The sequence below is a fragment of the Nipponia nippon genome, unplaced genomic scaffold (assembly GCF_047370975.1).
Source record: "Nipponia nippon isolate SJK-2023a ecotype South Korea unplaced genomic scaffold, ASM4737097v1 scaffold_58, whole genome shotgun sequence".
NCBI classification, from domain to species: domain Eukaryota; kingdom Metazoa; phylum Chordata; class Aves; order Pelecaniformes; family Threskiornithidae; genus Nipponia; species Nipponia nippon.
Genome location: NW_028262378.1, coordinates 113,776 through 178,627, shown reverse-complemented (window position 1 = coordinate 178,627; position 64,852 = coordinate 113,776). Strand labels below are relative to the sequence as shown.

Here is a 64,852-nt window from a genome sequence, read left to right as displayed (position 1 = left end):
ATCTGCTGCCCGCTGCCACCCGCCGCCTCGCCGTCCCTGTCCGGCTTCCCCTCCCGCGGGGTTTTGGAGTGTTTTGCCACCCGGCACACCACCACCTTCTTCTTCTTGGGCGGCATGTTGTCCCGCGGGGAGGTGTCTTGCGTCTTGGGGGTGCCGGCCGGCGCGGGGCGCTTGGCCTGCTTGCTGCCCGCCTTGCCCGATCTGGGCACCACCCGGCAGGAGGTGACGCCCGGCGGCAGCGGCAAGCAGGTCAAAAGCACGCGGGGCTGCCTCCGCAGCGCCTCCTGCACCTCTTGGTGGGGCTTCCTCTTGGGGTCCAGCGAGGGGGATGTCGGCAGCCCCGCCCAGGAGGGGTCGGCGTCCCCTAGCATGGCTGCCGCCGCTTGGTGCTGGGGGCAGTCGCCCTGCGCCCTGTCCTGCGGGAAGCTGGGGAGCCGGTTGAGGAAGGCGGTGCTGTCGGGGCCGCCGGGGCCATGGGGGTCGTCGGGGACATCGGGGGCGGTGGCCTCGCTGTCCCCCAGCATGGGCGCTGCCGCTGTCTCCTTGGTGCCGCGCGCGCCTGCCCTGTACTCGGAGAGGTGAGGGAGGTTGATGAGGGAGGTGGTCAAGTCGGGGCCGTCGGGGCCATCGGGGACGGTGTCCTCGCTGTCCCCCATCCCCGCCACCACCGCTCGCTCCTTGGGGCAGCCGCCCTTCGGCACGTACTGGGAGAGGTCGGGGAGCTGGTGGAGCAAGGCGGTGAAGCTGGGGCTGTCGGAGATGTCAGGGACGGCCTCGGTGCCGTGCACGGTTTGGAGGCAGGCGAGCGTCTCGTTGACGTTGGTGTCACCTGGCTGCTGAGGAAAGGCCTCGGCGAAGGTGTGTGGCCCCTGCTCGGACAGGTGCGCGGGCTGCTGCAGGGCCGCCAGGGTGGTCACCGCTGCTGAAAAAGCAAACCAAGCCAAGCCAAGCCCGTGGCGATGCAAGGTTCCCTGGGTGCGGGCCGCGCGCCCGCGGGCTCTGCCACCCGCAGCTGCTCACCTTTGGGCTTGGTGGTGGTTGTGCCGGTCGGCGGAGCCAGGGCAGGCTGGTGGGGGCTGGCAGCAGGGTGGCTGTCCTGGCTGGCCACCGCATCCTTCTTGAAGGCCCCTGGCGGCTTGTGGGCAGTGCGGGGCAGGGTGTGGAGCACAGGGGGGCCCTGCAGGCAGTGCTGAGGCGCGGGGCGGCGCGGTGGCGGGGGCCGGGGGCGGGCGGGGACATGCAGCAGGCGGGAGCCTGTGGGGTAGAGGGGCTCCCCCTGGAGCACGGCCCACGGCCCCAGGCCCATGGGCTGGTGGGGCAGCAGCGTCCCCGTCAGCACCTGCTGTCCCCAGCCATAGGCAGGGGGACAGGGAGCAGGCCTGGTGGGGAGCTGCGCCCCGTGGGGGAGCTGCACCACGGGAGGGAGCTGCACGTGGTGGGGGAGCTGCACGACACGGGGGAGCGGCGCCATCGGGAGGAGCTGCACCACGGGGGGAAGCGGCACCACGCCAGGGAGCTGCACCAGCTGGCCCGGGGCCCCCAGGGGCCCCGGCACCCCCTGCCAGACAGTGGCCCGGGCCGGCTGGGAGGTGACAGCGTGCACCCGAGCAGGCCCGCGGGACAGCGGCAGCCCTGGGCCAGAGGAGGGCAGCACGCTGGCAGTGCCCGGTGGCGGCATGGCCGGGGCGCTGGAGCTCACGCTGGGCACCTCCGATGCCGTCGGCAGCCGGAGAGGGAACCTGTCTGTTGGGGGAAGCACAGAGGAGCAATGGGGTGAGAGCTTGGCGGGCAGAGGCGGCTGGGGGGCTACCTGGAGGGCAGGAGCAGCGGGAGGAGCGGGAGCCTGCTGCTGTACCTGCCATGGCGCTTGGTCCGGGTGGGGTTTGTTGGGGGCAAGCAGCCCTCGTCTCCACGGCGCTCATTCCGCCAGCACCTGCTGCAGCCAGCCTTGCGCTGGGTTGATTTTTCCTACTGCAACAGCTGCCCATCTCAAGGATTGCCCATCCTGCCCATGCTTTCCTGTCCCGAAGGATGGGTTCCCACCCCCACAAGGGTTTTTCATCCCAACGGTGGTTTGCCATCCGCATGATGGCTTCCCATCCCAAGGGTGCTTTCCCAGCCCCGGGATGGTGTCCTAGCCCAGCGGTTGCTGGCTCTCCGTCAGCCTGTCCCTGGCTTTTTGGGGCCCTGGCTGCTGGGACCCTCAGGGCACGTTACCAAGAGTCCCGTCCTTAACCATTTCATCAACCAGCCTTTAGAGGATGAAAGTGTATTAGGTTGGTTTGTGGAGAGAGGGGGGGGGGGGAGAGAGAGAGAGAGAGAGACGCGGAGTTCACGTGATCCCCTGCAACGTGATGAGGTAGTGGAGTTTTCCTGGAGGCTGTGGTATTGCTCACGCTGAAGGAAAAGAAAGGACAGCACAGCCCGGCCCTGGAAAGAAGGACGTTGCTTCCGGGAAGCTTAGAGCTGTCCGTGACGGAGAAAGGATCCCCCGGGCCCAGCAAGATAACGGCAGCATCCTAGCCCCTCTGCCACGTCTTTGAAACCCTGCCGGCGTCGTCCGGCCTCAGAGATGAGGAACTGTAGCGAGACGGAGTACGGGGAGATGCGGCTCGGTAGACAAGCAGCAAGAATGCTGCAAAACTAGAGCTGCTTTGCAAAGTTGGCCTGTGATGAGGAGTGAGTAGCGTGGGTGGGAGTGATCAGTCAAGTGGTCTGGTACCTGACCGACTGAAGGGTACAAGAACCCTGTGTAAAGGCACACTGGGGCTGCCCCAGTTGGGCTGGGACCCGGCACGTGCGTGAAAGAATCTTGGCCCCTGTATTTGGACCCTTTGCGTCCTAGCCTCTGGCCTCGGTCGGCACGGGCCGTTTGCGAGTTGCTGGTGAGAGCGGCTCAGGGCTGGCCTGCGGGCAGGGGTTTTTGGTGGATGAGGTCCGGGCAGCGCCGGACGAGGCCATAGAGGGGGGCCGAGCGAGCCGTGCAGCCGTTGCAGCGGCAGCTGCGGGATCTCGGCACGCGAGCCTTGGCAGGCGACGGCCGCTGGCCGGCCACGGGGCGAGCTGCGTTTTGCGCGCTCAGGCTGTCTCTGCCTGGCCCCCTGGGGCGGCCGCGGCTCCTTGCCAGGGCCGGATCCAGCTGGCCGGCAGTGATGCTGGTGCTGGGGCGGTGCTGGTGATGGCGGTACCGGGACGGTGATGCCGGTAGTGGGGCAGTGCTGGAGGCCTGCGTCCTCCCGGCGTTGGTGCGAATCAGTGTGGTTTCTCCCACGGGCGCCTGCCACCCGGAGCGATGCCCCGTCTACCCATCGTCTGGGTGGCCATCCCCAGCCCAGCTCAGCCACCCGCGGGGTGGGCAGAGGCTGCGTTAAACCCCCCGCACCCCACCCCCCCGCTGAGCAAATGGCCGCAGGCAGAGAGAGGCGCTGCAAAGCGAACAGGCAAGCCTTTTTAATGACGGAAAGAAGAACCGGGGGGATGTGGGAGAGGGCTGGGGATGGAGCGGGTGGGTGCAGGTCCCCGCCTGCGCATCTGCTCTGTGCGTGGGTGCTAGGGGGGACGGTGCTGGAGCGGTGGCTTATGGGTAGCCGTAGGCGTCGGCTATCTGCATGTCGATCTCCCTCTGCACAAGAACCTGCAGCTGCCCCAGTGTCATCTGCAGGGCCGCCCGCTGCCGCTCCTCCTGGGCCAGCTTCTTGAGGCGCTCCCGCTCGGGCCGCTGCTCAGGCGTGATGGGCACGGACTCCTCCTGCTCCTCCAGCGGGGTGGGCCTAGCCCGGGGCCAGCGGGAGTCAGGCGGCAGCGCGGAGTCGGCGGGAGGGCGCGGCAGGCGCGGCGGCATGTGCAGCTGCTGCGGCAGCCCCTCCCGCGGGGTTTGGCCCCCCGTGGGCGACAGGCGCAGCCAGCTGGGCCGCTTGGGTTTGGCGGCAGCCCCGGTGCGCGCCTTGCTGCTCGATGGCGCCGCCGGTGCCGTCTCCTTCTGGCCGTCAGCTGGGGCCTCGGAGGCAGCGGGCCCCTCGCCGGCTGTTGGGGCAGGGGGCAGGGGCCTGGGGACCTTGGGGGGCACGCTGGGGCCGGCCTGGGGCTCCGGCTGGGGCGGTTGGCGCACGGGCCCCACCGCCTTCACCCTTTGCCCCAGCGGGTGGAAGCTTTGGATGGAGGCCAGCAGGTGGGCCCTCAGGTCGGAGCGGGGCGTCCTCGGCCCCCGCAGTGTTTTGGCCTGGACCTTTTTGCGCAGCAGCCTGTCGTGGGGTCGCATGGCGCGGGGATGCGTGCTGCGCGCCTTCTCGAGCAGCAGCGGGCGGGGTGGGCGGGTGGGCGGCGGGGGCGGGGCGCTTTGCCCCCGGCGTCCCCAGGGCTTCTGGGTGGCTGGAGCACCGAGGCGGGCCCATTGGTGTCCTCAGATGCCCTGCGCTTGGTGCCGCCCGCTTGGTGCGCGCCGCTGCCCATCTGCTGCCCGCTGCCACCCGCCGCCTCGCCGTCCCTGTCCGGCTTCCCCTCCCGCGGGGTTTTGGAGTGTTTTGCCACCCGGCACACCACCACCTTCTTCTTCTTGGGCGGCATGTTGTCCCGCGGGGAGGTGTCTTGCGTCTTGGGGGTGCCGGCCGGCGCGGGGCGCTTGGCCTGCTTGCCGCCCGCCTTGCCCGATCTGGGCACCACCCGGCAGGAGGTGACGCCCGGCGGCAGCGGCAAGCAGGTCAAAAGCACGCGGGGCTGCCTCCGCAGCGCCTCCTGCACCTCTTGGTGGGGCTTCCTCTTGGGGTCCAGCGAGGGGGATGTCGGCAGCCCCGCCCAGGAGGGGTCGGCGTCCCCTAGCATGGCTGCCGCCGCTTGGTGCTGGGGGCAGTCGCCCTGCGCCCTGTCCTGCGGGAAGCTGGGGAGCCGGTTGAGGAAGGCGGTGCTGTCGGGGCCGCCGGGGCCATGGGGGTCGTCGGGGACATCGGGGGCGGTGGCCTCGCTGTCCCCCAGCATGGGCGCTGCCGCTGTCTCCTTGGTGCCGCCGCCCCCTGCCCTGTACTCGGAGAGGTGAGGGAGGTTGATGAGGGAGGTGGTCAAGTCGGGGCCGTCGGGGCCATCGGGGACGGTGTCCTCGCTGTCCCCCATCCCCGCCACCACCGCTCGCTCCTTGGGGCAGCCGCCCTTCGGCACGTACTGGGAGAGGTCGGGGAGCTGGTGGAGCAAGGCGGTGAAGCTGGGGCTGTCGGAGATGTCAGGGACGGCCTCGGTGCCGTGCACGGTTTGGAGGCAGGCGAGCGTCTCGTTGACGTTGGTGTCACCTGGCTGCTGAGGAAAGGCCTCGGCGAAGGTGTGTGGCCCCTGCTCGGACAGGTGCGCGGGCTGCTGCAGGGCCGCCAGGGTGGTCACCGCTGCTGAAAAAGCAAACCAAGCCAAGCCAAGCCCGTGGCGATGCAAGGTTCCCTGGGCGCGGGCCGCGCGCCCGCGGGCTCTGCCACCCGCAGCTGCTCACCTTTGGGCTTGGTGGTGGTTGTGCCGGTCGGCGGAGCCAGGGCAGGCTGGTGGGGGCTGGCAGCAGGGTGGCTGTCCTGGCTGGCCACCGCATCCTTCTTGAAGGCCCCTGGCGGCTTGTGGGCAGTGCGGGGCAGGGTGTGGAGCACAGGGGGGCCCTGCAGGCAGTGCTGAGGCGCGGGGCGGCGCGGTGGCGGGGGGCCGGGGCGGGCGGGGACATGCAGCAGGCGGGAGCCTGTGGGGTAGAGGGGCTCCCCCTGGAGCACGGCCCACGGCCCCAGGCCCATGGGCTGGTGGGGCAGCAGCGTCCCCGTCAGCACCTGCTGTCCCCAGCCATAGGCAGGGGGACAGGGAGCAGGCCTGGTGGGGAGCTGCGCCCCGTGGGGGAGCTGCACCACGGGAGGGAGCTGCACGTGGTGGGGGAGCTGCACGACACGGGGGAGCGGCGCCATCGGGAGGAGCTGCACCACGGGGGGAAGCGGCACCACGCCAGGGAGCTGCACCAGCTGGCCCGGGGCCCCCAGGGGCCCCGGCACCCCCTGCCAGACAGTGGCCCGGGCCGGCTGGGAGGTGACAGCGTGCACCCGAGCAGGCCCGCGGGACAGCGGCAGCCCTGGGCCAGAGGAGGGCAGCACGCTGGCAGTGCCCGGTGGCGGCATGGCCGGGGCGCTGGAGCTCACGCTGGGCACCTCCGATGCCGTCGGCAGCCGGAGAGGGAACCTGTCTGTTGGGGGAAGCACAGAGGAGCAATGGGGTGAGAGCTTGGCGGGCAGAGGCGGCTGGGGGGCTACCTGGAGGGCAGGAGCAGCGGGAGGAGCGGGAGCCTGCTGCTGTACCTGCCATGGCGCTTGGTCCGGGTGGGGTTTGTTGGGGGCAAGCAGCCCTCGTCTCCACGGCGCTCATTCCGCCAGCACCTGCTGCAGCCAGCCTTGCGCTGGGTTGATTTTTCCTACTGCAACAGCTGCCCATCTCAAGGATTGCCCATCCTGCCCATGCTTTCCTGTCCCGAAGGATGGGTTCCCACCCCCACAAGGGTTTTTCATCCCAACGGTGGTTTGCCATCCGCATGATGGCTTCCCATCCCAAGGGTGCTTTCCCAGCCCCGGGATGGTGTCCTAGCCCAGCGGTTGCTGGCTCTCCGTCAGCCTGTCCCTGGCTTTTTGGGGCCCTGGCTGCTGGGACCCTCAGGGCACGTTACCAAGAGTCCCGTCCTTAACCATTTCATCAACCAGCCTTTAGAGGATGAAAGTGTATTAGGTTGGTTTGTGGAGAGAGGGGGGGGAGAGAGAGAGAGAGAGAGAGAGACGCGGAGTTCACGTGATCCCCTGCAATGTGATGAGGTAGTGGAGTTTTCCTGGAGGCTGTGGTATTGCTCACGCTGAAGGAAAAGAAAGGACAGCACAGCCCGGCCCTGGAAAGAAGGACGTTGCTTCCGGGAAGCTTAGAGCTGTCCATGACGGAGAAAGGATCCCCCGGGCCCAGCAAGATAACGGCAGCATCCTAGCCCCTCTGCCACGTCTTTGAAACCCTGCCGGCGTCGTCCGGCCTCAGAGATGAGGAACTGTAGCGAGACGGAGTACGGGGAGATGCGGCTCGGTAGACAAGCAGCAAGAATGCTGCAAAACTAGAGCTGCTTTGCAAAGTTGGCCTGTGATGAGGAGTGAGTAGCGTGGGTGGGAGTGATCAGTCAAGTGGTCTGGTACCTGACCGACTGAAGGGTACAAGAACCCTGTGTAAAGGCACACTGGGGCTGCCCCAGTTGGGCTGGGACCCGGCACGTGCGTGAAAGAATCTTGGCCCCTGTATTTGGACCCTTTGCGTCCTAGCCTCTGGCCTCGGTCGGCACGGGCCGTTTGCGAGTTGCTGGTGAGAGCGGCTCAGGGCTGGCCTGCGGGCAGGGGTTTTTGGTGGATGAGGTCCGGGCAGCGCCGGACGAGGCCATAGAGGGGGCCGAGCGAGCCGTGCAGGCGTTGCAGCGGCAGCTGCGGGATCTCGGCACGCGAGCCTTGGCAGGCGACGGCCGCTGGCCGGCCACGGGGCGAGCTGCGTTTTGCGCGCTCAGGCTGTCTCTGCCTGGCCCCCTGGGGCGGCCGCGGCTCCTTGCCAGGGCCGGATCCAGCTGGCCGGCAGTGATGCTGGTGCTGGGGCGGTGCTGGTGATGGCGGTACCGGGACGGTGATGCCGGTAGTGGGGCAGTGCTGGAGGCCTGCGTCCTCCCGGCGTTGGTGCGAATCAGTGTGGTTTCTCCCACGGGCGCCTGCCACCCGGAGCGATGCCCCGTCTACCCATCGTCTGGGTGGCCATCCCCAGCCCAGCTCAGCCACCCGCGGGGTGGGCAGAGGCTGCGTTAAACCCCCCCCACCCCCCCCCCCCGCTGAGCAAATGGCCGCAGGCAGAGAGAGGCGCTGCAAAGCGAACAGGCAAGCCTTTTTAATGACGGAAAGAAGAACCGGGGGGATGTGGGAGAGGGCTGGGGATGGAGCGGGTGGGTGCAGGTCCCTGCCTGCGCATCTGCTCTGTGCGTGGGTGCTAGGGGGGACGGTGCTGGAGCGGTGGCTTATGGGTAGCCGTAGGCGTCGGCTATCTGCATGTCGATCTCCCTCTGCACAAAAAACTGCAGCTGCCCCAGTGTCATCTGCAGGGCCGCCCGCTGCCGCTCCTCCTGGGCCAGCTTCTTGAGGCGCTCCCGCTCGGGCCGCTGCTCAGGCGTGATGGGCACGGACTCCTCCTGCTCCTCCAGCGGGGTGGGCCTAGCCCGGGGCCAGCGGGAGTCAGGCGGCAGCGCGGAGTCGGCGGGAGGGCGCGGCAGGCGCGGCGGCATGTGCAGCTGCTGCGGCAGCCCCTCCCGCGGGGTTTGGCCCCCTGTGGGCGACAGGCGCAGCCAGCTGGGCCGCTTGGGTTTGGCGGCAGCCCCGGTGCGCGCCTTGCTGCTCGATGGCGCCGCCGGTGCCGTCTCCTTCTGGCCGTCAGCTGGGGCCTCGGAGGCAGCGGGCCCCTCGCCGGCTGTTGGGGCAGGGGGCAGGGGCCTGGGGACCTTGGGGGGCACGCTGGGGCCGGCCTGGGGCTCCGGCTGGGGCGGTTGGCGCACGGGCCCCACCGCCTTCACCCTTTGCCCCAGCGGGTGGAAGCTTTGGATGGAGGCCAGCAGGTGGGCCCTCAGGTCGGAGCGGGGCGTCCTCGGCCCCCGCAGTGTTTTGGCCTGGACCATTTTGCGCAGCAGCCTGTCGTGGGGTCGCATGGCGCGGGGATGCGTGCTGCGCGCCTTCTCGAGCAGCAGCGGGCGGGGTGGGCGGGTGGGCGGCGGGGGCGGGGCGCTTTGCCCCCCGGCGTCCCCAGGGCTTCTGGGTGGCTGGAGCACCGAGGCGGGCCCATTGGTGTCCTCAGATGCCCTGCGCTTGGTGCCGCCCGCTTGGTGCGCGCCGCTGCCCACCTGCTGCCCACCTGTGGGCAGAGGCTGTGTTAACCCCCCCCCCCAATCACCTGTAGAGAATCGGTACGAAATGCGGTTTTGTCTCGACATTGCCGCTGTAGCACTATCCAGCGTCGTGCTTCGAGAAAGCCCTCTTCTCCACAGTTTTGAGAAAAACAACCTCGTGCACCTGCGCAGGGGCTAAAGGCGCGGAAAGAGCAGAGGCGGAGCAGTACGTCCGTGAGAAACCGCACGTACGCATTTGTGATCCGCGCATCCGTGAGAGCCCCTATATAAGGAGCACACGTGCCCCTCGGCGGGGGCGGAGGCGGCGGCGTGCGCGACCACTCCTTCCGTTCCTGCACCCTCAAGGCCCCCCCCCCCCTCCGTCCCCGACGAAGCCTGAGGCCACCAAAGACCCAGCGGAAGATCATCGGACTCGGAGTGGTGGTGATAAACTCCTTCTCTCTCTCTCTCTCTCTCCCCTATTCTTTTCCTCTCCTCCCTTGCCCTCCCTCCTCCCTCCATTCTCTTCTCCCCTCAAATAAAAGTAAAAGGTTGTACGACATCTGACCGATTCCAGCGTCTTAATCTCGTCCCTGGGATCGTATTGAAACCTCCCCCGACATTGGATCGGAACAGATTCCTAAAAACTTACTAACTTGCTGGACCACTTGTGATAGGAAATGTGGTCCCTTGTCAGAGGACATTGCCTCTGGTTCTCCAAATCTAGGAATAACTTCCTTTAACAGAATTCTTGTTACCTCTCGGGCTTTATTTGTTCCGCAAGGGAAGGCTTCAGGCCACCCAGAAAAAGGGTCAGTTAATACTAGCAAATACCTATATCCCCCTTTTCTGGGGAGTTCCGAGAAATCTATCTGCCAGTTTTGACCTGGAACATTTCCTTTGCTGATATTTCCAAATTTCACACGGTTTTCTACTTTTGGGTTGTTCTTTAAGCATACTTCACATCTATTAACTACAGTCTTTAGGGTCTGATAGAAATTTCTAGCTACAATTTGCTTAAGAAGAGAGGTGGTTAAGGTTTCAGTTCCCCAATGAGTTTTGTCGTGCTCTGTTTTTATAAGTTCCCATAATATGCTAAAGGGAACTATTATTCTGTTATCTTTCAGCAGTGCCCATCCTGATGGGCTGATTTCAGCTCCTAAGTTAGTCATCAGCTTTTGATCCTTTTCATCACATTCAATTGTTTCAGGTGGTGGCAAAGATTTTTCAGGAATGATGCTTAATACCTCACCTTGTTCTGCAGCTCGCCTGCCCTTGTAATCAGCCAATTTCCCACTTCCCTGTCGGTGTTACCTTTCTGATGTCCTTTGCAGTGCATAATTGCCACTGCTGACAGAAGTTGTACAGCATCTAAAAGTCGCAAAATTCTGTCAGCACGTTTTATACCTTTCCCTTGAGCAGTCAAGAGTCCTCGTTCCTTCCAAATTGCTCCATGGGCATGGACTACACCCAAGGCATATTTTGAATCCGTCCAGATATTTACTCGCAGCCCTTCGGCCAGCTCCAACGCTCTCCCTAGGGCAACTATTTCATTTCAGCTCGTTGTGCAGATGTGCCCTTAGGGAGTGACTTCGCTTCCACCAGTCGCTCTGTGGTGGTTCCAGCACATCCTGCCATTCGAACTCCGTTCTTTACGAAACTGCTCCCATCAGTATACCCCGTTCGGTCGGCTTCCTCCAGTGGCTCCTCCTTCAGGTCTGCTCTGCTTGCATATACGGTTTCTATAGTTTCTATACAATCATGCACGACGGTCTCCATTTCCTGTTTATCACTTAAAATGGAAGCAGGGTTGATAATTGTAGATGTAACGATTTCCATATCATCCTGTTCCATCCAAACTGCTTGATATGTCAAGAATCTTGATAGTGAAAGCCAGGGTCCCCCTTTTTGTTCTAAAACGGAGGTTACAGTGTGGGAAGTGTGCACAATCATCTTTTGTCCCAAAGGAAATTTTTGAGCTTCTTGGACAATCAAAACAACGGCGGCCACTGCCCAAAGGCATCCCGGCCATCCTTTGCTTACTTCATCCAATTGTTTAGAGAAGTACGCTACAGCTCATTTATAAGGACCCAGCTTCTGGGCCAGAATTCCCAGAGCCACTCCTTGCCTTTCATACGAGAACAGCCAGAGAGGTTTCGTTCCATCTGGTAGGCCCAAAGCTGGAGCTTTCATTACCTCCAATTTCAGTTCCTTGAATGCCCTCTCAGCTTCATCAGTCCACAGTAATTGTGTCTGGCTATTTTCAACAGTTCATACAGAGGTTTAACCAAAAGTCCATAATTAGAGATCCATAACCGGCACCAACCTGTCATTCCCAAAAGGGTTCGAAGCTCTTTTACCGTGTTGGGTTCTGGAGTTCTGCAGATAGCTTCCTTTCGGTCATTCCCGAGCTGTCTTTGTCCCTTAGAAATCACGAATCCCAGGTATATCACTTCCTTCTTCAAGATTTGGGCTTTCTGTAATGAGACTCGATAACCGCTTAATCCCAGAAAGTTCAACAAGCTCACAGTCCATTCCTTACACTCTTCATCCTTTTCTGTGCCTATTAATGTATCATCCACATACGGCAAAAGAATCCCGTTTCCTGGGGGCCTCTCCCAGGTCTCTAATTCCTTAGCTAATTGATTTCCAAAAATGGTAGGGCTGTTTTTAAATCCTTGGGGTAACACTGTCCAGGTCAGTTGGGTTTTTCGTCCTGTATCAGGGTTTTCCCATTCAAAGGCAAATAAATTGCAGCTTTCTGGAGCCAAGGTAAGGCAAAAGAATGCATCCTTTAAATCTAATACAGTAAACCACTGAGAGTACAGGGGTTTGCCACTACTGGATACAAATCTTCACCTATTTGATTTATTGCCCGCAAATCTTGCCCCAATGGATAAGTTTTGCCGTCAGGCTTTTTGACAGGCAGCATGGGAGTGTTATATTCTGAAGAGCATTCAGTTAATAGTCCAAATTTTATAAACTCTTCTATAATACTTTGTACCCCTCGCCTATCTTCCAATTTCAAGGGGTATTGCTTTATCTTAACAGGTCGTGCCCCTCCTTTGAGTTTAACAACAACCAATTCAGCATTTTTAGCCTTTCCAGGCATTCCTGAGGCCCACGCTCCTGGGTATACCTGGTCTTTTATTTCTTGTGTAATTTCTTCTTCTTTAATTTGGGGTCAGTAAGAACCAAACTTAAAATTTCAGTCTGATTTTCATCTGGTATTTTAAATTCAGTTTCCCCGTTTCTAAATTTTATTTCGGCATTTAGTTGTTCTAATAGGTCTCTCCCCAGCAATGGTCTAGGAGCCTCAGGCAGGTGGAGAAATTTGTGAATCCCCACACTCTTCCCAATTCTAAATTTTAATGGTCTCAAGAAAAAAACCTTTTCAACCTGCCCAGTTGCTCCCACAACATGAACATTTTGTGTACTTAGAGGTAACAAGGTTTGATTCAATACAGAGAATGTGGCTAACGGAGCCACTATCTCCTTTCCCACTTTCCTTCTGTCCTCCCCTCCCCATTCCGATATACTCTCCACGCTTCCTCCAGCAACTTTTCTGAATTCCTTATGTCTGGTTCCCTACGTTTCTGAAGTTTCTTTCTGATACCATTAGTGGATTGTCCCAGAAACAGAGATACCAGCTGCTGTGTGGCAGCTTCTGACTAGTAGTAAATCTTCTCACAGCAGCCCATAAGCGATCTAAAAGCTCCGTGGGCGTTTCAGTCTGCCCCTGCTTGACAGCATACAGAGCCGACCAGTTACCTGCCTTTGGGATCGCATGTTCTATTCCAAATTTGATCCAGGTTCAGTATCGTTGCAATCAAACAGTACGGAGCTGGATCATTAGGGTCCCAACCTGGGTCCCTGGAGGGCGCATGATCTTCAGCTGTGCCCTGTAAAACTCGTCCCTCAGTCTGTGTTTCTACAGGAGCTCGGGCTGCCTTTAATACAAGCTGCTTCTCAGGTTCAGTCCTAGCATCTAGCATAAGATCCACATCTTTCCAATCCGGGTCCAAGTTCTTAGTAATCCACTGAAACCTTTTCGCAGCCCCACTTGGGTCCTCCCTGTACCTCTTCACTGCATCCTTCCACTTATCCACATCATCCATCCGGAAAGGCACTTTTCTTCCGCCTTTCTGGGTTTCTCTTTCACCTTCCAACACCTCTGTCCAATACTACATGCTGAACAACATCGCTTCAACTTCCCGAACTCTTTCTGATTTTCCTTTTCCAAAGCCAACACCATGGGATCTTGGGGAGCAAAATTAAAACCACAATCTTTCTGCCACTCGGGGTGATTTCGAAGGGTGAAAACGTATCCACATACAGAGCTTCGTCCCATTTTCCCTCCCTCCTTAAAAATAACAGAGGAGTTGCAGCAAGGCATTAGACTTCAGAGTCCCATTCAAAGGCCACTTTTCTTCATCATCTAATTTATACAATGGCCATCACTGATTACAATACTTAATTAGAGTTTTCTTATTCACATTTCCTGCAGGAGGACCCCCTCTGCCCTTCCAGTGATATAAAATGCAACCTAACAGAGATTTCTTTGGTATCTCTTTACTTTGTTGTGACCCTCCCATTTTATTGGTCCCAGTTCTCTCCTGTATTCCCGCAGTATTTTAACAGTTAGTTCCACCGTCCACACTTTACCACTTCGAGGGTTACAGAATTACTGTTTTACATCCATACAATCTTTTTCTTTCGCTTCGTCCATCTCCGGCCGTTTCCCTCACGGGACAACGAAACCACGGATCAGGACTCCGCGCTCACTTTGTACTAAGAGTACGTCTCATTCACGCACGCACAGGACGGTATAGACACTTTTGACAACAAAAACGCTCACATACCAATACAATGAACAAAAATCCTAAAAGCAAACACAGAGCAACTACTTGTCCTTATAACATGCCAAACACAATCCCAAAACCAAATAACCGAGTTCCAAAGCCAAGATCCAATGTATCCAAATGCAAGAGTTCCAAATGAGCACCGAAGTGCTCCCAAGCGTATACCTTTAAGGCGCTAGCAGCCCGGTATACTCCACCAAGTGTGAACCACTCACGGCTTACAGGGGTTTCCAACAAATGCCTAGTCCCAAACCAAATTTAAGAAAGAATACCTTTTTCTGAAGATGGTCCTTATCTGCTCCCGCAGTGATCCGATTCAGAGAAGGAGTCCCTCCGGAAAGTTTCCGGGGGTACCCTAGGGAATCCCGTTCTCAACGGGTCCTGCAGCCAAACAGAGAGGGTCCCACCTGGGTCGCCAAAACTGATACAAACATTCACGGGTGCTTCTCCTCACAGTCTGAATCTCCCCAAGGGAGAAACCGAGTATTCAGAGAGTCCCTGAAATGAAACTCAATAGCAATGAAGTCACTATTAAGCAGGCATTCTTTATTGCAGCGCTGGGCAGCACTGGGGATTCTCCACCATAAGCGCTCCAACGATTTGGTAGACTTTCAGAGATTATATACTATAAAGTCCTACATATTCACAGAAATTGCAAGGAATCATTTACATAAATATGAGAATTCCTGGAACTCATTAACATATGCAAATGTCCGATCTGCATGCACAGTCGTCTCCCGTGGTGGTCTTCAAGTGCTCTTTGGGAGTCTTCAGATGAAGGCTCGTAGTCTTCGTCACTGTGTTCGCTGACCGACCCTTGCTTCTCTGCAAACTCAGTCCTAGGATCACCTAAACGGTGTCCTTCAAGGCTGTTGTAATTCTTTTGTGACTTCCTATCTTCCATGCATTTCTTCTCCCAAGGCCCAGTTGTCTGAGATGGGATTATCCCGGAGCCCCCTTATCTTACAACCATTCTAACTACACTCTAAATCACATAGGCCTTTCTTTTGTTTAGTTAAGTGATTAAGATATGTAAAATATCTTCCTTGCCCCTGGGCTTTCATTCTTTCAGGAAGCATTTTCATGCAGTAGCTTTGTCTACCTTGGCTTTAACCCTTTCAGGGCTGCTGGCCCCGAGGAAGGTCCCTGGGCCCAGGAGGCTCAGGGGGCTGTCCCTGCCCTTGCTGGCCATGCACCGGGCACAGCTGCTGGGCGTCCCGCTAAATACAGCTGGACATTCAGACTGCGTCGTGAAGGCTCTTTGTACCATAGCCATTCATTTGGTTGTGGGGATGCCAGAGGTGAAAGCAAGGCTTTGGGTTCCCTCTGCGTGAACTGTGCAGAGCCGTAGAGCACGTGCAGGATGGCCTCTTCTCTTCTCTTCTCTTCTCTTCTCTTCTCTTCTCTTCTCTTCTCTTCTCTTCTCTTCTCGTCTCGTCTCGTCTCGTCTCGTCTCGTCTCGTCTCGTCTCGTCTCGTCTCTTCTCTTCTCTTCTCTTCTCTTCTCTTCTCTTCTCTTCTCTTCTCTTCTCTTCTCTTCTCTTCTCTTCTCTTCTCTTCTCTTCTCTTCTCTTCTCTTCCCTGCACTCACGATGAGGCGCATAGCAAGGAGACCACTCTTTGCCTGAAATGCCAGGGGGTTTACAGCTCCAGAAACACTTACGAGGACACAAATCAAAAGGGATACAAGTAGACACAGGATTTTATTTTAGCTTACTTGATTTTACTTTATTTTATTTTCTGTCTTCTTATGTTGGTTTATGTTATTTTAGTTTAGTTTCTTTCATGTGATGTTATTGTATTTGATTTTATTAAATTTTCTTTGGGTTTAATTTTTATTGTTTTATTTTATGTTGGTTAATCTTACTTTACTTTACCTTGCCTTATGCGTTTTTATTTTATTTTGTTGTTTTCTTTTCCTATTACTTCATTTTACCTGATTTTATCTGAGGCTATTTTGCTGAATCTCTTTCAGAGCCGATGTTCACAAGCATTAACACAATGCGCCTGTGTAGCCAGGAGCAGGCTGATGTGTTCTTCAGTTTAGTTGGAAAAATCATCCCTTGCAGTGTGGCAAAGGAAAGCCGCAGAAAGGAGCAGCAGTAATACGGGCCAAGCAGTCCCTCGTTTCTCAACAGTGCAGAAGAACTTGAAGAAGGAGGATGGGTCCTGACCACACAGAAAGGTAGAAGAAGAAGAGGGGTGTGGTGCCCTGGGGTATTTTCACAAGTAGGACACGGGTCGATGACAAGCACACCTTTTGCCTTCCAAAGCTTGCTCCGCTGTGCTTCTTGGCCAGGGAGGCAGGAAAAGCGCTCTCCTGCCTGCCCTGCGCTTGGATCGCATGCAGGGAGAGATGAAAAGCGGCAGCTGCGGAGGGGGCAGCAAGCCTGGAGCCCAGGCTGTTTTGCACAAGCAAGAACATCTCGGGAAATGGAGCCAAGGCAAGAGCAGAGCTCGCTCCTGCTCCAAACTTGCAATGGGCAAAAGAGCCAGGGAGCACCAGGGCACGAATGGCGCTTCGCAGGTGCAAGAGCAGCAGGCAAGAACTGAGCCCAAAGGGCCCAGAGGAGTCCTGACAAGGGGCTGCGCTCAATGCTGTTAGAGAGGAGAAGCAGCAACCCCCCGGGGGCCACCCTGGGCGTCCGCCCTGCGAGTCTGGAAAGCGTCCTCCCCCCGCATGCGGGGCACAAGGGCCACCTTCGTGGAGCAGGAGCAGCAGGCACCTAGCCAAAATGGCCCAAAGGAGCCCTGGCAAGGGGCCGTGCTCAGTGCTGCAGAGGAAGGAAAAAAAACCCCGGGGACAATGGCGAGCCCAGAGTAGGGCAAAAAAAGCCTTCCTCCCCCCAGCTGCAGGGCACGAGAGGCCATCTCCATGGTGCATGAGCAGCAGGCAGCAGCAGTCCTTTCCCTGCCACAGCACCAGGCCCAGCCGCACAGCCCTCGCCTCTTCTGCATTGACCGCCTCCCCTTTACTTGCCAGATGCCGCAAGAAAAGCCCCAGCCTTTGGCACCGTGCCGCTCACAGGGGTCCACCAACACGCCGCTTTGCCTACCTCCTCTCGCACGAACATTTTCTCTGCCTCCAGCTTCAGCGTGGTCAGGTACTGCCTGTACTCATTGAACTCCTTCAGAGTGCAAACCACCTAGGGAGAGAGGAGGGGAGATATCCCCCAAGAACTCTCAACCCACCTACGTAGACTCTCTTCCCCAAAACACCCCAAACCCAGGAGCTGCTCCTCTCCACACCCTCCCCCTGGCTCCCTTCCTCGGTGCCGGGGACCCTGACTCCCCCCGCCGCCAGGGCTCAGCGGTGCTCCTCGCCCCAGCGCCACGCCTCACGCCGGCTGCCTCCTCAACACTCGGGCAGCGCGGGGCGGACGGAGAAGAGCAGGACTGGGACTTGCCCGAGGGATGCTGCCGCCACTTCTGCTCCCAGCGAAACCAGCCCCACAGCCCTGGGCCCTCTGCCAGCAACAGCCGGCTGCAGCAAGCGCTCTGGGAACCCCGCTTGATGAGCGCTGGTTTTAGCAGCCCCACCTCCAAACCTACTTTGCCATCACTGGTGATGGAACCCTCTCTCTTCAGCCTCCGCAGGTTGGCCTTGCGATTGTGGTAGGCCCGCAGATGCGGGTCATGCAGGCTGTTGTATTCTGTGCTCAGCTGGCGGCAGCATGGATCTCCCAGATTGAAATAACCAGAGGGCTGCTGAAGCTGTAAGAGACATTGCCCAGACTAGGAAGGAGGCAGGAGACAGCAGCGCTTGTGAAAAGGGGAAGGTACTTGCAAGACCAACACTCTTCTCCAGCCTTCTGAAGGCACACAGAACCCCACAGCCAGACTGCCGGGCCACGCTGGACCGCGCTAGGCTGCACCAGGCTGGGCTGGGCGGGGCTGGGATCGGGGAGAGAAGACAAACCCCACCAGCACAGTAGGCATCCGAGGCCACCGGCAAGAACTGCAGACCTGAAAGGAACCTTCGACTGAAAAGTTCAAGCCCAGCCCTTAAAACGCAGGTCCGCGCCAGGCAGCCACGACCTCCCCTCTACTCCCTCCAAAAACAAGGAGGAGGGCTGGCTCTTCTACCCCTTCCCACTTCCTTTACCTTTTCCCCCAGCTTTGTCCTGCAGAAGACAGGCTTGGAGCCAGGCACCACAGGGATCTTGACACCAAGCGGGAGGTCCAGCAGCCCACTCCCTCCTTCTGACACTGACGGTCTCCTCTTCCCGAGCTACAAAGAGGGAGCAGACACTCGTCGGCACTCAGCCGCTAGCTCCAGAAGCCTCCTGCACGGCACTTGCTAGAAAGGCTCTCGGAAGACTCCAACCAAGCGGAGCGCCAAGAGCGGCCCAGTCAAAGGCTGCTCTCTGCTTCCTCCACCACGGCCCCACAGCTCCCATCCCTTCCTCAACCCACGGCCGCGTCCTTTCGCACCAACCCCTCCCACCTGCTTAGACGCAAGCCAGGCTGGGCAGCGAGGCAGGACGCCCTGCAAACTCTCCCCAGCCCAGCCACCTCTGCATCCCTCCCAGCTCCCCGCGCACGCCCCAGGCCCCCACAGCAGCCCTGCCTGTCCCACGCTCCCGGCATCAGCCCTCTCCTTCGGACCGTTCCTCACCTCTCCCCTCTTCCGCACTGCGTCCACGTTTCCCATGACACCAGTGAGACGCTGCTCCATGGCTCCCTCCAAGAGCTCTCCGAGAGCTGCGACCCTGCGCTGGCTCCTCTTGCTCCAGAGGCACCCAGCTGTGGCCACCACAGCTGCTCTCCCAGCGAGCGGCTATATAGAGCCAGCGCGCATTCTTGCATCATCATCACCTTGCTGGGCCACTGCATTGTTGCATCAGCGCCTCGCTAGGCCGCCGCCCAGCTGCTGCCCGGCCACCCTGCAGGCCCCTCGGGACACGCACGTGGGCCACCCGCTCTCGCTCACCCGGCTCTTCATCTCCTGCACAAACAGGAATTTGCCAATTAGCAAAACTACTAACCGCTTCTGCCTCCGGAAAAGGAATTGGTGGAAATTTGGCTATGTGCAAACAAGGCACGGAAAGTCGGGCTGCCCAGCTGCTCTGGGACTTGTACCCTAGGTGCGCTTCTCCCTAACATTACCAGAGTGAATGAAATGAACGCAGGGCTACGGATAGGAACACCTAGGAACAGGCATCGAAGAAGCCACAATCCGTTCATTCATCGGCCAGCTGGCTTCCATTCCTTTACCAGGTGCTTTCTTCCTTGGTTAGCAGTTAGTGAACTTGCAAAAGCAACAGCCAATATTTTGGCACTTAGTGAACAAATAGGGAATGAGACTTCTGATGCGATCCAAGCCTTTCCAGGCAACAGCTGAAAATCATAACGCGGATTGGAAAGCTATGCAGGTGTTGCTTAATACTTTACTTCTCCCCGAGGAGAAGGGAATGGTGTTAGGCAAAGCTCCGGAGGACAGCATGAGGTTAAACACCAGGGATGGTCCGGAGCGTCTTCTGCCTGCACAAGAACCTGCCTGGAATCCAAAGACGGGAGCAGGGTGACTGATGATTAAACAGTATCAGCAGTTCCTTTTGTGTGGGGTAAAGCAGGGGGTACCTAGATCTACAAATCTTGCCAAGTTCTATCGGGGGTACAGAGTGAAAATGAGGACCCCTCTACTTTCTAGGAGAGGCTGTGTGAAACTGCTAGAAAACGGATGGATTGGAATGCGGATGATGAAGCAAATGGGGGGAGGATGTTCAACACGGTCTTTCTTGGGCAGTAGGCGCAGGAGAGAAGGAGAAGGTTACAGAAAGTCGATGGGGACAGGGCTATGTCGCTAACTGGGATGAGAGAGAAAGGAAAGAGCAACAGAGAATAGAAGGAAGTTGCAAGCATCTTTGCTGGCAGCAGCAAGAAACGGCCAGAATAGTAGAAGGAAAGGTAGGGGTGGAAGTGGAGGAAGAGGGGGTCGAGGCAGAATGACGCCGGGAAGAGGTTCACAAAACCGAACCCTGGTGGGGCCAAAGCAATGTGCGGCCTGTAAACAGGAGGGAGACTGGAAAAATGAATGCCCGAACCTAAAGGGGCTAGAGGAGCAAGATCGGGTAAGACATGCCCACCTTATGGCGTCAGAGGATTCGGACGATGAAGGAAGGGCACCGGGGCAAAACACAAAGGTCTCCCCAGCTGATCCCCTGCTTTCAGTTAAGCTGGGGAATGAGACACTTACATTTCTAGATGACACAGGAGCAACATATTCGGTCTTCAACAGTCGCAGAGGACCTGTGAGTCAATTCGCTATGTCAGGAATCGGTGCCAGGGGAAAACGAGGGACTAGGCCTTTCTTTCAACCGACTAAGGGGGAAATTGGAAACAAAGCACTTGCACACGAATTTCTTTCTATGCCAGAATGTCCCCTACCTCTGAGGGGAAGGGCTTCAGTAAAGAAATCGGGAGCACAGGTAACTCGCGCTCAGAATAAAGTTGGAGTACACATGCCGCAAAATAATGCCTGGCAGGCACAAGTGTACATGTTACCGGAATTGTCCGAAACAAAGAATGCTGAAAATAAGCAAGAACCAGCTGAAGCCCCCTCTGAAATCATGAATGCAGCGGTTCCCTTTGAATGGGCAACCGAAAAACCTGGAAGCGCCAAAGCGGCAGAACCGCTAAAAGTGGAAGTGAAACCGGGAGCGAAGCTGCTAAGACGAAAACAATAGGCCATGAAATGGGAAGCTCGGGCTGGACTGGAGCCTATAATGAATAAGTTTCTAAAATACGGACGGTTGCCAGAGTGTCGGTCTGAATATAACACCCCGATTTGGCCTGATAAAAAGCCACGCTCCTGGGAATGTCGGTTAGTACAGGAACTAAGAGCTAGTCATCAAATAGTGACTGAGGTAGCCCCGGTGGTGCCTAATCCTTACGCTCTGCTGACAACCCTAGTTGATTCAAATGTTTATTTTGCAGTCTTGGACTGAAAAGAGGCTTTCTTTTGTATTCCATTGGGTGAACAAAGTCAGAAGCTGTTTGATTTTGAAGGGGAGAGCCCTGCAATGGGACGCAAAATGCAGTTCTGCTGGACAGGGCTTCCTCAGGGATTCAAGAATAGTCCTACCACCTTTGGTAATGGCTTGGCAAAAGAACTAGAGCAATGGCAAGCTAAGAAGCCTACCACTGCCTTCGTACAACATGTAGCTGATATCTTGTTGGGGGCAGACACGGCTCAAGAATGTAAAGAGGCGGGTGATTCATTTATTGAATTAATCTATTGAACTCGCTGGGGTTGGCAGGCTACAGAGTGTCACGAAAGAAAGCACGGCTTATGCAGAAACATGCAATTTAGCCTGCATTTGAAATATCCCAAGGAGAAAGGAAACTGGGAGCTGAGAGAAAAAAGGCCATCTGCCAAATCGCACACCACCACCCCACCCCCATCCAAAAAGAGAACTCAGCGCATTTCTAGGAATGGCTGCATGGCGTATTCATGGCTAAACCTTTGTAGGAAGCTGTTAAGGGACCAGGAGAGCGACTGGACCGGACTCCAGAATGCCGGCAAGGATTTGACGAACTAAAAGTCGCTCTTAGGAGTGCTGTAAAGTAAGCTCTGCACGGCCAGGATGCCCGAGAGCGGTGGCACCTGCTGTCTTGCTAATACAAGAGGCACGAGAATTGACCTGGGGACAGAAAACAACTGTTTCTGTGCCACACGCTCTTGCAGCCGTGCTGGCACAGAAAGCGCATCGTTGGTTATCCCCGAGAACAGGTGTACTCTAGGCGTTCAGACTTGAAGGATACTCCTTTACAGAATGCTGACTGGGAGCCCTTCACTGATGGAAGCAGCTTGGTTGTGACGGGGGAACGGAAGGCTGGGGATGCTCTTGTTACCTTAGCAGAAGAAACAGAAGCAAACCACTGCCAGTGACTACAGCTGCTCAGAAGGCTGAATTCATTGCCTGAACTCAAGCCCTGGAATTATCCAAAGGCAAGCGGGCTAGTAGCTAGGCTGAGTCAAAATATGCTCTTGCAGTAATACATGCCCACAGTGCAATTTGGAAGGAAAGAGGATTGGTATCTTCACAAAAACGCCCAGGCACACTATGGCCTGGCATGAATAAAGACAGGCACAAGCAAGCCCCTGGGAGAAAACTCTTTATTCTCTGCCTGGGGGAGCTGCCCGCGCGCTCTCTGGCCCTGGAGCCGCACGCCTCCTCAGGACACCCTCCACAAGGCTCCCAGCTACCGCCCTCTTGAACGACTCGGGCTGCACGGGCTCCTCCAGGAGCAGCTTTAAACGCACCGGTCTGCGCCATGCTCCTGCCTGCCTAGGGGGCTTTGGACCCGCTGGAGGCACGGGCTGCCTCGGAACCTGCGGGCCCGTGCAGGGGAGGCTGCCTGCCGTGCTCCCCGGCCTCAGGATACGCAGACTTTCACACGCGGGCACTGAAGACCTTGCTGGGGCTCCGCAGGTGTCATCCCCGGACTTCGGCAGGTCTTCCGGTGCCCGGCGAGCATCTCGCTCAGGGCCTCGCAGGACAGGTGGGAGGAGAGTATCTGAGCTCTCCTCTTTCAATTCTCCTGCTGCCTCTGAAGGCCTGACTGTTGCAGGCAGCCGGAGAGGTGGCAAGACCTTCCTTGCTGGAAGCGTCGCTGAGTTTTCCTTGCCCTTCCTTTCTGCCTCTAACTTCTTCCTCACGGTTGCCACAACTTCAAGGACAACGCTTCGGGCATAGCCCATCAATTCCGCATCCAGCTGCTGAACTCTGCAGATGGCCTTTTGGATGCTCTCCTCGGCAAGCTCACGACTCACTCGGGAGACAGCAGCAGCGTTTTGCAGCGGTTGCAACACGGGCAACTTTGCTCTCTTGCTTGCTTCTGGCAGCTGCTCTTCCCAGCCTCTGCGTGATCCTTGTCCTTCTCTCACGCCCTGAAGCTTCAGGATCTCAGAAAACTGACAGCAAAAGTCCTCTTCAAACTGAGAAGCTACAAACGATGACAAGGTGGACCTAACACTTGCAATGGCCTCTTTGGTCCTTTGCTCAAGACAAGACCGCCAAGATGCTCTCTGGGAAGCTGCTACTTCCGCCTCCCCCGCCTGGCTGACGGCCCTGCCTCAGCTGCAGCACACCTCCAGGATGCCAAAAGCTCCCCAAACCTCTCCAGCACGGTCGCCACAATCTCTCCAGCCACCAGTCTCATTTTCTCCCGGCCATCCGCGGGACAAGCGTCCAAAGGCTCTGCCTCTCTGGCACTGCCAAACAACCTTCCGCTGACCTCACGGGGAGCCCTCCTCAAGACGTGGACGCACTGAGCCAGCGCCTTCACCCGCTCCAGCACTTCCTCGACCATGCTCTCAGCCACCTCTTGAAGCTCCTGGTCTTCTGCCAGCGCAGCCCGCAGCAGCGCAGCCTCTATGCTCTTAGGCGCTTCTTCTCCGGCACGCTTCGGACACTACAATGAGGAGCACTTGATGAGTCAACGTGGTCCTTCACCTCCCTTTGCTTTCCTCTTCCTCCTCACAAGACGCCTGCCCAGACGAGTCCCTAGCACTCAAGCTTGAAACACTTCTCTCTAGGCCTTCTCTCTAGGCCACCTGGCCCACGCAGCTTGCGGCTCTCCCGCGGCCAGGAGCCAAGTGCTGGGGGCACTTCTCCGAATCAAGCACGTGACATTTTCCTTAGAGCAAAGGGTGCTCTAGCCCCTTCCGCCCGCACCTCGGCACGGTCAACCAGCTGCCGTGGGCCCTGAACTGCAAGCTACTGCCTGCCTGGCTACCGCTGATCGTGGCCAGAGGACAGGCCCCAGGGCACAGCAGGCCCCCGCACGGGCCGCTACTTCCAACGCGCTCCTTGGCTCCAGCCGCGGGAGACGCTGCGCACAGTTGAAGAGCGGAGGCAAAGCCGTGGAAGGTACTGCACCAGGCTCTTGGCTCCAGGCTCTTCTGCCACGGGTCCCAGGCACTCCGGGGAAACTGCTGCCCTGCACGAGGGTGGCCCCTTTGCCCCTTTGCGAGGCCAAACGCCAAGAACGCTTCTTTTCCGAGCAGAAAAGGAAACGATCCTTTTTCTTGTGGCGCCTGGCTCTTGGCTGCCAGCCCAAGGAAACAGCCTTGGGACAGGAGGCACTCTGAAAGTGCACCGTGGGCTGCCAGCCTCGGGCAAAGTGGGCAAGAAGGCGCGAGGCAAGAACAGAGCCAGGCAGCGGCCTCAAATTGTCCTCTCCCGTCATTTGCTCTTTTGCAGCTTGACAGCCTGGCTGCCACGGCACAAGGAGCTTAACCCTTCACCCTGGCGTACATACCACCCCACACCACTGGGAAACGCTTCCCGACACGCTGTCGCAGGGGATGGACCTGAGCAACGTTTAGCGGGGCCCCCACTAAGGAGAACAGGGCAACAGCAGGCTCTCCGCTAAGCTAATCCAAGACCTCCTTGAAGAGAAAACCAGCCCACCAAAGCCCAAGCACCGCCACCGTCAGCTTCAGCGACGCTGCAACTTTGCATGCAGAAGTCCTTGGGTGAAAACCAGAGCTTTGCAACCAGATGCAAAACCAGCACCAGGGACCGTGCGGCCATTGAGTGCACCTCACACTGGCTCATCTGCCAGTCTGCGTGCAGAAGTGGCCACTGAGAGTGCCCAGGCACAGGCAGAAAAGGACAGTGCCTCGTGTCCGAGGGACACAGGAAGGAAAGCGCCCGCTTCTTGCTCTCTGACAGCCACCCGCAAACGCGGACACGGCGCACACCAGCCAGGCACCACCTCCTCAGCAACCAGGCACCGCTTGCAAGCCCCCAGCGCCTGAGGGGGGGCGGGGGCAGCACCCTCTCCTGAGGCCCGGGTACCAGCGAGCTGCCGCACAGCAGAGGCGGGCCCCTGCATCCACCCGGCTCCTACTCACCGCCTTCCCTTTGACAGCGGACTTTTCAGAGCTGCTCCGGGTGCCTGGCTGTCTCCTCTCTCCCAGCTGCTGCTGCTGCTGCTGGCACTCGACCTGCCGGAGGAGGCGTTGCTCTTTTTCAAGAGCCTCCAGTCTTTCAATCCGCTTCTTGAGCCCAGTCAGGTGCCTGTCAAGAGAAAGAAGGCAGCTGAGAAGGAGCCATTTTCCGCTCAGACACTCCCATCAGCCTGCTCCGGCTTGCTTTGCTCCACTAGACCCCGCAGCAGCTTCCACATGCCGCTCCAAGGCTCCAAACGCAGACTGCGCCAACGTGTTCGCAGCCGCCAACGCCCCCTTCCACCGCCGGGCTTTGGTTGTTTACTGCAACAGGACGCTCCAGGACTTCTCTCAGGGACCACGCGCCCCCTTCAAGAGCAACCCTTGCTTGCCCTTTGCTTACCTCTGCCTCCTCTGCCTCTCGCCACCTGGCAAACTCTTTCTTTGCTCCCGCAGCAGCCACTCTCGCAGGCGAGCAACATCAGTCCCTCCCGGCACTTCCCAGCCATCCTCTAATTGCGCCAGCTCTTGACGAAGCTTTTTCTGAAAGGTGACACCAGGCTGTGGCTTGCTGTTGCCTGGACGAGCGCTCACGCCCCTGCGTGCTGAGGCCTCCCGCGGGCCCAGGACACCGCTCTGCTTCGGCCACGCCACGAGGGCCAAAGAGAGATGCTTCCCTCGGCACTCCGCGGCCATCCACGTGACTTTCCTGCCCATCCGCACCCCGGCACCCTGCGCCACCCCAGCTCGCAGCCCGGTACTCCTTTCCCTGCCACAGCGCCTGGCCCAGCCGCACAGCCCTCGCCTCTTCTGCATTGACCGCCTCCCCTTTACTTGCCAGATGCCGCAAGAAAAGCCCCAGCCTTTGGCACCGTGCCGCTCACAGGGGTCCACCAACACGCCGCTTTGCCTACCTCCTCTCGCACGAACATTTTCTCTGCCTCCAGCTTCAGCGTGGTCAGGTACTGCCTGTACTCATTGAACTCCTTCAGAGTGCAAACCACCTAGGGAGAGAGGAGGGGAGATATCCCCCAAGAACTCTCAACCCACCTACGTAGACTCTCTTCCCCAAAACACCCCAAACCCAGGAGCTGCTCCTCTCCACACCCTCCCCTCCCCTCCCTTCCTCGGTGCCGGGGACCCTGACTCCCCCCGCCGCCAGGGCTCAGCGGTGCTCCTCGCCCCAGCGCCACGCCTCACGCCGGCTGCCTCCTCAACACTCGGGCAGCGCGGGGCGGACGGAGAAGAGCAGGACTGGGACTTGCCCGAGGGATGCTGCCGCCACTTCTGCTCCCAGCGAAACCAGCCCCACAGCCCTGGGCCCTCTGCCAGCAACAGCCGGCTGCAGCAAGCGCTCTGGGAACCCCGCTTGATGAGCGCTGCTTTTAGCAGCCCCACCTCCAAACCTACTTTGCCATCACTGGTGATGGAACCCTCTCTCTTCAGCCTCCGCAGGTTGGCCTTGCGATTGTGGTAGGCCCGCAGATGCGGGTCATGCAGGCTGTTGTATTCCGTGCTCAGCTGGCGGCAGCATGGATCTCCCAGATTGAAATAACCAGAGGGCTGCTGAAGCTGTAAGAGACATTGCCCAGACTAGGAAGGAGGCAGGAGACAGCAGCGCTTGTGAAAAGGGGAAGGTACTTGCAAGACCAACACTCTTCTCCAGCCTTCTGAAGGCACACAGAACCCCACAGCCAGACTGCCGGGCCACGCTGGACCGCGCTAGGCTGCACCAGGCTGGGCTGGGCAGGGCGGGGCTGGGATCGGGGAGAGAAGACAAACCCCACCAGCACAGTAGGCATCCGAGGCCACCGGCAAGAACTGCAGACCTGAAAGGAACCTTCAGACTGAAAAGTTCAAGCCCAGCCCTTAAAACGCAGGTCCGCGCCAGGCAGCCACGACCTCCCCTCTACTCCCTCCAAAAACAAGGAGGAGGGCTGGCTCTTCTACCCCTTCCCACTTCCTTTACCTTTTCCCCCAGCTTTGTCCTGCAGAAGACAGGCTTGGAGCCAGGCACCACAGGGATCTTGACACCAAGCGGGAGGTCCAGCAGCCCACTCCCTCCTTCTGACACTGACGGTCTCCTCTTCCCGAGCTACAAAGAGGGAGCAGACACTCGTCGGCACTCAGCCGCTAGCTCCAGAAGCCTCCTGCACGGCACTTGCTAGAAAGGCTCTCAGAAGACTCCAACCAAGCGGAGCGCCAAGAGCGGCCCAGTCAAAGGCTGCTCTCTGCTTCCTCCACCACGGCCCCACAGCTCCCATCCCTTCCTCAACCCACGGCCGCGTCCTTTCGCACCAACCCCTCCCACCTGCTTAGACGCAAGCCAGGCTGGGCAGCGAGGCAGGACGCCCTGCAAACTCTCCCCAGCCCAGCCACCTCTGCATCCCTCCCAGCTCCCCGCGCACGCCCCAGGCCCCCACAGCAGCCCTGCCTGTCCCACGCTCCCGGCATCAGCCCTCTCCTTCGGACCGTTCCTCACCTCTCCCCTCTTCCGCACTGCGTCCACGTTTCCCATGACACCAGTGAGACGCTGCTCCATGGCTCCCTCCAAGAGCTCTCCGAGAGCTGCGACCCTGCGCTGGCTCCTCTTGCTCCAGAGGCACCCAGCTGTGGCCACCACAGCCGCTCTCCCAGCGAGCGGCTATATAGAGCCAGCGCGCATTCTTGCATCATCATCACCTTGCTGGGCCACTGCATTGTTGCATCAGCGCCTCGCTAGGCCGCCGCCCAGCTGCTGCCCGGCCACCCTGCAGGCCCCTCGGGACACGCACGTGGGCCACCCGCTCTCGCTCACCCGGCTCTTCATCTCCTGCACAAACAGGAATTTGCCAATTAGCAAAACTACTAACCGCTTCTGCCTCCGGAAAAGGAATTGGTGGAAATTTGGCTATGTGCAAACAAGGCACGGAAAGTCGGGCTGCCCAGCTGCTCTGGGACTTGTACCCTAGGTGCGCTTCTCCCTAACATTACCAGAGTGAATGAAATGAACGCAGGGCTACGGATAGGAACACCTAGGAACAGGCATCGAAGAAGCCACAATCCGTTCATTCATCGGCCAGCTGGCTTCCATTCCTTTACCAGGTGCTTTCTTCCTTGGTTAGCAGTTAGTGAACTTGCAAAAGCAACAGCCAATATTTTGGCACTTAGTGAACAAATAGGGAATGAGACTTCTGATGCGATCCAAGCCTTTCCAGGCGACAGCTGAAAATCATAACGCGGATTGGAAAGCTATGCAGGTGTTGCTTAATACTTTACTTCTCCCCGAGGAGAAGGGAATGGTGTTAGGCAAAGCTCCGGAGGACAGCATGAGGTTAAACACCAGGGATGGTCCGGAGCGTCTTCTGCCTGCACAAGAACCTGCCTGGAATCCAAAGACGGGAGCAGGGTGACTGATGATTAAACAGTATCAGCAGTTCCTTTTGTGTGGGGTAAAGCAGGGGGTACCTAGATCTACAAATCTTGCCAAGTTCTATCGGGGGTACAGAGTGAAAATGAGGACCCCTCTACTTTCTAGGAGAGGCTGTGTGAAACTGCTAGAAAACGGATGGATTGGAATGCGGATGATGAAGCAAATGGGGGAGGATGTTCAACACGGTCTTTCTTGGGCAGTAGGCGCAGGAGAGAAGGAGAAGGTTACAGAAAGTCGATGGGGACAGGGCTATGTCGCTAACTGGGATGAGAGAGAAAGGAAAGAGCAACAGAGAATAGAAGGAAGTTGCAAGCATCTTTGCTGGCAGCAGCAAGAAACGGCCAGAATAGTAGAAGGAAAGGTAGGGGTGGCAGTGGAGGAAGAGGGGGTCGAGGCAGAATGACGCCGGGAAGAGGTTCACAAAACCGAACCCTGGTGGGGCCAAAGCAATGTGCGGCCTGTAAACAGGAGGGAGACTGGAAAAATGAATGCCCGAACCTAAAGGGGCTAGAGGAGCAAGATCGGGTAAGAAATGCCCACCTTATGGCGTCAGAGGATTCGGACGATGAAGGAAGGGCACCGGGGCAAAACACAAAGGTCTCCCCAGCTGATCCCCTGCTTTCAGTTAAGCTGGGGAATGAGACACTTACATTTCTAGATGACACAGGAGCAACATATTCGGTCTTCAACAGTCGCAGAGGACCTGTGAGTCAATTCGCTATGTCAGGAATCGGTGCCAGGGGAAAACGAGGGACTAGGCCTTTCTTTCAACCGACTAAGGGGGAAACTGGAAACAAAGCACTTGCACATGAATTTCTCTCTATGCCAGAATGTCCCCTACCTCTGAGGGGAAGGGCTTCAGTAAAGAAATCGGGAGCACAGGTAACTCGCGCTCAGAATAAAGTTGGAGTACACATGCCGCAAAATAATGCCTGGCAGGCACAAGTGTACATGTTACCGGAATTGTCCGAAACAAAGAATGCTGAAAATAAGCAAGAACCAGCTGAAGCCCCCTCTGAAATCATGAATGCAGCGGTTCCCTTTGAATGGGCAACCGAAAAACCTGGAAGCGCCAAAGCGGCAGAACCGCTAAAAGTGGAAGTGAAACCGGGAGCGAAGCTGCTAAGACGAAAACAATAGGCCATGAAATGGGAAGCTCGGGCTGGACTGGAGCCTATAATGAATAAGTTTCTAAAATACGGACGGTTGCCAGAGTGTCGGTCTGAATATAACACCCCGATTTGGGCTGATAAAAAGCCACGCTCCTGGGAATGTCGGTTAGTACAGGAACTAAGAGCTAGTCATCAAATAGTGACTGAGGTAGCCCCGGTGGTGCCTAATCCTTACGCTCTGCTGAAAACCCTAGTTGATTCAAATGTTTATTTTGCAGTCTTGGACTGAAAAGAGGCTTTCTTTTGTATTCCATTGGGTGAACAAAGTCAGAAGCTGTTTGATTTTGAAGGGGAGAGCCCTGCAATGGGACGCAAAATGCAGTTCTGCTGGACAGGGCTTCCTCAGGGATTCAAGAATAGTCCTACCACCTTTGGTAATGGCTTGGCAAAAGAACTAGAGCAATGGCAAGCTAAGAAGCCTACCACTGCCTTCGTACAACATGTAGCTGATATCTTGTTGGGGGCAGACACGGCTCAAGAATGTAAAGAGGGGGGTGATTCATTTATTGAATTAATCTATTGAACTCGCTGGGGTTGGCAGGCTACAGAGTGTCACGAAAGAAAGCACGGCTTATGCAGAAACATGCAATTTAGCCTGCATTTGAAATATCCCAAGGAGAAAGGAAACTGGGAGCTGAGAGAAAAAAGGCCATCTGCCAAATCGCACACCACCACCCCACCCCCATCCAAAAAGAGAACTCAGCGCATTTCTAGGAATGGCTGCATGGCGTATTCATGGCTAAACCTTTGTAGGAAGCTGTTAAGGGACCAGGAGAGCGACTGGACCGGACTCCAGAATGCCGGCAAGGATTTGACGAACTAAAAGTCGCTCTTAGGAGTGCTGTAAAGTAAGCTCTGCACGGCCAGGATGCCCGAGAGCGGTGGCACCTGCTGTCTTGCTAATACAAGAGGCACGAGAATTGACCTGGGGACAGAAAACAACTGTTTCTGTGCCACACGCTCTTGCAGCCGTGCTGGCACAGAAAGCGCATCGTTGGTTATCCCCGAGAACAGGTGTACTCTAGGCGTTCAGACTTGAAGGATACTCCTTTACAGAATGCTGACTGGGAGCCCTTCACTGATGGAAGCAGCTTGGTTGTGACGGGGGAACGGAAGGCTGGGGATGCTCTTGTTACCTTAGCAGAAGAAACAGAAGCAAACCACTGCCAGCGACTACAGCTGCTCAGAAGGCTGAATTCATTGCCTGAACTCAAGCCCTGGAATTATCCAAAGGCAAGCGGGCTAGTAGCTAGGCTGAGTCAAAATATGCTCTTGCAGTAATACATGCCCACAGTGCAATTTGGAAGGAAAGAGGATTGGTATCTTCACAAAAACGCCCAGGCACACTATGGCCTGGCATGAATAAAGACAGGCACAAGCAAGCCCCTGGGAGAAAACTCTTTATTCTCTGCCTGGGGGAGCTGCCCGCGCGCTCTCTGGCCCTGGAGCCGCACGCCTCCTCAGGACACCCTCCACAAGGCTCCCAGCTACCGCCCTCTTGAACGACTCGGGCTGCACGGGCTCCTCCAGGAGCAGCTTTAAACGCACCAGTCTGCGCCATGCTCCTGCCTGCCTAGGGGGCTTTGGACCCGCTGGAGGCACGGGCTGCCTCGGAACCTGCGGGCCCGTGCAGGGGAGGCTGCCTGCCGTGCTCCCCGGCCTCAGGATACGCAGACTTTCACACGCGGGCACTGAAGACCTTGCTGGGGCTCCGCAGGTGTCATCCCCGGACTTCGGCAGGTCTTCCGGTGCCCGGCGAGCATCTCGCTCAGGGCCTCGCAGGACAGGTGGGAGGAGAGTATCTGAGCTCTCCTCTTTCAATTCTCCTGCTGCCTCTGAAGGCCTGACTGTTGCAGGCAGCCGGAGAGGTGGCAAGACCTTCCTTGCTGGAAGCGTCGCTGAGTTTTCCTTGCCCTTCCTTTCTGCCTCTAACTTCTTCCTCACGGTTGCCACAACTTCAAGGACAACGCTTCGGGCATAGCCCATCAATTCCGCATCCAGCTGCTGAACTCTGCAGATGGCCTTTTGGATGCTCTCCTCGGCAAGCTCACGACTCACTCGGGAGACAGCAGCAGCGTTTTGCAGCGGTTGCAACACGGGCAACTTTGCTCTCTTGCTTGCTTCTGGCAGCTGCTCTTCCCAGCCTCTGCGTGATCCTTGTCCTTCTCTCACGCCCTGAAGCTTCAGGATCTCAGAAAACTGACAGCAAAAGTCCTCTTCAAACTGAGAAGCTACAAACGATGACAAGGTGGACCTAACACTTGCAATGGCCTCTTTGGTCCTTTGCTCAAGACAAGACCGCCAAGATGCTCTCTCGGAAGCTGCTACTTCCGCCTCCCCCCGCCTGGCTGACGGCCCTGCCTCAGCTGCAGCACACCTCCAGGATGCCAAAAGCTCCCCAAACCTCTCCAGCACGGTCGCCACAATCTCTCCAGCCACCAGTCTCATTTTCTCCCGGCCATCCGCGGGACAAGCGTCCAAAGGCTCTGCCTCTCTGGCACTGCCAAACAACCTTCCGCTGACCTCACGGGGAGCCCTCCTCAAGACGTGGACGCACTGAGCCAGCGCCTTCACCCGCTCCAGCACTTCCTCGACCATGCTCTCAGCCACCTCTTGAAGCTCCTGGTCTTCTGCCAGCGCAGCCCGCAGCAGCGCAGCCTCTATGCTCTTAGGCGCTTCTTCTCCGGCACGCTTCGGACACTACAATGAGGAGCACTTGATGAGTCAACGTGGTCCTTCACCTCCCTTTGCTTTCCTCTTCCTCCTCACAAGACGCCTGCCCAGACGAGTCCCTAGCACTCAAGCTTGAAACACTTCTCTCTAGGCCTTCTCTCTAGGCCACCTGGCCCACGCAGCTTGCGGCTCTCCCGCGGCCAGGAGCCAAGTGCTGGGGGCACTTCTCCGAATCAAGCACGTGACATTTTCCTTAGAGCAAAGGGTGCTCTAGCCCCTTCCGCCCGCACCTCGGCACGGTCAACCAGCTGCCGTGGGCCCTGAACTGCAAGCTACTGCCTGCCTGGCTACCGCTGATCGTGGCCAGAGGACAGGCCCCAGGGCACAGCAGGCCCCCGCACGGGCCGCTACTTCCAACGCGCTCCTTGGCTCCAGCCGCGGGAGACGCTGCGCACAGTTGAAGAGCGGAGGCAAAGCCGTGGAAGGTACTGCACCAGGCTCTTGGCTCCAGGCTCTTCTGCCACGGGTCCCAGGCACTCCGGGGAAACTGCTGCCCTGCACGAGGGTGGCCCCTTTGCCCCTTTGCGAGGCCAAACGCCAAGAACGCTTCTTTTCCGAGCAGAAAAGGAAACGATCCTTTTTCTTGTGGCGCCTGGCTCTTGGCTGCCAGCCCAAGGAAACAGCCTTGGGACAGGAGGCACTCTGAAAGTGCACCGTGGGCTGCCAGCCTCGGGCAAAGTGGGCAAGAAGGCGCGAGGCAAGAACAGAGCCAGGCAGCGGCCTCAAATTGTCCTCTCCCGTCATTTGCTCTTTTGCAGCTTGACAGCCTGGCTGCCACGGCACAAGGAGCTTAACCCTTCACCCTGGCGTACATACCACCCCACACCACTGGGAAACGCTTCCCGACACGCTGTCGCAGGGGATGGACCTGAGCAACGTTTAGCGGGGCCCCCACTAAGGAGAACAGGGCAACAGCAGGCTCTCCGCTAAGCTAATCCAAGACCTCCTTGAAGAGAAAACCAGCCCACCAAAGCCCAAGCACCGCCACCGTCAGCTTCAGCGACGCTGCAACTTTGCATGCAGAAGTCCTTGGGTGAAAACCAGAGCTTTGCAACCAGATGCAAAACCAGCACCAGGGACCGTGCGGCCATTGAGTGCACCTCACACGTTCATGTTAAATGTGCCAGTCTGCGTGCAGAAGTGGCCACTGAGAGTGCCCAGGCACAGGCAGAAAAGGACAGTGCCTCGTGTCCGAGGGACACAGGAAGGAAAGCGCCCGCTTCTTGCTCTCTGACAGCCACCCGCAAACGCGGACACGGCGCACACCAGCCAGGCACCACCTCCTCAGCAACCAGGCACCGCTTGCAAGCCCCCAGCGCCTGGGGGGAGGGGGGCAGCACCCTCTCCTGAGGCCCGGGTACCAGCGAGCTGCCGCACAGCAGAGGCGGGCCCCTGCATCCACCCGGCTCCTACTCACCGCCTTCCCTTTGACAGCGGACTTTTCAGAGCTGCTCCGGGTGCCTGGCTGTCTCCTCTCTCCCAGCTGCTGCTGCTGCTGCTGGCACTCGACCTGCCGGAGGAGGCGTTGCTCTTTTTCAAGAGCCTCCAGTCTTTCAATCCGCTTCTTGAGCCCAGTCAGGTGCCTGTCAAGAGAAAGAAGGCAGCTGAGAAGGAGCCATTTTCCGCTCAGACACTCCCATCAGCCTGCTCCGGCTTGCTTTGCTCCACTAGACCCCGCAGCAGCTTCCAGATGCCTGTCCAAGGCTCCAAACGCAGACTGCGCCAACGTGTTCGCAGCCGCCAACGCCCCCTTCCACCGACGGGCTTTGGTTGTTTACTGCAACAGGACGCTCCAGGACTTCTCTCAGGGACCACGCGCCCCCTTCAAGAGCAACCCTTGCTTGCCCTTTGCTTACCTCTGCCTCCTCTGCCTCTCGCCACCTGGCAAACTCTTTCTTTGCTCCCGCAGCAGCCACTCTCGCAGGCGAGCAACATCAGTCCCTCCCGGCACTTCCCAGCCATCCTCTAATTGCGCCAGCTCTTGACGAAGCTTTTTCTGAAAGGTGACACCAGGCTGTGGCTTGCTGTTGCCTGGACGAGCGCTCACGCCCCTGCGTGCTGAGGCCTCCCGCGGGCCCAGGACACCGCTCTGCTTCGGCCACGCCACGAGGGCCAAAGAGAGATGCTTCCCTCGGCGCTCCGCGGCCATCCACGTGACTTTCCTGCCCATCCGCACCCCGGCACCCTGCGCCACCCCAGCTCGCAGCCCGGTACTCCTTTCCCTGCCACAGCGCCTGGCCCAGCCGCACAGCCCTCGCCTCTTCTGCATTGACTGCCTCCCCTTTACTTGCCAGATGCCGCAAGAAAAGCCCCAGCCTTTGGCACCGTGCCGCTCACAGGGGTCCACCAACACGCCGCTTTGCCTACCTCCTCTCGCACGAACATTTTCTCTGCCTCCAGCTTCAGCGTGGTCAGGTACTGCCTGTACTCATTGAACTCCTTCAGAGTGCAAACCACCTAGGGAGAGAGGAGGGGAGATATCCCCCAAGAACTCTCAACCCACCTACGTAGACTCTCTTCCCCAAAACACACCAAACCCAGGAGCTGCTCCTCTCCACACCCTCCCCTCCCCTCCCTTCCTCGGTGCCGGGGACCCTGACTCCCCCCGCCGCCAGGGCTCAGCGGTGCTCCTCGCCCCAGCGCCACGCCTCACGCCGGCTGCCTCCTCAACACTCGGGCAGCGCGGGGCGGACGGAGAAGAGCAGGACTGGGACTTGCCCGAGGGATGCTGCCGCCACTTCTGCTCCCAGCGAAACCAGCCCCACAGCCCTGGGCCCTCTGCCAGCAACAGCCGGCTGCAGCAAGCGCTCTGGGAACCCCGCTTGATGAGCGCTGCTTTTAGCAGCCCCACCTCCAAACCTACTTTGCCATCACTGGTGATGGAACCCTCTCTCTTCAGCCTCCGCAGGTTGGCCTTGCGATTGTGGTAGGCCCGCAGATGCGGGTCATGCAGGCTGTTGTATTCCGTGCTCAGCTGGCGGCAGCATGGATCTCCCAGATTGAAATAACCAGAGGGCTGCTGAAGCTGTAAGAGACATTGCCCAGACTAGGAAGGAGGCAGGAGACAGCAGCGCTTGTGAAAAGGGGAAGGTACTTGCAAGACCAACACTCTTCTCCAGCCTTCTGAAGGCACACAGAACCCCACAGCCAGACTGCCGGGCCACGCTGGACCGCGCTAGGCTGCACCAGGCTGGGCTGGGCGGGGCGGGGCTGGGATCGGGGAGAGAAGACAAACCCCACCAGCACAGTAGGCATCCGAGGCCACCGGCAAGAACTGCAGACCTGAAAGGAACCTTCAGACTGAAAAGTTCAAGCCCAGCCCTTAAAACGCAGGTCCGCGCCAGGCAGCCACGACCTCCCCTCTACTCCCTCCAAAAACAAGGAGGAGGGCTGGCTCTTCTACCCCTTCCCACTTCCTTTACCTTTTCCCCCAGCTTTGTCCTGCAGAAGACAGGCTTGGAGCCAGGCACCACAGGGATCTTGACACCAAGCGGGAGGTCCAGCAGCCCACTCCCTCCTTCTGACACTGACGGTCTCCTCTTCCCGAGCTACAAAGAGGGAGCAGACACTCGTCGGCACTCAGCCGCTAGCTCCAGAAGCCTCCTGCACGGCACTTGCTAGAAAGGCTCTCGGAAGACTCCAACCAAGCGGAGCGCCAAGAGCGGCCCAGTCAAAGGCTGCTCTCTGCTTCCTCCACCACGGCCCCACAGCTCCCATCCCTTCCTCAACCCACGGCCGCGTCCTTTCGCACCAACCCCTCCCACCTGCTTAGACGCAAGCCAGGCTGGGCAGCGAGGCAGGACGCCCTGCAAACTCTCCCCAGCCCAGCCACCTCTGCATCCCTCCCAGCTCCCCGCGCACGCCCCAGGCCCCCACAGCAGCCCTGCCTGTCCCACGCTCCCGGCATCAGCCCTCTCCTTCGGACCGTTCCTCACCTCTCCCCTCTTCCGCACTGCGTCCACGTTTCCCATGACACCAGTGAGACGCTGCTCCATGGCTCCCTCCAAGAGCTCTCCGAGAGCTGCGACCCTGCGCTGGCTCCTCTTGCTCCAGAGGCACCCAGCTGTGGCCACCACAGCCGCTCTCCCAGCGAGCGGCTATATAGAGCCAGCGCGCATTCTTGCATCATCATCACCTTGCTGGGCCACTGCATTGTTGCATCAGCGCCTCGCTAGGCCGCCGCCCAGCTGCTGCCCGGCCACCCTGCAGGCCCCTCGGGACACGCACGTGGGCCACCCGCTCTCGCTCACCCGGCTCTTCATCTCCTGCACAAACAGGAATTTGCCAATTAGCAAAACTACTAACCGCTTCTGCCTCCGGAAAAGGAATTGGTGGAAATTTGGCTATGTGCAAACAAGGCACGGAAAGTCGGGCTGCCCAGCTGCTCTGGGACTTGTACCCTAGGTGCGCTTCTCCCTAACGTTACCAGAGTGAATGAAATGAACGCAGGGCTACGGATAGGAACACCTAGGAACAGGCATCGAAGAAGCCACAATCCGTTCATTCATCGGCCAGCTGGCTTCCATTCCTTTACCAGGTGCTTTCTTCCTTGGTTAGCAGTTAGTGAACTTGCAAAAGCAACAGCCAATATTTTGGCACTTAGTGAACAAATAGGGAATGAGACTTCTGATGCGATCCAAGCCTTTCCAGGCGACAGCTGAAAATCATAACGCGGATTGGAAAGCTATGCAGGTGTTGCTTAATACTTTACTTCTCCCCGAGGAGAAGGGAATGGTGTTAGGCAAAGCTCCGGAGGACAGCATGAGGTTAAACACCAGGGATGGTCCGGAGCGTCTTCTGCCTGCACAAGAACCTGCCTGGAATCCAAAGACGGGAGCAGGGTGACTGATGATTAAACAGTATCAGCAGTTCCTTTTGTGTGGGGTAAAGCAGGGGGTACCTAGATCTACAAATCTTGCCAAGTTCTATCGGGGGTACAGAGTGAAAATGAGGACCCCTCTACTTTCTAGGAGAGGCTGTGTGAAACTGCTAGAAAACGGATGGATTGGAATGCGGATGATGAAGCAAATGGGGGGAGGATGTTCAACACGGTCTTTCTTGGGCAGTAGGCGCAGGAGAGAAGGAGAAGGTTACAGAAAGTCGATGGGGACAGGGCTATGTCGCTAACTGGGATGAGAGAGAAAGGAAAGAGCAACAGAGAATAGAAGGAAGTTGCAAGCATCTTTGCTGGCAGCAGCAAGAAACGGCCAGAATAGTAGAAGGAAAGGTAGGGGTGGCAGTGGAGGAAGAGGGGGTCGAGGCAGAATGACGCCGGGAAGAGGTTCACAAAACCGAACCCTGGTGGGGCCAAAGCAATGTGCGGCCTGTAAACAGGAGGGAGACTGGAAAAATGAATGCCCGAACCTAAAGGGGCTAGAGGAGCAAGATCGGGTAAGAAATGCCCACCTTATGGCGTCAGAGGATTCGGACGATGAAGGAAGGGCACCGGGGCAAAACACAAAGGTCTCCCCAGCTGATCCCCTGCTTTCAGTTAAGCTGGGGAATGAGACACTTACATTTCTAGATGACACAGGAGCAACATATTCGGTCTTCAACAGTCGCAGAGGACCTGTGAGTCAATTCGCTATGTCAGGAATCGGTGCCAGGGGAAAACGAGGGACTAGGCCTTTCTTTCAACCGACTAAGGGGGAAACTGGAAACAAAGCACTTGCACATGAATTTCTCTCTATGCCAGAATGTCCCCTACCTCTGAGGGGAAGGGCTTCAGTAAAGAAATCGGGAGCACAGGTAACTCGCGCTCAGAATAAAGTTGGAGTACACATGCCGCAAAATAATGCCTGGCAGGCACAAGTGTACATGTTACCGGAATTGTCCGAAACAAAGAATGCTGAAAATAAGCAAGAACCAGCTGAAGCCCCCTCTGAAATCATGAATGCAGCGGTTCCCTTTGAATGGGCAACCGAAAAACCTGGAAGCGCCAAAGCGGCAGAACCGCTAAAAGTGGAAGTGAAACCGGGAGCGAAGCTGCTAAGACGAAAACAATAGGCCATGAAATGGGAAGCTCGGGCTGGACTGGAGCCTATAATGAATAAGTTTCTAAAATACGGACGGTTGCCAGAGTGTCGGTCTGAATATAACACCCCGATTTGGGCTGATAAAAAGCCACGCTCCTGGGAATGTCGGTTAGTACAGGAACTAAGAGCTAGTCATCAAATAGTGACTGAGGTAGCCCCGGTGGTGCCTAATCCTTACGCTCTGCTGAAAACCCTAGTTGATTCAAATGTTTATTTTGCAGTCTTGGACTGAAAAGAGGCTTTCTTTTGTATTCCATTGGGTGAACAAAGTCAGAAGCTGTTTGATTTTGAAGGGGAGAGCCCTGCAATGGGACGCAAAATGCAGTTCTGCTGGACAGGGCTTCCTCAGGGATTCAAGAATAGTCCTACCACCTTTGGTAATGGCTTGGCAAAAGAACTAGAGCAATGGCAAGCTAAGAAGCCTACCACTGCCTTCGTACAACATGTAGCTGATATCTTGTTGGGGGCAGACACGGCTCAAGAATGTAAAGAGGGGGTGATTCATTTATTGAATTAATCTATTGAACTCGCTGGGGTTGGCAGGCTACAGAGTGTCACGAAAGAAAGCACGGCTTATGCAGAAACATGCAATTTAGCCTGCATTTGAAATATCCCAAGGAGAAAGGAAACTGGGAGCTGAGAGAAAAAAGGCCATCTGCCAAATCGCACACCACCACCCCACCCCCATCCAAAAAGAGAACTCAGCGCATTTCTAGGAATGGCTGCATGGCGTATTCATGGCTAAACCTTTGTAGGAAGCTGTTAAGGGACCAGGAGAGCGACTGGACCGGACTCCAGAATGCCGGCAAGGATTTGACGAACTAAAAGTCGCTCTTAGGAGTGCTGTAAAGTAAGCTCTGCACGGCCAGGATGCCCGAGAGCGGTGGCACCTGCTGTCTTGCTAATACAAGAGGCACGAGAATTGACCTGGGGACAGAAAACAACTGTTTCTGTGCCACATGCTCTTGCAGCCGTGCTGGCACAGAAAGCGCATCGTTGGTTATCCCCGAGAACAGGTGTACTCTAGGCGTTCAGACTTGAAGGATACTCCTTTACAGAATGCTGACTGGGAGCCCTTCACTGATGGAAGCAGCTTGGTTGTGACGGGGGAACGGAAGGCTGGGGATGCTCTTGTTACCTTAGCAGAAGAAACAGAAGCAAACCACTGCCAGCGACTACAGCTGCTCAGAAGGCTGAATTCATTGCCTGAACTCAAGCCCTGGAATTATCCAAAGGCAAGCGGGCTACTAGCTAGGCTGAGTCAAAATATGCTCTTGCAGTAATACATGCCCACAGTGCAATTTGGAAGGAAAGAGGATTGGTATCTTCACAAAAACGCCCAGGCACACTATGGCCTGGCATGAATAAAGACAGGCACAAGCAAGCCCCTGGGAGAAAACTCTTTATTCTCTGCCTGGGGGAGCTGCCCGCGCGCTCTCTGGCCCTGGAGCCGCACGCCTCCTCAGGACACCCTCCACAAGGCTCCCAGCTACCGCCCTCTTGAACGACTCGGGCTGCACGGGCTCCTCCAGGAGCAGCTTTAAACGCACCGGTCTGCGCCATGCTCCTGCCTGCCTAGGGGGCTTTGGACCCGCTGGAGGCACGGGCTGCCTCGGAACCTGCGGGCCCGTGCAGGGGAGGCTGCCTGCCGTGCTCCCCGGCCTCAGGATACGCAGACTTTCACACGCGGGCACTGAAGACCTTGCTGGGGCTCCGCAGGTGTCATCCCCGGACTTCGGCAGGTCTTCCGGTGCCCGGCGAGCATCTCGCTCAGGGCCTCGCAGGACAGGTGGGAGGAGAGTATCTGAGCTCTCCTCTTTCAATTCTCCTGCTGCCTCTGAAGGCCTGACTGTTGCAGGCAGCCGGAGAGGTGGCAAGACCTTCCTTGCTGGAAGCGTCGCTGAGTTTTCCTTGCCCTTCCTTTCTGCCTCTAACTTCTTCCTCACGGTTGCCACAACTTCAAGGACAACGCTTCGGGCATAGCCCATCAATTCCGCATCCAGCTGCTGAACTCTGCAGATGGCCTTTTGGATGCTCTCCTCGGCAAGCTCACGACTCACTCGGGAGACAGCAGCAGCGTTTTGCAGCGGTTGCAACACGGGCAACTTTGCTCTCTTGCTTGCTTCTGGCAGCTGCTCTTCCCAGCCTCTGCGTGATCCTTGTCCTTCTCTCACGCCCTGAAGCTTCAGGATCTCAGAAAACTGACAGCAAAAGTCCTCTTCAAACTGAGAAGCTACAAACGATGACAAGGTGGACCTAACACTTGCAATGGCCTCTTTGGTCCTTTGCTCAAGACAAGACCGCCAAGATGCTCTCTGGGAAGCTGCTACTTCCGCCTCCCCCGCCTGGCTGACGGCCCTGCCTCAGCTGCAGCACACCTCCAGGATGCCAAAAGCTCCCCAAACCTCTCCAGCACGGTCGCCACAATCTCTCCAGCCACCAGTCTCATTTTCTCCCGGCCATCCGCGGGACAAGCGTCCAAAGGCTCTGCCTCTCTGGCACTGCCAAACAACCTTCCGCTGACCTCACGGGGAGCCCTCCTCAAGACGTGGACGCACTGAGCCAGCGCCTTCACCCGCTCCAGCACTTCCTCGACCATGCTCTCAGCCACCTCTTGAAGCTCCTGGTCTTCTGCCAGCGCAGCCCGCAGCAGCGCAGCCTCTATGCTCTTAGGCGCTTCTTCTCCGGCACGCTTCGGACACTACAATGAGGAGCACTTGATGAGTCAACGTGGTCCTTCACCTCCCTTTGCTTTCCTCTTCCTCCTCACAAGACGCCTGCCCAGACGAGTCCCTAGCACTCAAGCTTGAAACACTTCTCTCTAGGCCTTCTCTCTAGGCCACCTGGCCCACGCAGCTTGCGGCTCTCCCGCGGCCAGGAGCCAAGTGCTGGGGGCACTTCTCCGAATCAAGCACGTGACATTTTCCTTAGAGCAAAGGGTGCTCTAGCCCCTTCCGCCCGCACCTCGGCACGGTCAACCAGCTGCCGTGGGCCCTGAACTGCAAGCTACTGCCTGCCTGGCTACCGCTGATCGTGGCCAGAGGACAGGCCCCAGGGCACAGCAGGCCCCCCCACGGGCCGCTACTTCCAACGCGCTCCTTGGCTCCAGCCGCGGGAGACGCTGCGCACAGTTGAAGAGCGGAGGCAAAGCCGTGGAAGGTACTGCACCAGGCTCTTGGCTCCAGGCTCTTCTGCCACGGGTCCCAGGCACTCCGGGGAAACTGCTGCCCTGCACGAGGGTGGCCCCTTTGCCCCTTTGCGAGGCCAAACGCCAAGAACGCTTCTTTTCCGAGCAGAAAAGGAAACGATCCTTTTTCTTGTGGCGCCTGGCTCTTGGCTGCCAGCCCAAGGAAACAGCCTTGGGACAGGAGGCACTCTGAAAGTGCACCGTGGGCTGCCAGCCTCGGGCAAAGTGGGCAAGAAGGCGCGAGGCAAGAACAGAGCCAGGCAGCGGCCTCAAATTGTCCTCTCCCGTCATTTGCTCTTTTGCAGCTTGACAGCCTGGCTGCCACGGCACAAGGAGCTTAACCCTTCACCCTGGCGTACATACCACCCCACACCACTGGGAAACGCTTCCCGACACGCTGTCGCAGGGGATGGACCTGAGCAACGTTTAGCGGGGCCCCCACTAAGGAGAACAGGGCAACAGCAGGCTCTCCGCTAAGCTAATCCAAGACCTCCTTGAAGAGAAAACCAGCCCACCAAAGCCCAAGCACCGCCACCGTCAGCTTCAGCGACGCTGCAACTTTGCATGCAGAAGTCCTTGGGTGAAAACCAGAGCTTTGCAACCAGATGCAAAACCAGCACCAGGGACCGTGCGGCCATTGAGTGCACCTCACACGTTCATGTTAAATGTGCCAGTCTGCGTGCAGAAGTGGCCACTGAGAGTGCCCAGGCACAGGCAGAAAAGGACAGTGCCTCGTGTCCGAGGGACACAGGAAGGAAAGCGCCCGCTTCTTGCTCTCTGACAGCCACCCGCAAACGCGGACACGGCGCACACCAGCCAGGCACCACCTCCTCAGCAACCAGGCACCGCTTGCAAGCCCCCAGCGCCTGGGGGGAGGGGGGCAGCACCCTCTCCTGAGGCCCGGGTACCAGCGAGCTGCCGCACAGCAGAGGCGGGCCCCTGCATCCACCCGGCTCCTACTCACCGCCTTCCCTTTGACAGCGGACTTTTCAGAGCTGCTCCGGGTGCCTGGCTGTCTCCTCTCTCCCAGCTGCTGCTGCTGCTGCTGGCACTCGACCTGCCGGAGGAGGCGTTGCTCTTTTTCAAGAGCCTCCAGTCTTTCAATCCGCTTCTTGAGCCCAGTCAGGTGCCTGTCAAGAGAAAGAAGGCAGCTGAGAAGGAGCCATTTTCCGCTCAGACACTCCCATCAGCCTGCTCCGGCTTGCTTTGCTCCACTAGACCCCGCAGCAGCTTCCACATGCCGCTCCAAGGCTCCAAACGCAGACTGCGCCAACGTGTTCGCAGCCGCCAACGCCCCCTTCCACCGCCGGGCTTTGGTTGTTTACTGCAACAGGACGCTCCAGGACTTCTCTCAGGGACCACGCGCCCCCTTCAAGAGCAACCCTTGCTTGCCCTTTGCTTACCTCTGCCTCCTCTGCCTCTCGCCACCTGGCAAACTCTTTCTTTGCTCCCGCAGCAGCCACTCTCGCAGGCGAGCAACATCAGTCCCTCCCGGCACTTCCCAGCCATCCTCTAATTGCGCCAGCTCTTGACGAAGCTTTTTCTGAAAGGTGACACCAGGCTGTGGCTTGCTGTTGCCTGGACGAGCGCTCACGCCCCTGCGTGCTGAGGCCTCCCGCGGGCCCAGGACACCGCTCTGCTTCGGCCACGCCACGAGGGCCAAAGAGAGATGCTTCCCTCGGCGCTCCGCGGCCATCCACGTGACTTTCCTGCCCATCCGCACCCCGGCACCCTGCGCCACCCCAGCTCGCAGCCCGGTACTCCTTTCCCTGCCACAGCGCCTGGCCCAGCCGCACAGCCCTCGCCTCTTCTGCATTGACTGCCTCCCCTTTACTTGCCAGATGCCGCAAGAAAAGCCCCAGCCTTTGGCACCGTGCCGCTCACAGGGGTCCACCAACACGCCGCTTTGCCTACCTCCTCTCGCACGAACATTTTCTCTGCCTCCAGCTTCAGCGTGGTCAGGTACTGCCTGTACTCATTGAACTCCTTCAGAGTGCAAACCACCTAGGGAGAGAGGAGGGGAGATATCCCCCAAGAACTCTCAACCCACCTACGTAGACTCTCTTCCCCAAAACACACCAAACCCAGGAGCTGCTCCTCTCCACACCCTCCCCTCCCCTCCCTTCCTCGGTGCCGGGGACCCTGACTCCCCCCGCCGCCAGGGCTCAGCGGTGCTCCTCGCCCCAGCGCCACGCCTCACGCCGGCTGCCTCCTCAACACTCGGGCAGCGCGGGGCGGACGGAGAAGAGCAGGACTGGGACTTGCCCGAGGGATGCTGCCGCCACTTCTGCTCCCAGCGAAACCAGCCCCACAGCCCTGGGCCCTCTGCCAGCAACAGCCGGCTGCAGCAAGCGCTCTGGGAACCCCGCTTGATGAGCGCTGCTTTTAGCAGCCCCACCTCCAAACCTACTTTGCCATCACTGGTGATGGAACCCTCTCTCTTCAGCCTCCGCAGGTTGGCCTTGCGATTGTGGTAGGCCCGCAGATGCGGGTCATGCAGGCTGTTGTATTCCGTGCTCAGCTGGCGGCAGCATGGATCTCCCAGATTGAAATAACCAGAGGGCTGCTGAAGCTGTAAGAGACATTGCCCAGACTAGGAAGGAGGCAGGAGACAGCAGCGCTTGTGAAAAGGGGAAGGTACTTGCAAGACCAACACTCTTCTCCAGCCTTCTGAAGGCACACAGAACCCCACAGCCAGACTGCCGGGCCACGCTGGACCGCGCTAGGCTGCACCAGGCTGGGCTGGGCGGGGCTGGGATCGGGGAGAGAAGACAAACCCCACCAGCACAGTAGGCATCCGAGGCCACCGGCAAGAACTGCAGACCTGAAAGGAACCTTCGACTGAAAAGTTCAAGCCCAGCCCTTAAAACGCAGGTCCGCGCCAGGCAGCCACGACCTCCCCTCTACTCCCTCCAAAAACAAGGAGGAGGGCTGGCTCTTCTACCCCTTCCCACTTCCTTTACCTTTTCCCCCAGCTTTGTCCTGCAGAAGACAGGCTTGGAGCCAGGCACCACAGGGATCTTGACACCAAGCGGGAGGTCCAGCAGCCCACTCCCTCCTTCTGACACTGACGGTCTCCTCTTCCCGAGCTACAAAGAGGGAGCAGACACTCGTCGGCACTCAGCCGCTAGCTCCAGAAGCCTCCTGCACGGCACTTGCTAGAAAGGCTCTCGGAAGACTCCAACCAAGCGGAGCGCCAAGAGCGGCCCAGTCAAAGGCTGCTCTCTGCTTCCTCCACCACGGCCCCACAGCTCCCATCCCTTCCTCAACCCACGGCCGCGTCCTTTCGCACCAACCCCTCCCACCTGCTTAGACGCAAGCCAGGCTGGGCAGCGAGGCAGGACGCCCTGCAAACTCTCCCCAGCCCAGCCACCTCTGCATCCCTCCCAGCTCCCCGCGCACGCCCCAGGCCCCCACAGCAGCCCTGCCTGTCCCACGCTCCCGGCATCAGCCCTCTCCTTCGGACCGTTCCTCACCTCTCCCCTCTTCCGCACTGCGTCCACGTTTCCCATGACACCAGTGAGACGCTGCTCCATGGCTCCCTCCAAGAGCTCTCCGAGAGCTGCGACCCTGCGCTGGCTCCTCTTGCTCCAGAGGCACCCAGCTGTGGCCACCACAGCCGCTCTCCCAGCGAGCGGCTATATAGAGCCAGCGCGCATTCTTGCATCATCATCACCTTGCTGGGCCACTGCATTGTTGCATCAGCGCCTCGCTAGGCCGCCGCCCAGCTGCTGCCCGGCCACCCTGCAGGCCCCTCGGGACACGCACGTGGGCCACCCGCTCTCGCTCACCCGGCTCTTCATCTCCTGCACAAACAGGAATTTGCCAATTAGCAAAACTACTAACCGCTTCTGCCTCCGGAAAAGGAATTGGTGGAAATTTGGCTATGTGCAAACAAGGCACGGAAAGTCGGGCTGCCCAGCTGCTCTGGGACTTGTACCCTAGGTGCGCTTCTCCCTAACATTACCAGAGTGAATGAAATGAACGCAGGGCTACGGATAGGAACACCTAGGAACAGGCATCGAAGAAGCCACAATCCGTTCATTCATCGGCCAGCTGGCTTCCATTCCTTTACCAGGTGCTTTCTTCCTTGGTTAGCAGTTAGTGAACTTGCAAAAGCAACAGCCAATATTTTGGCACTTAGTGAACAAATAGGGAATGAGACTTCTGATGCGATCCAAGCCTTTCCAGGCGACAGCTGAAAATCATAACGCGGATTGGAAAGCTATGCAGGTGTTGCTTAATACTTTACTTCTCCCCGAGGAGAAGGGAATGGTGTTAGGCAAAGCTCCGGAGGACAGCATGAGGTTAAACACCAGGGATGGTCCGGAGCGTCTTCTGCCTGCACAAGAACCTGCCTGGAATCCAAAGACGGGAGCAGGGTGACTGATGATTAAACAGTATCAGCAGTTCCTTTTGTGTGGGGTAAAGCAGGGGGTACCTAGATCTACAAATCTTGCCAAGTTCTATCGGGGGTACAGAGTGAAAATGAGGACCCCTCTACTTTCTAGGAGAGGCTGTGTGAAACTGCTAGAAAACGGATGGATTGGAATGCGGATGATGAAGCAAATGGGGGGAGGATGTTCAACACGGTCTTTCTTGGGCAGTAGGCGCAGGAGAGAAGGAGAAGGTTACAGAAAGTCGATGGGGACAGGGCTATGTCGCTAACTGGGATGAGAGAGAAAGGAAAGAGCAACAGAGAATAGAAGGAAGTTGCAAGCATCTTTGCTGGCAGCAGCAAGAAACGGCCAGAATAGTAGAAGGAAAGGTAGGGGTGGCAGTGGAGGAAGAGGGGGTCGAGGCAGAATGACGCCGGGAAGAGGTTCACAAAACCGAACCCTGGTGGGGCCAAAGCAATGTGCGGCCTGTAAACAGGAGGGAGACTGGAAAAATGAATGCCCGAACCTAAAGGGGCTAGAGGAGCAAGATCGGGTAAGAAATGCCCACCTTATGGCGTCAGAGGATTCGGACGATGAAGGAAGGGCACCGGGGCAAAACACAAAGGTCTCCCCAGCTGATCCCCTGCTTTCAGTTAAGCTGGGGAATGAGACACTTACATTTCTAGATGACACAGGAGCAACATATTCGGTCTTCAACAGTCGCAGAGGACCTGTGAGTCAATTCGCTATGTCAGGAATCGGTGCCAGGGGAAAACGAGGGACTAGGCCTTTCTTTCAACCGACTAAGGGGGAAACTGGAAACAAAGCACTTGCACATGAATTTCTCTCTATGCCAGAATGTCCCCTACCTCTGAGGGGAAGGGCTTCAGTAAAGAAATCGGGAGCACAGGTAACTCGCGCTCAGAATAAAGTTGGAGTACACATGCCGCAAAATAATGCCTGGCAGGCACAAGTGTACATGTTACCGGAATTGTCCGAAACAAAGAATGCTGAAAATAAGCAAGAACCAGCTGAAGCCCCCTCTGAAATCATGAATGCAGCGGTTCCCTTTGAATGGGCAACCGAAAAACCTGGAAGCGCCAAAGCGGCAGAACCGCTAAAAGTGGAAGTGAAACCGGGAGCGAAGCTGCTAAGACGAAAACAATAGGCCATGAAATGGGAAGCTCGGGCTGGACTGGAGCCTATAATGAATAAGTTTCTAAAATACGGACGGTTGCCAGAGTGTCGGTCTGAATATAACACCCCGATTTGGCCTGATAAAAAGCCACGCTCCTGGGAATGTCGGTTAGTACAGGAACTAAGAGCTAGTCATCAAATAGTGACTGAGGTAGCCCCGGTGGTGCCTAATCCTTACGCTCTGCTGAAAACCCTAGTTGATTCAAATGTTTATTTTGCAGTCTTGGACTGAAAAGAGGCTTTCTTTTGTATTCCATTGGGTGAACAAAGTCAGAAGCTGTTTGATTTTGAAGGGGAGAGCCCTGCAATGGGACGCAAAATGCAGTTCTGCTGGACAGGGCTTCCTCAGGGATTCAAGAATAGTCCTACCACCTTTGGTAATGGCTTGGCAAAAGAACTAGAGCAATGGCAAGCTAAGAAGCCTACCACTGCCTTCGTACAACATGTAGCTGATATCTTGTTGGGGGCAGACACGGCTCAAGAATGTAAAGAGGGGGGTGATTCATTTATTGAATTAATCTATTGAACTCGCTGGGGTTGGCAGGCTACAGAGTGTCACGAAAGAAAGCACGGCTTATGCAGAAACATGCAATTTAGCCTGCATTTGAAATATCCCAAGGAGAAAGGAAACTGGGAGCTGAGAGAAAAAAGGCCATCTGCCAAATCGCACACCACCACCCCACCCCCATCCAAAAAGAGAACTCAGCGCATTTCTAGGAATGGCTGCATGGCGTATTCATGGCTAAACCTTTGTAGGAAGCTGTTAAGGGACCAGGAGAGCGACTGGACCGGACTCCAGAATGCCGGCAAGGATTTGACGAACTAAAAGTCGCTCTTAGGAGTGCTGTAAAGTAAGCTCTGCACGGCCAGGATGCCCGAGAGCGGTGGCACCTGCTGTCTTGCTAATACAAGAGGCACGAGAATTGACCTGGGGACAGAAAACAACTGTTTCTGTGCCACATGCTCTTGCAGCCGTGCTGGCACAGAAAGCGCATCGTTGGTTATCCCCGAGAACAGGTGTACTCTAGGCGTTCAGACTTGAAGGATACTCCTTTACAGAATGCTGACTGGGAGCCCTTCACTGATGGAAGCAGCTTGGTTGTGACGGGGGAACGGAAGGCTGGGGATGCTCTTGTTACCTTAGCAGAAGAAACAGAAGCAAACCACTGCCAGCGACTACAGCTGCTCAGAAGGCTGAATTCATTGCCTGAACTCAAGCCCTGGAATTATCCAAAGGCAAGCGGGCTACTAGCTAGGCTGAGTCAAAATATGCTCTTGCAGTAATACATGCCCACAGTGCAATTTGGAAGGAAAGAGGATTGGTATCTTCACAAAAACGCCCAGGCACACTATGGCCTGGCATGAATAAAGACAGGCACAAGCAAGCCCCTGGGAGAAAACTCTTTATTCTCTGCCTGGGGGAGCTGCCCGCGCGCTCTCTGGCCCTGGAGCCGCACGCCTCCTCAGGACACCCTCCACAAGGCTCCCAGCTACCGCCCTCTTGAACGACTCGGGCTGCACGGGCTCCTCCAGGAGCAGCTTTAAACGCACCGGTCTGCGCCATGCTCCTGCCTGCCTAGGGGGCTTTGGACCCGCTGGAGGCACGGGCTGCCTCGGAACCTGCGGGCCCGTGCAGGGGAGGCTGCCTGCCGTGCTCCCCGGCCTCAGGATACGCAGACTTTCACACGCGGGCACTGAAGACCTTGCTGGGGCTCCGCAGGTGTCATCCCCGGACTTCGGCAGGTCTTCCGGTGCCCGGCGAGCATCTCGCTCAGGGCCTCGCAGGACAGGTGGGAGGAGAGTATCTGAGCTCTCCTCTTTCAATTCTCCTGCTGCCTCTGAAGGCCTGACTGTTGCAGGCAGCCGGAGAGGTGGCAAGACCTTCCTTGCTGGAAGCGTCGCTGAGTTTTCCTTGCCCTTCCTTTCTGCCTCTAACTTCTTCCTCACGGTTGCCACAACTTCAAGGACAACGCTTCGGGCATAGCCCATCAATTCCGCATCCAGCTGCTGAACTCTGCAGATGGCCTTTTGGATGCTCTCCTCGGCAAGCTCACGACTCACTCGGGAGACAGCAGCAGCGTTTTGCAGCGGTTGCAACACGGGCAACTTTGCTCTCTTGCTTGCTTCTGGCAGCTGCTCTTCCCAGCCTCTGCGTGATCCTTGTCCTTCTCTCACGCCCTGAAGCTTCAGGATCTCAGAAAACTGACAGCAAAAGTCCTCTTCAAACTGAGAAGCTACAAACGATGACAAGGTGGACCTAACACTTGCAATGGCCTCTTTGGTCCTTTGCTCAAGACAAGACCGCCAAGATGCTCTCTGGGAAGCTGCTACTTCCGCCTCCCCCCGCCTGGCTGACGGCCCTGCCTCAGCTGCAGCACACCTCCAGGATGCCAAAAGCTCCCCAAACCTCTCCAGCACGGTCGCCACAATCTCTCCAGCCACCAGTCTCATTTTCTCCCGGCCATCCGCGGGACAAGCGTCCAAAGGCTCTGCCTCTCTGGCACTGCCAAACAACCTTCCGCTGACCTCACGGGGAGCCCTCCTCAAGACGTGGACGCACTGAGCCAGCGCCTTCACCCGCTCCAGCACTTCCTCGACCATGCTCTCAGCCACCTCTTGAAGCTCCTGGTCTTCTGCCAGCGCAGCCCGCAGCAGCGCAGCCTCTATGCTCTTAGGCGCTTCTTCTCCGGCACGCTTCGGACACTACAATGAGGAGCACTTGATGAGTCAACGTGGTCCTTCACCTCCCTTTGCTTTCCTCTTCCTCCTCACAAGACGCCTGCCCAGACGAGTCCCTAGCACTCAAGCTTGAAACACTTCTCTCTAGGCCTTCTCTCTAGGCCACCTGGCCCACGCAGCTTGCGGCTCTCCCGCGGCCAGGAGCCAAGTGCTGGGGGCACTTCTCCGAATCAAGCACGTGACATTTTCCTTAGAGCAAAGGGTGCTCTAGCCCCTTCCGCCCGCACCTCGGCACGGTCAACCAGCTGCCGTGGGCCCTGAACTGCAAGCTACTGCCTGCCTGGCTACCGCTGATCGTGGCCAGAGGACAGGCCCCAGGGCACAGCAGGCCCCCCCACGGGCCGCTACTTCCAACGCGCTCCTTGGCTCCAGCCGCGGGAGACGCTGCGCACAGTTGAAGAGCGGAGGCAAAGCCGTGGAAGGTACTGCACCAGGCTCTTGGCTCCAGGCTCTTCTGCCACGGGTCCCAGGCACTCCGGGGAAACTGCTGCCCTGCACGAGGGTGGCCCCTTTGCCCCTTTGCGAGGCCAAACGCCAAGAACGCTTCTTTTCCGAGCAGAAAAGGAAACGATCCTTTTTCTTGTGGCGCCTGGCTCTTGGCTGCCAGCCCAAGGAAACAGCCTTGGGACAGGAGGCACTCTGAAAGTGCACCGTGGGCTGCCAGCCTCGGGCAAAGTGGGCAAGAAGGCGCGAGGCAAGAACAGAGCCAGGCAGCGGCCTCAAATTGTCCTCTCCCGTCATTTGCTCTTTTGCAGCTTGACAGCCTGGCTGCCACGGCACAAGGAGCTTAACCCTTCACCCTGGCGTACATACCACCCCACACCACTGGGAAACGCTTCCCGACACGCTGTCGCAGGGGATGGACCTGAGCAACGTTTAGCGGGGCCCCCACTAAGGAGAACAGGGCAACAGCAGGCTCTCCGCTAAGCTAATCCAAGACCTCCTTGAAGAGAAAACCAGCCCACCAAAGCCCAAGCACCGCCACCGTCAGCTTCAGCGACGCTGCAACTTTGCATGCAGAAGTCCTTGGGTGAAAACCAGAGCTTTGCAACCAGATGCAAAACCAGCACCAGGGACCGTGCGGCCATTGAGTGCACCTCACACTGGCTCATCTGCCAGTCTGCGTGCAGAAGTGGCCACTGAGAGTGCCCAGGCACAGGCAGAAAAGGACAGTGCCTCGTGTCCGAGGGACACAGGAAGGAAAGCGCCCGCTTCTTGCTCTCTGACAGCCACCCGCAAACGCGGACACGGCGCACACCAGCCAGGCACCACCTCCTCAGCAACCAGGCACCGCTTGCAAGCCCCCAGCGCCTGGGGGAGGGGGGCAGCACCCTCTCCTGAGGCCCGGGTACCAGCGAGCTGCCGCACAGCAGAGGCGGGCCCCTGCATCCACCCGGCTCCTACTCACCGCCTTCCCTTTGACAGCGGACTTTTCAGAGCTGCTCCGGGTGCCTGGCTGTCTCCTCTCTCCCAGCTGCTGCTGCTGCTGCTGGCACTCGACCTGCCGGAGGAGGCGTTGCTCTTTTTCAAGAGCCTCCAGTCTTTCAATCCGCTTCTTGAGCCCAGTCAGGTGCCTGTCAAGAGAAAGAAGGCAGCTGAGAAGGAGCCATTTTCCGCTCAGACACTCCCATCAGCCTGCTCCGGCTTGCTTTGCTCCACTAGACCCCGCAGCAGCTTCCACATGCCGCTCCAAGGCTCCAAACGCAGACTGCGCCAACGTGTTCGCAGCCGCCAACGCCCCCTTCCACCGCCGGGCTTTGGTTGTTTACTGCAACAGGACGCTCCAGGACTTCTCTCAGGGACCACGCGCCCCCTTCAAGAGCAACCCTTGCTTGCCCTTTGCTTACCTCTGCCTCCTCTGCCTCTCGCCACCTGGCAAACTCTTTCTTTGCTCCCGCAGCAGCCACTCTCGCAGGCGAGCAACATCAGTCCCTCCCGGCACTTCCCAGCCATCCTCTAATTGCGCCAGCTCTTGACGAAGCTTTTTCTGAAAGGTGACACCAGGCTGTGGCTTGCTGTTGCCTGGACGAGCGCTCACGCCCCTGCGTGCTGAGGCCTCCCGCGGGCCCAGGACACCGCTCTGCTTCGGCCACGCCACGAGGGCCAAAGAGAGATGCTTCCCTCGGCGCTCCGCGGCCATCCACGTGACTTTCCTGCCCATCCGCACCCCGGCACCCTGCGCCACCCCAGCTCGCAGCCCGGTACTCCTTTCCCTGCCACAGCGCCTGGCCCAGCCGCACAGCCCTCGCCTCTTCTGCATTGACCGCCTCCCCTTTACTTGCCAGATGCCGCAAGAAAAGCCCCAGCCTTTGGCACCGTGCCGCTCACAGGGGTCCACCAACACGCCGCTTTGCCTACCTCCTCTCGCACGAACATTTTCTCTGCCTCCAGCTTCAGCGTGGTCAGGTACTGCCTGTACTCATTGAACTCCTTCAGAGTGCAAACCACCTAGGGAGAGAGGAGGGGAGATATCCCCCAAGAACTCTCAACCCACCTACGTAGACTCTCTTCCCCAAAACACACCAAACCCAGGAGCTGCTCCTCTCCACACCCTCCCCTCCCCTCCCTTCCTCGGTGCCGGGGACCCTGACTCCCCCCGCCGCCAGGGCTCAGCGGTGCTCCTCGCCCCAGCGCCACGCCTCACGCCGGCTGCCTCCTCAACACTCGGGCAGCGCGGGGCGGACGGAGAAGAGCAGGACTGGGACTTGCCCGAGGGATGCTGCCGCCACTTCTGCTCCCAGCGAAACCAGCCCCACAGCCCTGGGCCCTCTGCCAGCAACAGCCGGCTGCAGCAAGCGCTCTGGGAACCCCGCTTGATGAGCGCTGCTTTTAGCAGCCCCACCTCCAAACCTACTTTGCCATCACTGGTGATGGAACCCTCTCTCTTCAGCCTCCGCAGGTTGGCCTTGCGATTGTGGTAGGCCCGCAGATGCGGGTCATGCAGGCTGTTGTATTCCGTGCTCAGCTGGCGGCAGCATGGATCTCCCAGATTGAAATAACCAGAGGGCTGCTGAAGCTGTAAGAGACATTGCCCAGACTAGGAAGGAGGCAGGAGACAGCAGCGCTTGTGAAAAGGGGAAGGTACTTGCAAGACCAACACTCTTCTCCAGCCTTCTGAAGGCACACAGAACCCCACAGCCAGACTGCCGGGCCACGCTGGACCCTGCTAGGCTGCACCAGGCTGGGCTGGGCGGGGCGGGGCTGGGATCGGGGAGAGAAGACAAACCCCACCAGCACAGTAGGCATCCGAGGCCACCGGCAAGAACTGCAGACCTGAAAGGAACCTTCGACTGAAAAGTTCAAGCCCAGCCCTTAAAACGCAGGTCCGCGCCAGGCAGCCACGACCTCCCCTCTACTCCCTCCAAAAACAAGGAGGAGGGCTGGCTCTTCTACCCCTTCCCACTTCCTTTACCTTTTCCCCCAGCTTTGTCCTGCAGAAGACAGGCTTGGAGCCAGGCACCACAGGGATCTTGACACCAAGCGGGAGGTCCAGCAGCCCACTCCCTCCTTCTGACACTGACGGTCTCCTCTTCCCGAGCTACAAAGAGGGAGCAGACACTCGTCGGCACTCAGCCGCTAGCTCCAGAAGCCTCCTGCACGGCACTTGCTAGAAAGGCTCTCGGAAGACTCCAACCAAGCGGAGCGCCAAGAGCGGCCCAGTCAAAGGCTGCTCTCTGCTTCCTCCACCACGGCCCCACAGCTCCCATCCCTTCCTCAACCCACGGCCGCGTCCTTTCGCACCAACCCCTCCCACCTGCTTAGACGCAAGCCAGGCTGGGCAGCGAGGCAGGACGCCCTGCAAACTCTCCCCAGCCCAGCCACCTCTGCATCCCTCCCAGCTCCCCGCGCACGCCCCAGGCCCCCACAGCAGCCCTGCCTGTCCCACGCTCCCGGCATCAGCCCTCTCCTTCGGACCGTTCCTCACCTCTCCCCTCTTCCGCACTGCGTCCACGTTTCCCATGACACCAGTGAGACGCTGCTCCATGGCTCCCTCCAAGAGCTCTCCGAGAGCTGCGACCCTGCGCTGGCTCCTCTTGCTCCAGAGGCACCCAGCTGTGGCCACCACAGCCGCTCTCCCAGCGAGCGGCTATATAGAGCCAGCGCGCATTCTTGCATCATCATCACCTTGCTGGGCCACTGCATTGTTGCATCAGCGCCTCGCTAGGCCGCCGCCCAGCTGCTGCCCGGCCACCCTGCAGGCCCCTCGGGACACGCACGTGGGCCACCCGCTCTCGCTCACCCGGCTCTTCATCTCCTGCACAAACAGGAATTTGCCAATTAGCAAAACTACTAACCGCTTCTGCCTCCGGAAAAGGAATTGGTGGAAATTTGGCTATGTGCAAACAAGGCACGGAAAGTCGGGCTGCCCAGCTGCTCTGGGACTTGTACCCTAGGTGCGCTTCTCCCTAACATTACCAGAGTGAATGAAATGAACGCAGGGCTACGGATAGGAACACCTAGGAACAGGCATCGAAGAAGCCACAATCCGTTCATTCATCGGCCAGCTGGCTTCCATTCCTTTACCAGGTGCTTTCTTCCTTGGTTAGCAGTTAGTGAACTTGCAAAAGCAACAGCCAATATTTTGGCACTTAGTGAACAAATAGGGAATGAGACTTCTGATGCGATCCAAGCCTTTCCAGGCGACAGCTGAAAATCATAACGCGGATTGGAAAGCTATGCAGGTGTTGCTTAATACTTTACTTCTCCCCGAGGAGAAGGGAATGGTGTTAGGCAAAGCTCCGGAGGACAGCATGAGGTTAAACACCAGGGATGGTCCGGAGCGTCTTCTGCCTGCACAAGAACCTGCCTGGAATCCAAAGACGGGAGCAGGGTGACTGATGATTAAACAGTATCAGCAGTTCCTTTTGTGTGGGGTAAAGCAGGGGGTACCTAGATCTACAAATCTTGCCAAGTTCTATCGGGGGTACAGAGTGAAAATGAGGACCCCTCTACTTTCTAGGAGAGGCTGTGTGAAACTGCTAGAAAACGGATGGATTGGAATGCGGATGATGAAGCAAATGGGGGGAGGATGTTCAACACGGTCTTTCTTGGGCAGTAGGCGCAGGAGAGAAGGAGAAGGTTACAGAAAGTCGATGGGGACAGGGCTATGTCGCTAACTGGGATGAGAGAGAAAGGAAAGAGCAACAGAGAATAGAAGGAAGTTGCAAGCATCTTTGCTGGCAGCAGCAAGAAACGGCCAGAATAGTAGAAGGAAAGGTAGGGGTGGCAGTGGAGGAAGAGGGGGTCGAGGCAGAATGACGCCGGGAAGAGGTTCACAAAACCGAACCCTGGTGGGGCCAAAGCAATGTGCGGCCTGTAAACAGGAGGGAGACTGGAAAAATGAATGCCCGAACCTAAAGGGGCTAGAGGAGCAAGATCGGGTAAGAAATGCCCACCTTATGGCGTCAGAGGATTCGGACGATGAAGGAAGGGCACCGGGGCAAAACACAAAGGTCTCCCCAGCTGATCCCCTGCTTTCAGTTAAGCTGGGGAATGAGACACTTACATTTCTAGATGACACAGGAGCAACATATTCGGTCTTCAACAGTCGCAGAGGACCTGTGAGTCAATTCGCTATGTCAGGAATCGGTGCCAGGGGAAAACGAGGGACTAGGCCTTTCTTTCAACCGACTAAGGGGGAAACTGGAAACAAAGCACTTGCACATGAATTTCTCTCTATGCCAGAATGTCCCCTACCTCTGAGGGGAAGGGCTTCAGTAAAGAAATCGGGAGCACAGGTAACTCGCGCTCAGAATAAAGTTGGAGTACACATGCCGCAAAATAATGCCTGGCAGGCACAAGTGTACATGTTACCGGAATTGTCCGAAACAAAGAATGCTGAAAATAAGCAAGAACCAGCTGAAGCCCCCTCTGAAATCATGAATGCAGCGGTTCCCTTTGAATGGGCAACCGAAAAACCTGGAAGCGCCAAAGCGGCAGAACCGCTAAAAGTGGAAGTGAAACCGGGAGCGAAGCTGCTAAGACGAAAACAATAGGCCATGAAATGGGAAGCTCGGGCTGGACTGGAGCCTATAATGAATAAGTTTCTAAAATACGGACGGTTGCCAGAGTGTCGGTCTGAATATAACACCCCGATTTGGGCTGATAAAAAGCCACGCTCCTGGGAATGTCGGTTAGTACAGGAACTAAGAGCTAGTCATCAAATAGTGACTGAGGTAGCCCCGGTGGTGCCTAATCCTTACGCTCTGCTGAAAACCCTAGTTGATTCAAATGTTTATTTTGCAGTCTTGGACTGAAAAGAGGCTTTCTTTTGTATTCCATTGGGTGAACAAAGTCAGAAGCTGTTTGATTTTGAAGGGGAGAGCCCTGCAATGGGACGCAAAATGCAGTTCTGCTGGACAGGGCTTCCTCAGGGATTCAAGAATAGTCCTACCACCTTTGGTAATGGCTTGGCAAAAGAACTAGAGCAATGGCAAGCTAAGAAGCCTACCACTGCCTTCGTACAACATGTAGCTGATATCTTGTTGGGGGCAGACACGGCTCAAGAATGTAAAGAGGGGGTGATTCATTTATTGAATTAATCTATTGAACTCGCTGGGGTTGGCAGGCTACAGAGTGTCACGAAAGAAAGCACGGCTTATGCAGAAACATGCAATTTAGCCTGCATTTGAAATATCCCAAGGAGAAAGGAAACTGGGAGCTGAGAGAAAAAAGGCCATCTGCCAAATCGCACACCACCACCCCACCCCCATCCAAAAAGAGAACTCAGCGCATTTCTAGGAATGGCTGCATGGCGTATTCATGGCTAAACCTTTGTAGGAAGCTGTTAAGGGACCAGGAGAGCGACTGGACCGGACTCCAGAATGCCGGCAAGGATTTGACGAACTAAAAGTCGCTCTTAGGAGTGCTGTAAAGTAAGCTCTGCACGGCCAGGATGCCCGAGAGCGGTGGCACCTGCTGTCTTGCTAATACAAGAGGCACGAGAATTGACCTGGGGACAGAAAACAACTGTTTCTGTGCCACATGCTCTTGCAGCCGTGCTGGCACAGAAAGCGCATCGTTGGTTATCCCCGAGAACAGGTGTACTCTAGGCGTTCAGACTTGAAGGATACTCCTTTACAGAATGCTGACTGGGAGCCCTTCACTGATGGAAGCAGCTTGGTTGTGACGGGGGAACGGAAGGCTGGGGATGCTCTTGTTACCTTAGCAGAAGAAACAGAAGCAAACCACTGCCAGCGACTACAGCTGCTCAGAAGGCTGAATTCATTGCCTGAACTCAAGCCCTGGAATTATCCAAAGGCAAGCGGGCTACTAGCTAGGCTGAGTCAAAATATGCTCTTGCAGTAATACATGCCCACAGTGCAATTTGGAAGGAAAGAGGATTGGTATCTTCACAAAAACGCCCAGGCACACTATGGCCTGGCATGAATAAAGACAGGCACAAGCAAGCCCCTGGGAGAAAACTCTTTATTCTCTGCCTGGGGGAGCTGCCCGCGCGCTCTCTGGCCCTGGAGCCGCACGCCTCCTCAGGACACCCTCCACAAGGCTCCCAGCTACCGCCCTCTTGAACGACTCGGGCTGCACGGGCTCCTCCAGGAGCAGCTTTAAACGCACCGGTCTGCGCCATGCTCCTGCCTGCCTAGGGGGCTTTGGACCCGCTGGAGGCACGGGCTGCCTCGGAACCTGCGGGCCCGTGCAGGGGAGGCTGCCTGCCGTGCTCCCCGGCCTCAGGATACGCAGACTTTCACACGCGGGCACTGAAGACCTTGCTGGGGCTCCGCAGGTGTCATCCCCGGACTTCGGCAGGTCTTCCGGTGCCCGGCGAGCATCTCGCTCAGGGCCTCGCAGGACAGGTGGGAGGAGAGTATCTGAGCTCTCCTCTTTCAATTCTCCTGCTGCCTCTGAAGGCCTGACTGTTGCAGGCAGCCGGAGAGGTGGCAAGACCTTCCTTGCTGGAAGCGTCGCTGAGTTTTCCTTGCCCTTCCTTTCTGCCTCTAACTTCTTCCTCACGGTTGCCACAACTTCAAGGACAACGCTTCGGGCATAGCCCATCAATTCCGCATCCAGCTGCTGAACTCTGCAGATGGCCTTTTGGATGCTCTCCTCGGCAAGCTCACGACTCACTCGGGAGACAGCAGCAGCGTTTTGCAGCGGTTGCAACACGGGCAACTTTGCTCTCTTGCTTGCTTCTGGCAGCTGCTCTTCCCAGCCTCTGCGTGATCCTTGTCCTTCTCTCACGCCCTGAAGCTTCAGGATCTCAGAAAACTGACAGCAAAAGTCCTCTTCAAACTGAGAAGCTACAAACGATGACAAGGTGGACCTAACACTTGCAATGGCCTCTTTGGTCCTTTGCTCAAGACAAGACCGCCAAGATGCTCTCTGGGAAGCTGCTACTTCCGCCTCCCCCGCCTGGCTGACGGCCCTGCCTCAGCTGCAGCACACCTCCAGGATGCCAAAAGCTCCCCAAACCTCTCCAGCACGGTCGCCACAATCTCTCCAGCCACCAGTCTCATTTTCTCCCGGCCATCCGCGGGACAAGCGTCCAAAGGCTCTGCCTCTCTGGCACTGCCAAACAACCTTCCGCTGACCTCACGGGGAGCCCTCCTCAAGACGTGGACGCACTGAGCCAGCGCCTTCACCCGCTCCAGCACTTCCTCGACCATGCTCTCAGCCACCTCTTGAAGCTCCTGGTCTTCTGCCAGCGCAGCCCGCAGCAGCGCAGCCTCTATGCTCTTAGGCGCTTCTTCTCCGGCACGCTTCGGACACTACAATGAGGAGCACTTGATGAGTCAACGTGGTCCTTCACCTCCCTTTGCTTTCCTCTTCCTCCTCACAAGACGCCTGCCCAGACGAGTCCCTAGCACTCAAGCTTGAAACACTTCTCTCTAGGCCTTCTCTCTAGGCCACCTGGCCCACGCAGCTTGCGGCTCTCCCGCGGCCAGGAGCCAAGTGCTGGGGGCACTTCTCCGAATCAAGCACGTGACATTTTCCTTAGAGCAAAGGGTGCTCTAGCCCCTTCCGCCCGCACCTCGGCACGGTCAACCAGCTGCCGTGGGCCCTGAACTGCAAGCTACTGCCTGCCTGGCTACCGCTGATCGTGGCCAGAGGACAGGCCCCAGGGCACAGCAGGCCCCCCCACGGGACGCTACTTCCAACGCGCTCCTTGGCTCCAGCCGCGGGAGACGCTGCGCACAGTTGAAGAGCGGAGGCAAAGCCGTGGAAGGTACTGCACCAGGCTCTTGGCTCCAGGCTCTTCTGCCACGGGTCCCAGGCACTCCGGGGAAACTGCTGCCCTGCACGAGGGTGGCCCCTTTGCCCCTTTGCGAGGCCAAACGCCAAGAACGCTTCTTTTCCGAGCAGAAAAGGAAACGATCCTTTTTCTTGTGGCGCCTGGCTCTTGGCTGCCAGCCCAAGGAAACAGCCTTGGGACAGGAGGCACTCTGAAAGTGCACCGTGGGCTGCCAGCCTCGGGCAAAGTGGGCAAGAAGGCGCGAGGCAAGAACAGAGCCAGGCAGCGGCCTCAAATTGTCCTCTCCCGTCATTTGCTCTTTTGCAGCTTGACAGCCTGGCTGCCACGGCACAAGGAGCTTAACCCTTCACCCTGGCGTACATACCACCCCACACCACTGGGAAACGCTTCCCGACACGCTGTCGCAGGGGATGGACCTGAGCAACGTTTAGCGGGGCCCCCACTAAGGAGAACAGGGCAACAGCAGGCTCTCCGCTAAGCTAATCCAAGACCTCCTTGAAGAGAAAACCAGCCCACCAAAGCCCAAGCACCGCCACCGTCAGCTTCAGCGACGCTGCAACTTTGCATGCAGAAGTCCTTGGGTGAAAACCAGAGCTTTGCAACCAGATGCAAAACCAGCACCAGGGACCGTGCGGCCATTGAGTGCACCTCACACTGGCTCATCTGCCAGTCTGCGTGCAGAAGTGGCCACTGAGAGTGCCCAGGCACAGGCAGAAAAGGACAGTGCCTCGTGTCCGAGGGACACAGGAAGGAAAGCGCCCGCTTCTTGCTCTCTGACAGCCACCCGCAAACGCGGACACGGCGCACACCAGCCAGGCACCACCTCCTCAGCAACCAGGCACCGCTTGCAAGCCCCCAGCGCCTGAGGGGGGGCGGGGGCAGCACCCTCTCCTGAGGCCCGGGTACCAGCGAGCTGCCGCACAGCAGAGGCGGGCCCCTGCATCCACCCGGCTCCTACTCACCGCCTTCCCTTTGACAGCGGACTTTTCAGAGCTGCTCCGGGTGCCTGGCTGTCTCCTCTCTCCCAGCTGCTGCTGCTGCTGCTGGCACTCGACCTGCCGGAGGAGGCGTTGCTCTTTTTCAAGAGCCTCCAGTCTTTCAATCCGCTTCTTGAGCCCAGTCAGGTGCCTGTCAAGAGAAAGAAGGCAGCTGAGAAGGAGCCATTTTCCGCTCAGACACTCCCATCAGCCTGCTCCGGCTTGCTTTGCTCCACTAGACCCCGCAGCAGCTTCCACATGCCGCTCCAAGGCTCCAAACGCAGACTGCGCCAACGTGTTCGCAGCCGCCAACGCCCCCTTCCACCGCCGGGCTTTGGTTGTTTACTGCAACAGGACGCTCCAGGACTTCTCTCAGGGACCACGCGCCCCCTTCAAGAGCAACCCTTGCTTGCCCTTTGCTTACCTCTGCCTCCTCTGCCTCTCGCCACCTGGCAAACTCTTTCTTTGCTCCCGCAGCAGCCACTCTCGCAGGCGAGCAACATCAGTCCCTCCCGGCACTTCCCAGCCATCCTCTAATTGCGCCAGCTCTTGACGAAGCTTTTTCTGAAAGGTGACACCAGGCTGTGGCTTGCTGTTGCCTGGACGAGCGCTCACGCCCCTGCGTGCTGAGGCCTCCCGCGGGCCCAGGACACCGCTCTGCTTCGGCCACGCCACGAGGGCCAAAGAGAGATGCTTCCCTCGGCGCTCCGCGGCCATCCACGTGACTTTCCTGCCCATCCGCACCCCGGCACCCTGCGCCACCCCAGCTCGCAGCCCGGTACTCCTTTCCCTGCCACAGCGCCTGGCCCAGCCGCACAGCCCTCGCCTCTTCTGCATTGACCGCCTCCCCTTTACTTGCCAGATGCCGCAAGAAAAGCCCCAGCCTTTGGCACCGTGCCGCTCACAGGGGTCCACCAACACGCCGCTTTGCCTACCTCCTCTCGCACGAACATTTTCTCTGCCTCCAGCTTCAGCGTGGTCAGGTACTGCCTGTACTCATTGAACTCCTTCAGAGTGCAAACCACCTAGGGAGAGAGGAGGGGAGATATCCCCCAAGAACTCTCAACCCACCTACGTAGACTCTCTTCCCCAAAACACACCAAACCCAGGAGCTGCTCCTCTCCACACCCTCCCCTCCCCTCCCTTCCTCGGTGCCGGGGACCCTGACTCCCCCCGCCGCCAGGGCTCAGCGGTGCTCCTCGCCCCAGCGCCACGCCTCACGCCGGCTGCCTCCTCAACACTCGGGCAGCGCGGGGCGGACGGAGAAGAGCAGGACTGGGACTTGCCCGAGGGATGCTGCCGCCACTTCTGCTCCCAGCGAAACCAGCCCCACAGCCCTGGGCCCTCTGCCAGCAACAGCCGGCTGCAGCAAGCGCTCTGGGAACCCCGCTTGATGAGCGCTGCTTTTAGCAGCCCCACCTCCAAACCTACTTTGCCATCACTGGTGATGGAACCCTCTCTCTTCAGCCTCCGCAGGTTGGCCTTGCGATTGTGGTAGGCCCGCAGATGCGGGTCATGCAGGCTGTTGTATTCCGTGCTCAGCTGGCGGCAGCATGGATCTCCCAGATTGAAATAACCAGAGGGCTGCTGAAGCTGTAAGAGACATTGCCCAGACTAGGAAGGAGGCAGGAGACAGCAGCGCTTGTGAAAAGGGGAAGGTACTTGCAAGACCAACACTCTTCTCCAGCCTTCTGAAGGCACACAGAACCCCACAGCCAGACTGCCGGGCCACGCTGGACCGCGCTAGGCTGCACCAGGCTGGGCTGGGCGGGGCTGGGATCGGGGAGAGAAGACAAACCCCACCAGCACAGTAGGCATCCGAGGCCACCGGCAAGAACTGCAGACCTGAAAGGAACCTTCGACTGAAAAGTTCAAGCCCAGCCCTTAAAACGCAGGTCCGCGCCAGGCAGCCACGACCTCCCCTCTACTCCCTCCAAAAACAAGGAGGAGGGCTGGCTCTTCTACCCCTTCCCACTTCCTTTACCTTTTCCCCCAGCTTTGTCCTGCAGAAGACAGGCTTGGAGCCAGGCACCACAGGGATCTTGACACCAAGCGGGAGGTCCAGCAGCCCACTCCCTCCTTCTGACACTGACGGTCTCCTCTTCCCGAGCTACAAAGAGGGAGCAGACACTCGTCGGCACTCAGCCGCTAGCTCCAGAAGCCTCCTGCACGGCACTTGCTAGAAAGGCTCTCGGAAGACTCCAACCAAGCGGAGCGCCAAGAGCGGCCCAGTCAAAGGCTGCTCTCTGCTTCCTCCACCACGGCCCCACAGCTCCCATCCCTTCCTCAACCCACGGCCGCGTCCTTTCGCACCAACCCCTCCCACCTGCTTAGACGCAAGCCAGGCTGGGCAGCGAGGCAGGACGCCCTGCAAACTCTCCCCAGCCCAGCCACCTCTGCATCCCTCCCAGCTCCCCGCGCACGCCCCAGGCCCCCACAGCAGCCCTGCCTGTCCCACGCTCCCGGCATCAGCCCTCTCCTTCGGACCGTTCCTCACCTCTCCCCTCTTCCGCACTGCGTCCACGTTTCCCATGACACCAGTGAGACGCTGCTCCATGGCTCCCTCCAAGAGCTCTCCGAGAGCTGCGACCCTGCGCTGGCTCCTCTTGCTCCAGAGGCACCCAGCTGTGGCCACCACAGCCGCTCTCCCAGCGAGCGGCTATATAGAGCCAGCGCGCATTCTTGCATCATCATCACCTTGCTGGGCCACTGCATTGTTGCATCAGCGCCTCGCTAGGCCGCCGCCCAGCTGCTGCCCGGCCACCCTGCAGGCCCCTCGGGACACGCACGTGGGCCACCCGCTCTCGCTCACCCGGCTCTTCATCTCCTGCACAAACAGGAATTTGCCAATTAGCAAAACTACTAACCGCTTCTGCCTCCGGAAAAGGAATTGGTGGAAATTTGGCTATGTGCAAACAAGGCACGGAAAGTCGGGCTGCCCAGCTGCTCTGGGACTTGTACCCTAGGTGCGCTTCTCCCTAACATTACCAGAGTGAATGAAATGAACGCAGGGCTACGGATAGGAACACCTAGGAACAGGCATCGAAGAAGCCACAATCCGTTCATTCATCGGCCAGCTGGCTTCCATTCCTTTACCAGGTGCTTTCTTCCTTGGTTAGCAGTTAGTGAACTTGCAAAAGCAACAGCCAATATTTTGGCACTTAGTGAACAAATAGGGAATGAGACTTCTGATGCGATCCAAGCCTTTCCAGGCGACAGCTGAAAATCATAACGCGGATTGGAAAGCTATGCAGGTGTTGCTTAATACTTTACTTCTCCCCGAGGAGAAGGGAATGGTGTTAGGCAAAGCTCCGGAGGACAGCATGAGGTTAAACACCAGGGATGGTCCGGAGCGTCTTCTGCCTGCACAAGAACCTGCCTGGAATCCAAAGACGGGAGCAGGGTGACTGATGATTAAACAGTATCAGCAGTTCCTTTTGTGTGGGGTAAAGCAGGGGGTACCTAGATCTACAAATCTTGCCAAGTTCTATCGGGGGTACAGAGTGAAAATGAGGACCCCTCTACTTTCTAGGAGAGGCTGTGTGAAACTGCTAGAAAACGGATGGATTGGAATGCGGATGATGAAGCAAATGGGGGGAGGATGTTCAACACGGTCTTTCTTGGGCAGTAGGCGCAGGAGAGAAGGAGAAGGTTACAGAAAGTCGATGGGGACAGGGCTATGTCGCTAACTGGGATGAGAGAGAAAGGAAAGAGCAACAGAGAATAGAAGGAAGTTGCAAGCATCTTTGCTGGCAGCAGCAAGAAACGGCCAGAATAGTAGAAGGAAAGGTAGGGGTGGCAGTGGAGGAAGAGGGGGTCGAGGCAGAATGACGCCGGGAAGAGGTTCACAAAACCGAACCCTGGTGGGGCCAAAGCAATGTGCGGCCTGTAAACAGGAGGGAGACTGGAAAAATGAATGCCCGAACCTAAAGGGGCTAGAGGAGCAAGATCGGGTAAGAAATGCCCACCTTATGGCGTCAGAGGATTCGGACGATGAAGGAAGGGCACCGGGGCAAAACACAAAGGTCTCCCCAGCTGATCCCCTGCTTTCAGTTAAGCTGGGGAATGAGACACTTACATTTCTAGATGACACAGGAGCAACATATTCGGTCTTCAACAGTCGCAGAGGACCTGTGAGTCAATTCGCTATGTCAGGAATCGGTGCCAGGGGAAAACGAGGGACTAGGCCTTTCTTTCAACCGACTAAGGGGGAAACTGGAAACAAAGCACTTGCACATGAATTTCTCTCTATGCCAGAATGTCCCCTACCTCTGAGGGGAAGGGCTTCAGTAAAGAAATCGGGAGCACAGGTAACTCGCGCTCAGAATAAAGTTGGAGTACACATGCCGCAAAATAATGCCTGGCAGGCACAAGTGTACATGTTACCGGAATTGTCCGAAACAAAGAATGCTGAAAATAAGCAAGAACCAGCTGAAGCCCCCTCTGAAATCATGAATGCAGCGGTTCCCTTTGAATGGGCAACCGAAAAACCTGGAAGCGCCAAAGCGGCAGAACCGCTAAAAGTGGAAGTGAAACCGGGAGCGAAGCTGCTAAGACGAAAACAATAGGCCATGAAATGGGAAGCTCGGGCTGGACTGGAGCCTATAATGAATAAGTTTCTAAAATACGGACGGTTGCCAGAGTGTCGGTCTGAATATAACACCCCGATTTGGGCTGATAAAAAGCCACGCTCCTGGGAATGTCGGTTAGTACAGGAACTAAGAGCTAGTCATCAAATAGTGACTGAGGTAGCCCCGGTGGTGCCTAATCCTTACGCTCTGCTGACAACCCTAGTTGATTCAAATGTTTATTTTGCAGTCTTGGACTGAAAAGAGGCTTTCTTTTGTATTCCATTGGGTGAACAAAGTCAGAAGCTGTTTGATTTTGAAGGGGAGAGCCCTGCAATGGGACGCAAAATGCAGTTCTGCTGGACAGGGCTTCCTCAGGGATTCAAGAATAGTCCTACCACCTTTGGTAATGGCTTGGCAAAAGAACTAGAGCAATGGCAAGCTAAGAAGCCTACCACTGCCTTCGTACAACATGTAGCTGATATCTTGTTGGGGGCAGACACGGCTCAAGAATGTAAAGAGGGGGGTGATTCATTTATTGAATTAATCTATTGAACTCGCTGGGGTTGGCAGGCTACAGAGTGTCACGAAAGAAAG

The 64,852-nt window shown here is 57.6% G+C and overlaps 11 protein-coding genes across 11 annotated transcripts; all 11 read right to left on the bottom strand.

Annotated features, from left to right (window-relative positions):
* Positions 1-16,714: 16,714 nt before the first annotated feature.
* Positions 16,715-18,420, bottom strand: LOC148051681 (fibrous sheath-interacting protein 2-like). Its single transcript, XM_087735470.1, has 4 exons — positions 18,361-18,420; positions 17,848-17,973; positions 17,295-17,456; positions 16,715-16,888 (listed from the first exon to the last, which is right to left on the bottom strand). Exons 1-4 carry the CDS (start codon positions 18,418-18,420, stop codon positions 16,715-16,717), a joined length of 522 nt encoding a protein of 173 aa, XP_087591596.1.
* A 3,444-nt stretch (positions 18,421-21,864) lies between these two features.
* Positions 21,865-24,884, bottom strand: LOC148051680 (uncharacterized). Its single transcript, XM_087735469.1, is given in 4 exon segments — positions 21,865-22,802; positions 22,805-23,162; positions 24,610-24,775; positions 24,847-24,884. Coding segments are annotated over 4 exon segments (1,500 nt in total).
* A 160-nt stretch (positions 24,885-25,044) lies between these two features.
* On the bottom strand, positions 25,045-27,187 carry LOC148051679 (fibrous sheath-interacting protein 2-like). The gene is made up of 5 exons (XM_087735468.1): positions 27,128-27,187; positions 26,615-26,740; positions 26,056-26,217; positions 25,560-25,649; positions 25,045-25,188 (listed from the first exon to the last, which is right to left on the bottom strand). The coding sequence occupies exons 1-5, from the start codon at positions 27,185-27,187 to the stop codon at positions 25,045-25,047; spliced, it is 582 nt and encodes a 193-aa protein (XP_087591594.1).
* Positions 27,188-30,630: 3,443 nt separating this feature from the next.
* LOC148051678 (uncharacterized) lies at positions 30,631-33,602 on the bottom strand. Its single transcript, XM_087735467.1, has 3 exons — positions 33,595-33,602; positions 33,380-33,545; positions 30,631-31,929 (listed from the first exon to the last, which is right to left on the bottom strand). The coding sequence occupies exons 1-3, from the start codon at positions 33,600-33,602 to the stop codon at positions 30,631-30,633; spliced, it is 1,473 nt and encodes a 490-aa protein (XP_087591593.1).
* A 212-nt stretch (positions 33,603-33,814) lies between these two features.
* LOC148051677 (fibrous sheath-interacting protein 2-like) lies at positions 33,815-35,957 on the bottom strand. Its single transcript, XM_087735466.1, has 5 exons — positions 35,898-35,957; positions 35,385-35,510; positions 34,826-34,987; positions 34,330-34,419; positions 33,815-33,958 (listed from the first exon to the last, which is right to left on the bottom strand). The coding sequence occupies exons 1-5, from the start codon at positions 35,955-35,957 to the stop codon at positions 33,815-33,817; spliced, it is 582 nt and encodes a 193-aa protein (XP_087591592.1).
* A 3,443-nt stretch (positions 35,958-39,400) lies between these two features.
* Positions 39,401-42,423, bottom strand: LOC148051676 (uncharacterized). The gene is given in 4 exon segments (XM_087735465.1): positions 39,401-40,338; positions 40,341-40,698; positions 42,149-42,314; positions 42,386-42,423. Coding segments are annotated over 4 exon segments (1,500 nt in total).
* A 160-nt stretch (positions 42,424-42,583) lies between these two features.
* On the bottom strand, positions 42,584-44,720 carry LOC148051675 (fibrous sheath-interacting protein 2-like). Its single transcript, XM_087735464.1, has 5 exons — positions 44,661-44,720; positions 44,148-44,273; positions 43,595-43,756; positions 43,099-43,188; positions 42,584-42,727 (listed from the first exon to the last, which is right to left on the bottom strand). Exons 1-5 carry the CDS (start codon positions 44,718-44,720, stop codon positions 42,584-42,586), a joined length of 582 nt encoding a protein of 193 aa, XP_087591590.1.
* Positions 44,721-48,164: 3,444 nt separating this feature from the next.
* LOC148051674 (uncharacterized) lies at positions 48,165-51,182 on the bottom strand. Its single transcript, XM_087735462.1, has 3 exons — positions 51,145-51,182; positions 50,908-51,073; positions 48,165-49,463 (listed from the first exon to the last, which is right to left on the bottom strand). Exons 1-3 carry the CDS (start codon positions 51,180-51,182, stop codon positions 48,165-48,167), a joined length of 1,503 nt encoding a protein of 500 aa, XP_087591588.1.
* Positions 51,183-51,342: 160 nt separating this feature from the next.
* LOC148051673 (fibrous sheath-interacting protein 2-like) lies at positions 51,343-53,484 on the bottom strand. The gene is made up of 5 exons (XM_087735461.1): positions 53,425-53,484; positions 52,912-53,037; positions 52,354-52,515; positions 51,858-51,947; positions 51,343-51,486 (listed from the first exon to the last, which is right to left on the bottom strand). The coding sequence occupies exons 1-5, from the start codon at positions 53,482-53,484 to the stop codon at positions 51,343-51,345; spliced, it is 582 nt and encodes a 193-aa protein (XP_087591587.1).
* Positions 53,485-56,927: 3,443 nt separating this feature from the next.
* Positions 56,928-59,947, bottom strand: LOC148051672 (uncharacterized). Its single transcript, XM_087735460.1, is given in 4 exon segments — positions 56,928-57,865; positions 57,868-58,225; positions 59,673-59,838; positions 59,910-59,947. Coding segments are annotated over 4 exon segments (1,500 nt in total).
* Positions 59,948-60,107: 160 nt separating this feature from the next.
* LOC148051671 (fibrous sheath-interacting protein 2-like) lies at positions 60,108-62,244 on the bottom strand. Its single transcript, XM_087735459.1, has 5 exons — positions 62,185-62,244; positions 61,672-61,797; positions 61,119-61,280; positions 60,623-60,712; positions 60,108-60,251 (listed from the first exon to the last, which is right to left on the bottom strand). Exons 1-5 carry the CDS (start codon positions 62,242-62,244, stop codon positions 60,108-60,110), a joined length of 582 nt encoding a protein of 193 aa, XP_087591585.1.
* Between the last annotated feature and the right edge of the window lie 2,608 nt (positions 62,245-64,852).

Excerpts from the sequence above, each read along its gene's own strand:
- LOC148051679 (XM_087735468.1), bottom strand. The coding sequence starts at position 27,187 with ATGGAGCAGCGTCTCACTGGTGTCATGGGAAACGTGGACGCAGTGCGG. Across the intron at positions 26,218-26,614 it reads GGACAAAGCTGGGGGAAAAG|CTTCAGCAGCCCTCTGGTTA; the intron begins GTAAAGGAAGTG and ends TGTCTCTTACAG. Across the intron at positions 25,650-26,055 it reads CCATCACCAGTGATGGCAAA|GTGGTTTGCACTCTGAAGGA; the intron begins GTAGGTTTGGAG and ends CTCTCTCCCTAG.
- LOC148051674 (XM_087735462.1), bottom strand. The coding sequence starts at position 51,182 with ATGTGGAAGCTGCTGCGGGGTCTAGTGGAGCAAAGCAA. Across the intron at positions 51,074-51,144 it reads GGTCTAGTGGAGCAAAGCAA|GCACCTGACTGGGCTCAAGA; the intron begins GCCGGAGCAGGC and ends TTCTCTTGACAG. Across the intron at positions 49,464-50,907 it reads CCGCTGTCAAAGGGAAGGCG|TGTCCGAAGCGTGCCGGAGA; the intron begins GTGAGTAGGAGC and ends TCCTCATTGTAG.
- LOC148051681 (XM_087735470.1), bottom strand. The coding sequence starts at position 18,420 with ATGGAGCAGCGTCTCACTGGTGTCATGGGAAACGTGGACGCAGTGCGG. Across the intron at positions 17,974-18,360 it reads CAGTGCGGAAGAGGGGAGAG|CTCGGGAAGAGGAGACCGTC; the intron begins GTGAGGAACGGT and ends CCCTCTTTGTAG. Across the intron at positions 17,457-17,847 it reads GGACAAAGCTGGGGGAAAAG|CTTCAGCAGCCCTCTGGTTA; the intron begins GTAAAGGAAGTG and ends TGTCTCTTACAG.
- LOC148051673 (XM_087735461.1), bottom strand. The coding sequence starts at position 53,484 with ATGGAGCAGCGTCTCACTGGTGTCATGGGAAACGTGGACGCAGTGCGG. Across the intron at positions 53,038-53,424 it reads CAGTGCGGAAGAGGGGAGAG|CTCGGGAAGAGGAGACCGTC; the intron begins GTGAGGAACGGT and ends CCCTCTTTGTAG. Across the intron at positions 51,487-51,857 it reads AAATGTTCGTGCGAGAGGAG|AAAAAGCTTCGTCAAGAGCT; the intron begins GTAGGCAAAGCG and ends GTCACCTTTCAG.
- LOC148051678 (XM_087735467.1), bottom strand. Across the intron at positions 31,930-33,379 it reads CCGCTGTCAAAGGGAAGGCG|TGTCCGAAGCGTGCCGGAGA; the intron begins GTGAGTAGGAGC and ends TCCTCATTGTAG.
- LOC148051671 (XM_087735459.1), bottom strand. The coding sequence starts at position 62,244 with ATGGAGCAGCGTCTCACTGGTGTCATGGGAAACGTGGACGCAGTGCGG. Across the intron at positions 61,798-62,184 it reads CAGTGCGGAAGAGGGGAGAG|CTCGGGAAGAGGAGACCGTC; the intron begins GTGAGGAACGGT and ends CCCTCTTTGTAG. Across the intron at positions 61,281-61,671 it reads GGACAAAGCTGGGGGAAAAG|CTTCAGCAGCCCTCTGGTTA; the intron begins GTAAAGGAAGTG and ends TGTCTCTTACAG.
- LOC148051675 (XM_087735464.1), bottom strand. The coding sequence starts at position 44,720 with ATGGAGCAGCGTCTCACTGGTGTCATGGGAAACGTGGACGCAGTGCGG. Across the intron at positions 43,757-44,147 it reads GGACAAAGCTGGGGGAAAAG|CTTCAGCAGCCCTCTGGTTA; the intron begins GTAAAGGAAGTG and ends TGTCTCTTACAG. Across the intron at positions 42,728-43,098 it reads AAATGTTCGTGCGAGAGGAG|AAAAAGCTTCGTCAAGAGCT; the intron begins GTAGGCAAAGCG and ends GTCACCTTTCAG.
- LOC148051677 (XM_087735466.1), bottom strand. The coding sequence starts at position 35,957 with ATGGAGCAGCGTCTCACTGGTGTCATGGGAAACGTGGACGCAGTGCGG. Across the intron at positions 35,511-35,897 it reads CAGTGCGGAAGAGGGGAGAG|CTCGGGAAGAGGAGACCGTC; the intron begins GTGAGGAACGGT and ends CCCTCTTTGTAG. Across the intron at positions 34,420-34,825 it reads CCATCACCAGTGATGGCAAA|GTGGTTTGCACTCTGAAGGA; the intron begins GTAGGTTTGGAG and ends CTCTCTCCCTAG.